The sequence below is a fragment of the Vigna unguiculata genome, chromosome 4, assembly GCF_037176805.1.
Source record: "Vigna unguiculata cultivar grain cowpea cultivar isolate G323 ecotype 2 chromosome 4, ASM3717680v1, whole genome shotgun sequence".
In the NCBI taxonomy this organism is placed as follows: Eukaryota; Viridiplantae; Streptophyta; class Magnoliopsida; order Fabales; family Fabaceae; genus Vigna; species Vigna unguiculata.
In genome coordinates, this window is record NC_140795.1 from 12,007,870 (window position 1) to 12,079,958 (window position 72,089).

At 34.5% G+C, this 72,089-nt stretch overlaps 3 protein-coding genes and 1 long non-coding RNA gene across 5 annotated transcripts; 2 read left to right on the forward strand and 2 right to left on the reverse strand.

Annotated features, from left to right (window-relative positions):
• Nucleotides 1-21,276: 21,276 nt before the first annotated feature.
• On the reverse strand, nt 21,277-23,567 carry LOC114182491 (WUSCHEL-related homeobox 11-like). 2 transcript variants are annotated; one of them, XM_028069366.2, is made up of 3 exons: nt 22,813-23,567; nt 21,656-21,855; nt 21,277-21,542 (listed from the first exon to the last, which is right to left on the reverse strand). In XM_028069366.2, exons 1-3 carry the CDS (start codon nt 23,414-23,416, stop codon nt 21,519-21,521), a joined length of 828 nt encoding a protein of 275 aa, XP_027925167.2. In that variant the 5' UTR covers nt 23,417-23,567; the 3' UTR covers nt 21,277-21,518. The 2 variants fall into 2 exon arrangements, with proteins under 2 accessions (XP_027925167.2, XP_027925168.2); XM_028069367.2 differs by having other exon boundaries at nt 21,656-21,849; nt 22,813-23,554.
• Nucleotides 23,568-49,502: 25,935 nt separating this feature from the next.
• On the reverse strand, nt 49,503-50,237 carry LOC146886794 (uncharacterized). The gene has a single exon (XM_085671870.1). The coding sequence runs from the start codon at nt 50,235-50,237 to the stop codon at nt 49,503-49,505; it is 735 nt and encodes a 244-aa protein (XP_085527996.1).
• A 16,443-nt stretch (nt 50,238-66,680) lies between these two features.
• LOC114180490 (uncharacterized) lies at nt 66,681-67,745 on the forward strand. Its single transcript, XM_028066805.2, has 5 exons — nt 66,681-66,821; nt 66,895-66,934; nt 67,052-67,166; nt 67,412-67,539; nt 67,615-67,745. The coding sequence occupies exons 1-5, from the start codon at nt 66,681-66,683 to the stop codon at nt 67,743-67,745; spliced, it is 555 nt and encodes a 184-aa protein (XP_027922606.2).
• A 31-nt stretch (nt 67,746-67,776) lies between these two features.
• LOC146886795 (uncharacterized) lies at nt 67,777-68,370 on the forward strand. Its single transcript, XR_014994297.1, has 3 exons — nt 67,777-67,933; nt 68,017-68,174; nt 68,249-68,370. It is a non-coding gene; the product is annotated as an uncharacterized LOC146886795 (long non-coding RNA).
• The last annotated feature ends 3,719 nt before the right edge of the window (nt 68,371-72,089 follow it).

Sequence of the window (72,089 nt, forward strand, 5' to 3'; positions counted from 1 at the left end):
GGAAAGTGATTCTCATTAAAGACCACATGTCTTGAGATGAAAATTCTGCCATGAGAGTTGAGGCATTTATAACCCTTATGAGATTTGTTATATCCCAAGAATACACACTGTGTAGTGTGGAATTGAAGTTTGTGTTTATTGTATGGTTTAAAGCAAGGATAACAGGCACAACCAAAAGGCTTTAGAGCATCATAGTCAAGTTTCTTTCCAAATAACAATGGAAATGGACTTTCATTTGGGTTAACTAATGAAGGAAATCTGTTGATGAGATAAACTGAAGTAGAGAAAGCTTCTCACTAGTAGTGTAAAGGCATTTTAGCTTGTGCCAAAAATTGTGAGCCCTAGTTCAGTCACATGTCTGTGTTTCCTTTTAGCTCTACCATTTTGCTGAGAGGTATATGGGTAAGACATTCTAAATTGAATTCCTGATTCAATGGCTATTTTCTAGACAAGTTTAAAGTCACTTCCACCGTCACATTGAAGAGCTTTTATCTTCTTGTTAAATTGGTTTTCAACCAGGCTTTTGAATTGAGTGAAAGCATGTATTTTTTCTATTTTTTTAAAGGAAAAATCTAAGTGAACCTGTTGTAATCATCAATGAAAAGAACATAGTACTTAAAATTAGAGGGAGATAAAATTAAGATAGGTCCACATACATCACTATGAATCAATTCTAAAGGCTCCTTAGCATGAGAGGAAGATGATTTAATTTATCAGCAAAGTTCTTCATTTTGAGAAGATATTGATCCATTTTCATTTCTCCTTTGCGAGTGTTGTGAAATTATGACTTGAGGTAGATTGTCCTTGATTTTGTGTGTGCATCTGCTAGGCTTTGGGCTTCATCCCAAAGTTCCTTAGAGGTTTCACAATGCAGCAACTGTGTTGTAATATCAATGGCCATTGAATTTCTTAGCCACCCTAGGAGAGCTTGATCTTATGCAATCCACTCTTCATAGTTAGGATTGGTTTTCTGAGTTTTGTCACTGAGTGATAAACGATTCTGGGCATTCTCTTATTCCTAGTATGTAGCCATCAAGTTTGTAACCTCTTACTAGTGGAAGAACTAGTGACTTTCATAGGAGATAGTTATCTTTGTCCAACCTGACAGAAACAGTTGTGGGTAGGTCATTTTTGTGATTTGTGTTGGTTGCAGAAGACATGATTGGATTGAGAGCCTTCAAGCTTAAGAGCTCTGATACCAAGAAATATAAAATGGAGAAATATGGTTGTGCTTTTGTATTGCAGATGTCGTGTTTATATAAACACAATACAAGACAATCATAATCTCTATAATAAAGCCATCATTGAATACACTAAACAATATAGGAAATAATTGATAATGATGGCTGCACACATGAGAAATAATACACGGGCATAATATTAAGGATATTGGGATAATATTATTGACATAATATCTCTGGTATTGATTCTAATAATTAGAATCATAACTTTCTCTAACTTACCACCATGAATGTTGATGATTAAAAAACTCCACTACTTTAAAACAAAGAGGAAGAAGTGCAAAACAATGTGTCTATAAGAGTGAAAGAGAAGAAACATAGATAATCCAGAGGAGAAGAGAGAAGAAATGAAAATGATATTATTGATTCATAAAAGTCTGCTATAAAACAAAAGAGAGAAAGCCATATATATATATATATATATATATATATATATATATATATATATATATATATATATATAGGCATAAAAACAAATTGTTGGAGTGCTTAATGGTTTGAGCGTGCTAAGCACAAACACATTGAAGCATAAAGGAACGAAACTAGAGTTTATCCACCCCCTCAAGTTGGGAATATATGTTCTTCATTCCCAACTTGAAACGTGAGTATATGAAGGTCTGAGGAGGAAGTGACTTAGTGAAAATATCGGCAACTTGATTAATGGATGAGATAGGAAGCAATTTGAGAAGACCAAAAGTGATTTTCTCCTAGAGAATTTGGCAATCAATCTTGATATGTTTTGTTCTCTCATGGAAGACAAGGTTTGAAGCAATTTAGATGGTAGATGTTATCATAGTACAAAGGAGCTAGTTGTAAAAATTGGATGCCAAAATCTTGAAGAAGAAAAGCAATCCATTGGATCTCACTAGAAGTTGAAGTTAGAGCCTAATATTTTGTTTTCGATGAGCTATGTGATACAATTTACTACTTTTTAGATTTCTAAGAGATGAAAGAATTGCCAAAGTATATGGAAGAGCCATTTTTGAATGTTGGGTATTAGGACAGGTGGCCCAATCTAAATCACTATAAGATTTAAGCTAAGTGGTGTTGTTTGAGTGAAAAAAGAGACCAGTTCCTGGAATTCCTTTTAAGTAGCATAAAACATGATATGTGACTTATTGATGTAGGTCAGTGGGTGAAGACATGAATTGGCTTAGATGATTTACTGCATAGGCAATGTCTTGACTATGTCTGTTAAGTAAATTAGGCGACCAATCAGACAGCTATAAGAGGAAGATTCATCTTCAGAAAGATCAAGAGTATATTTCCTTTGGCAATGATGAACACTAGTAGAGTTTCCTCTAGACCAAGGAAGTATGTAAGGTCTCCTAAGTTTTTGATGCATAAGTGTTTGTGTAGAAAAAAAGTGATATTATTAAAGTGGTCATTGAGTCCACGAATAAACTGCATCGCTTGATCCTTTAGTTTTTTCTAAGCAATGATAGATTGAGCTTGTAATTATATTTGCATTTAGCAACATAGGTGCAAGTGGGATCTGGTATGAAGTTATCCAATTTGTCCCAGATAACCCTCATTTTGGAGAAGTATTCCAAAATTGAGATCTCTTTAACGTAGAATGACTACCTCCATTTGAAGATCGAAGATGTATGATAGATCGCCTTGCAAGAACTGGTTCTTCATATCATTTTAAGCATTAAAAGCGTTATCCATCCAAATGATGCTTTGGCGGATGGGCATGGAGACCAAATGAACAAGCCCAGATGTAACCATATTGTTGCACTGATACCATGATGAAAATTTTAGGTCTTTCTTGTCATAAGCATGGATATGCTCCATGAATGATAATTTTTAGCATTAAGGAGAGGAACAATTGTTGACAAAAAGAAGAAGATGGACATCTTGCTTCAATAAAGAGTTTTGAGGATGATGACTCATGGAGAAATGTGAAAGCTTAATGATGATTCATGGAGAAATGTTGAAGACTTAAAGAATCCTTGGATTCAAGAGATACATTGAAGACTTAAGATTTTATTAGTTTAGTTGTTGAAGTCTTGTAATATGTGTATCTTATTTAAAATAGTTAAATTTGTAGTTCATAAGTCAAAAGGTATAACCCAAGCAATAGAGCATTGAGAGAGTTATAATTTTTGCAAAACTCACTGAAATAATCAATTATCTTAAGTGATAATCGATTATCTCAGTAAAAAATGATTTTTGAGAAAAGTCATTATAATAGTCGATTATCCGTTATGATAATTGATTATCAACGGTAGTTATGACTTGACCTTTCATATTCTTAACCTAATTTTGAATGTAATTTCTATAAATGAATGTGAGAGTTCTCTTTACAAAATACAGAAGTTAAAGAAGTCTTTGTACTTGAAAACTCTTTCTTGAAAGACTTTGAAAAATCTAGTGTGGGTAGAGCAATAACTTTAAAAAAGTGGGTTCTTGTGTGATTGAGTGTTGCAGTTGTTGCTAGGAGAAACTATTCATCTTTTGTGTGATTCAAATGAGATGTTCATTCCTTGTGGATTCAATGAAGGTGTTTCTTCATCTCTTGTGTGATTTAAGAGATGTGTCTTCATCCTTTGTGGGACTCAAAGGAGGTGTTCATCCCTTGTGGATTTCAAGGGAGGTGTCTTTTATTTCTTGTGACTTTAAGAGAGGTGCTTTTTATCCTAAATTGCTCTCAATTTAGTTTTAGTGTTTAGTTAATCCCTCTTTAAAAAGATTCACAATTGGATGTAGGGTATTTTTATCTGAAGTAATATAATTACATGAAATTACGTCAAACACATACAATACTAGATCATACATATATATATATATATATATATATATATATATATATATATATTGTCGATATTGAGATCGCGACGGAACGACGAACCAAAAATTAAATTCGTAAAAAAGAGTTTGGAGTCGCCACTATAGTTTATTCTAGAAAACTACGGAAAAATCCAAAAAAAACAAGGTCTGCGAAAAACCAGATTTTGGGTCCGGGAGTCAATTACGTGTGGGGAAGGTATTAGCACCCCACAACGTCTGTCCTAAGATGGTACCTTTAATTAAATGTGCAAAAGTTATGTGGTTTTTCAAAATATTTATTTTTCCCGAAAAAGTAACAATAAATTGATGTACAAAAGAAATATTTTTTTTTGTTTTTTGGGCCCGACGAGGATTAATTCTCGCTCCTACGTATCTCCATTCACAATGGAGAATCAAGGTTACATAGTTCTTTATGAATAACTATTTGGAAAAATATTTGAAAAATGATTTAATCTTTTTTAATAGTTTTGAAAAAAATTTCATTTAAATTTTTAGTATTATTTTATTATTGGTGTCACGCGACGAGAGCGGCCGGACAGACACTGAAAATAAATTCTTTTTTTTATCTTTGATTTTTTTATCTTTTTAATCTTTTATAATTTTTCATATTTTTTAAAGTTATTTAAAAGTGGATGTGAATTTCACTGTGACGTGAGCAACCATATAGATATTAAAGAGTAAACAAAGAAAGCTATTTTTTTATTCTTAGATTGGTATACATTTTTTAGGAAAAAAAGAAGGAAACTCTAAACTGAATGTCATGCAACGCGAGCAATCGAACAGACACCAAAGAAATGGGAAAAAAAATATTTTTTATGATTTTTAAAAAAAATAATGAAAATTAAAAAAATCAAAAGAAAAAGAAACTAACAATGATGTACCTTCTATCTTTTCTTTTTCTTGCCTCCTTTTATAATATTTTTGTGTTTTTGTTCGAGAGAGATAAAAATGACATGCGTTTGTGTGCATGGTAATTAGAGAGAAAGATACAGTATAGAGAATGCCTTCTTTTTTCTTTTTTTCGTACCTCCTTCAATATTTTTTTTGAAAGAGAGATAATAAAGGAGATGTGTATCTAGGAGTGGTGATGGGAATGAATTAGAGAAGTGTAGAGAATCTTCTTTTCTTTCAGTCCTTAGAGTGCGTATTTATACTCACACCTTGCAATATCAATGCAATCCGCCTTAATTGTAATGAACAATATAAGGAAGGAATTGGTCATGATAGCAACACATTATGGGGATCAAATCATAGCAAATCAGAGCCAAAAATCAATAAAGATAAGTAATATTGATTCTAACCGTTAACAAATTAGAGCAAAAAATCAATCCCAAATAGTAATATTGATTCTAATTATATGAAGAGATATTGCTTTTAATTATTAGAATCATATCATTAATTTCTATATCAGAACAAAGGTAGAAGATATGTTGAGTTGTTAGGCTCATGAAGAGGAGTGTGATAATAAATTAGGCTATTCCTTTTTTTTCTTTTTTTCCATCTCTCTTATTTTCTTTTTTTTTCTAAAATTAAAGTTTGAAAATCTTTGAAGAAAATTTTGTTTCACATTTTTCTTTATTTTCCATTACCTAAAAAACTTTTTTTTTTGAAAATAAATTTATTCACCCGGACGAAATTAGGTGTTTACAGTTGCCCCTCTTTACTTGGATTTTACTAGATAATATGAAAATTTGACTTTTTCATATTATCGTAATCAAAGATAAGTAAAGATAAAAACATTAATTTTGTTCGAGTTTTAAAAGAAGACAAATTTGAAGACAAACTTGACCATACCAAGTAGAGGGTCTTGATTTGACACTAATTCTTTTTGTTTTTTTAAAAAAAAAACAAATTAGACCAATTCCGTGGAGAGGGTCTATATCCAAAAGATAGTGACTATTACCATGTAGAGGGTCACGATCTGACAAATCACTTTGTTTTATTATTTTCTTTTTTGACTTTTTAAAAAAATAGATTAGACCAATCTCGAGGAAAGGGTCTATCTGGAAAGGAAAAAAAATCAATGATCATTGCTTTGTAGAGGGCCTCAATGTGACAAAGAAATCAATGACCATTGTCTCGTAGAGGGTCTTGATGTAAAGAGATCAATGACCATTGCCTCGTTGAGGACCTCGATGTGACATAAGAAATCAATGACCATTGCCTCGCAGAGGACCTTGATTTAAAGAGATGGATGACCATTGTCTCGCAAAGGACCACGATGTGACATAAGAAATCAATGATTATTGCCTCGCAAAGGGCCTTGATTTAAGATCGATGACCATTGCCTCATAGAGAGCCTCGATGTGACATAAGAAATCAATTACCATTGCCTCGTAGAGGGTCTTGATGTAAAGAGATCGATGACCATTGCCTCGCAGAGGGTCTTAATGTAAAGAGATCGATGACCATTGTTTCGCAGAGGGCGTCGATGATGAGAAAAACCATGACCATTGCTTTGTAGAGGGTCTCGATGTAACATACGAATTCAATGACTTGAAAGGGGAAAACCCAAATTTAACCAGATTCCTTGATTACCTGTGCTGATTTTGGAGCTTTGAAAACATGTCAACCAAACATAAAATGCCCCAATGTTTAAAAGCAAATCTCTGAACACACTTTTTTAATCCTTTTTTTTTATCTTTTTTTAGAACAAACTTGTTAGCAAATCAAAATTTTCCTCTAAATTAAAACCTTCAAAAGATAACAACCAATCTTTGATTTGTGTGGACTTTATTAGGCTTGTATTGTGGCCAAGGCAAGGGGTATCAAAGTAAATGATAGTAAAGCCCCAAACAAATTATGTGAGTGTTGTTTCAAACAAGGATCTTTGAATAATGTTTCATTCAGAATTTGTTTGACTTCTTTTTGTTCACCTTTTCCTTCTCTTTTTCTTTTCTTTTCTTGATATAACCATTTCTTTTTTTTTCTTTTCTTTTTATATATCTTTGTATTGGTGAACTACCATTTGGATGGAACAAATCCAAACATTATGTCAACCCTTAGTGTGAGGGTGACCCTTGTTTAAGGTAATTTGAAATAATTTTTTTTTGGAAGGCTCAAATTGGGTAGCAAAGGATAATTACTTTTGTTTTTTTCTTTGGATAAAGAAACATGGTCACACATAATTTCAAATCATGGTTGTTTTTCTCAACAAAAACTTTAATTTAGAGGAAAAGAATTTAGTTCATATGATAAGATGTCCCTTGTTTTGTTTTTTTTTTTCACTTCTTTTTTGTCTTATTTTTGCCTAGACTTTTCATAAGAGTTTTCAACCTAGCAGATTATTCTTCATTTTTTTGTTGTGTTCAGAGAATTTATGGTAATCTTTTTGAAGGTATGTGTCCCCTTTATGATAATCCTCCATGGAAATGAAAACAAGGTTTATGGTGGAAGAGAGATGGAAAGGAAGATGGATTTGAGCAATTTCATATATGCAAGACTATATGATGATTCAAAAGACATGATAACAAACAAATTTTATTTTTTTATTCAATCCACTGATTTAACCAAAGAATATTTTATCATTTTCTCATTTTTCATAAGAAAGATTCCAAGAATTTGGTGATAAAGAAAGTGGGAAACAATTTGAACTTATTTTAGTGCAATTTTTTTTCGTTTATTTTCCAAAATTTATGTTGATGCATGCTATGTTTTTGAATCTTTGGATAAGGTATCATGAATGACCACAAAATGGAATGCAATGTATGTTTGTGCCTCGCAGGACACTTATTCACATGATATTCTAATGAAATGTATGTTTATGGCTAATAATGGTGTGATTGTGATGAATTTATTATTATATACAAGGAAATGTGAGGGTAAAGGACACAAATAGTCTCCCTTTAGTGCTTTATTTAACCTGGGTTTGACGTTTAAAGTTATAAGGGAAAGTATATGTGCTCACAAGGATAATTCCTTAATACCTAAAGATCAAGGTCACTAGAGTTATGGTCCACTTCATGGCATTTCCCACGACAGTTGGTAAACAACAAGAAGTGGGAGTACCAATGAAGCAAACAAACTCTAGCTGGGGTTCTCACAATGACCACTTGGGAAGTACATCCACTGTGAAACTGCTACACAATCCCCTCTAATTCTAAGCAACTCAGACCTGGGTATAGGGCCCCACTCATGTAATGAATAAAATGTGTGTGTGTGTGTGAAGGGAGAATATAATGTATACCCAAACCCACACTTGGAAATTATTCCAAATACCAAAATAAAGAAGAACATACACATACAATTATTCTAAATATAAAAAGAGATAAAAAATACAAATACCCAAAAAGAAAAAAAATGAGAAAGAAAAAATATGAAGAAAAACCACATCAATTTTGCACATCCAGTGGAGTCGCCATTTTTCGATACCGAGATCGCGACGGGACGACGAACCAAAAATTAAATTTGTAAAAACAGAGTTTGGAGTCACCACCATAGTTTATTCTAGAAAACTACGAAAAAACAAGGTCTGCGAAAAACCAGATTTTGGGTCCGGGAGTCGGTTACGCATGCGGAAGGTATTAACACTCCACAACATTCGTCCTAAGACGAAGCCTTTAATTAAATGTGCAAAAGTTATGTGGTTTTTCAAAATATTTATTTTTCCCAAAAAAGTAAAAATAAAATGATGTACAAAAGAAACAAAAATAATTTTTTTTGATTTTTTGGGTCCGACGAGGACAAAAATATGGAACATCATATACATTGTTTGGCATTTTCCTCTCATCATTATACACCTTTCCCTATTTTAAACCTAAGATAATAACCCTTAAGAATCAAGAAGTATCCCATTGTCATTTTCTTCTTCGCAACAACTTAAATATATATTACTTTTTTGAGCTTCACGTATTTCCTTTTAGACATGCATCAAAATCTATTGGGTTTATATATATATATATATATATATATATATATATATATATATATATATATATATATATATATATATATATATATATATATATATATATATATATATATATTCATATTGGGGGTTGTAGTCATTAAGAGAATGTGGTTCTATATATATGACATTAGTTTTAAAACCAATCACTAAATCATTCACTAATTTCGATCATAAATTCGGTCATTGATTTCAGTCACTAATTTCAGTCACTAATTTTGGTCAATCATTACGGTCACAAATTCGGTCATTGATTTCAGTAACAAATTTGGTCACATATTTGGACACTAATTTTGGTCACAGATTCAGTTACTAATTTCGTTCACTGATTTGGGTCACTGATTTGGTTATTGATTTCGATCACAAATTTAGTTACAAACTATGGATCAGTGGCAAACATATTAGTGACCAATTTTTTTAGTCACTAAATTGGTTATTGTTGCCATCAATGACCGATTTTAGTCGTTTAGTGACTGAATTTTTAGTCACTATTTGATGTTTTTCGTGTAATGGTAGTGATTTCAATTATAGTTTTGTATAGCCTTCAGGTGTACAAGTGGTTGGAGTATTTCACAGAATTTTAGGGTACATAATTTTGTCTTGATGAGCAATATCTTCATCGAAACAGTTGATTCTATAACATAGATTGAATAAAGTCCTTATCTTTCTCTAGCAAAATGATAGATTAAACCATCTAATGAACGAGAAAAGAAAAGCAACACAACATATTTATATTAATTCATCCAAACATATGGCCTACTTCTACTTCTACTTTAAGAAAACTTTTTAAGAGGTTACACTAATCAGCAAATGACTACGAACAAATACATAAACCACCATTGGTTACAAAGAGTACAAAAATTACTCCTAGTTATTTTGTCTCAATCTTTCCTTGAGATTGTGACCTTAAAACAAAGTACTAGAGAAACTATGCAATGGAGAATAATTTAAAGCTCACAGGAAAATGGAAAAAAGTGAAGAATGCAATGTTTATAGCTCTCTTACATTACAACAAAATATCTCATTAACAACAAATTTTAGTAACCAAAAGTTGTTAGCTATGATGACCAATTTAAATACCAATTTACAAAATATAAAATTATTGGTTACTAAAATCATCACTATTATGAATAAAAAATTATAATTGGTTGCTATATTGGTCACTAATTAATTAGAGACTAATTTAGAAACCAATTCCTTTGCTAGCAAAAACCTTCTTAGTTAATGTTTAGTGATAAGTTTTCTTTGATAGCTAAAAATTTAGTAGCTAAATCTTAGAAACCAATTATATTTTTTTATTCATAATAGTAAGTATATTAGTAACCAATAATTTTTTACTTACTAAATTGATATCTAAATTAGTCACTATAGTGACTAATAACTTTTGGTCACTAAAATTTGGTTGTTAATGAGACACTTTCTTGTAGTGTTAAAAAACTATAAAGGTATATGTAAACTTAGAAGTTTGTGAATGATTCTCGTGTCCTTTTCTGGAAACTCAGGTTTACTTATACAAGCATGTTGGCCAGAGCATTTTAGACTTCAAGAAAATCCATTGATATTGATCTTCGTCAATTGCATAAACTCATTGTTGCAATCCTTGATTGGTGAGATCAAATTGATTTCCAAATTAATTTGCTTACTTGTATTAAAGACGAAACACGAAGGTTAAACTTTTGTTGCTGCAAAGCTAAAGATTAAAACAATTTTGAATGTATGCAATAAAAACGTGACACAATAAAACTAATCAAATTATTACACGCCGTATAAAATGAATTTGGATTCTGTGCTAAGATTTTTTGTGTTGTTTCTCTATTATACCTTTGTAATACACTGATTACCACTAATTTTAACGTTTTAAAATATATCTTCCATGTTCAATGTGAGTAATCAATTAAAGCATTTTTGAACGTATAAACTTACTACTTTTTTTGTTTGTTTTATTTTTAGAAAGATTTTTTTTATTGCAACTTAATTATGTATAAATTATTTTACCATTTGTGTCTGTATTCATCTATACTTGAAACTCTGGCTTTACTATATCTATCTGATAAAATTACAAATTTGATGAATAATTTTGTGCAAGACAATTCCCTTAATATTCCTTCTTCCATCTTACAAAGGTTACCTTTATTAGAAGAATATGTTTCCTTTAATCACATTAGTATATTAGAATACGCTTCTAGGTTTTTGGAATATTATTAATAATGGTGTATTTTCATGCAAATAACCTTTGTTGCATGTTCCCCCTCCTTTGACTCACTCTCAATTCTATTTTTGCTTGGAGAATATTACTACACAATAGGCTTCTAGAGATGATATTTTAAAAAATATTGGTTTAACAATAATAAGTCTGAGGAAAATTTCATCATCACTTTTTTGTTCTATTGCTCTTTGGTGGTTTAATTTAGGAAATGGTTTCAAAATATTTTCGTAATTGTCATATTTTCCTGGCTACCATAGATGGTTAATTATCTTTTCTTTACTTCTGTATTTGGGAAATAAAAAACTCTTTTTATGATTTCTATCCTTTCTCTTGGTCACTCATCTTTCACATTAAGGCTGAAATTCCTTTAACAGAAAGATTTATAATATATTTTGGTAAGGTTTCATTCATGAATTTTGCATTTATATACTCTTTTCAATCTTATTATCTCTTCTACTCCTAAGATTATTAATATTTCCTTCTAACTATTATATTAAATTTAATCCTAATAGTGTTGATCATGAATGGCTCGTTATTGCTTGAAGGATTGTATTGTTAGAGATAGTAAATTCCTTCTGGTGGTAATTTAAGTGTGAATTTAAGTCATATTATATTGAGTAAAAATGATGAGAAAGTTGATCACCATATAAAAATAAAGATCCATAAACTTATTATCTTAAGGTTTTAAGGTTTTGGGTCAGAGGTAGTGTCAATCCCACATTGAAAGCGGAGAAAAATAATAGGTTGAAGATTTTGTGGTTTGAATATGATTCTCAACTCACTTTATGTAGAAACAAAGAGATTTTGCCATGGTGGGATTGTGAACGATATGAACAAAATGTATTTATCTGTGTAAAAGTATAACTTTCCATACTTGCAGTGGAGATTAAGGACAGACTTGTAATCCGTAGTGATTTTTGAAGGATTAAAATAATATATATATATATATATATAATTAAAATTAATTTTATAATGTATAATATTTAGGTTTAAATATATATGTTTTTAGTTTTAAACTTTGATCTATTTTAATATATGAAATTAAAATTCATTTCTCTCTGAATTTTAAAATTTAATGAATACATACTCTTTTAATCTAATTGTTAATTTATTTTAAGTCTCAAATTTTCAAATAATATTGAAACTTGTAAAATTATATAAATAATTTAAATATTATCCTAAAATAGAAAATGAATCCTAATTTTTATGAATATAACGAAAGACGAGAGGGTGCAAACTATCTTCCAGTCTCTTAAATTCTCATGTTTTAATACAAAGACAAATACGAAAGACAATCATGAAAGAGGATTAGCTTCCTTCTTCCTCAGGTAATAGAAATTACAGTCTTCCTCTAAATTTTGGATTGCTCGATTCCTTTTGGTGTTGTCCCATCATAATATGTTGTTTTTTAATTTTTAGATGTACTTTAGCACATGAGTTTTGATTTCTAAAAAAGTCCTGCAAAAGATAATGAGATAGAGAAGAGCAAATAATTCTTGGAAAACAAAAGAAAGGTGGGTGAAGCGACCGAATCTGCAAGGTTCACAGTTCACACAGAATAAAGAAAGTATTCCCAGCTGGATTTCAGAGTAAAGTTGCAGCAATCTGAGACTTAAACCCTTGAAATTAATCATGAGCTCCATTTAACATAAAATCATACATGCATGTCGGAAGTCTCAACCTGTTTCCTAGTCAACAAAATCTATAATCCTGATACACCTTAAAATAATGTCCTCAAAATATTTCGTCTAGAACACAGAATCTAACATGTATAAATTATTTGACATGCCAGCGAAAAGACCTAATGCATTTCACATGGTATTTATAAATTAGTGTGCCGCCTAATGTTCTGATACTGTTATAATCTCCAAAAGAATCCAATAAATTTGTTACAAACATCCGTCTGATTCGCATTGGTTATTTTGGTCGGTGTGGGGACCAGACATCACAGTTATTCTTTGGGTTTTGTTATCTCTCTTCCTTTCAGTTTCACTCAGGAATCCACGTACTGCCCATGCACTTTCATCCAAACCTTGGATTTGATGTTAGTGTTTCATAGATAATAACAAACTTTCTTCTCTTCAATAACCAATTTACACCCAATCATCCACCTACTTCATAACCCATATCAAACTTCAACAAAATTGAACTAAAGGGAAAATAAAAAGTAAAATAATAAATCTGAGGTATGTAAAAATTTTAATGTTAAAGTATTATGATACATTTATTATCATTCTTTTATATTACTTGTTTTTAGGTGATTTCTCTGTATTCATCTATCTGGGGTTATATATATATATATATATATATATATATATATATATATATATATATATATTTAAATAAAATGTGAAAAATAGGAATGAGAGGAAAACAAGAAAATAAATCATACATGTGCGTACAACAATAGTGCAATCATCTCTGTGTTTTGATTTAGTTCTAATATAAAAAGAAAAATGTTATATATCAATATTTAGGAATGGATTATAATTATTATAATTTTTAACCTGTTAATATTTAAGAATTTATTATTTTTGTTATAATAGAATGAATCTTCAGGGGGATAAAAAATATATATATTATAGTACTATTATACGAGCAACCAAACTTTGTTGTGAGTGTCATTTATAGTCATAGTTTACAAAATAGTAATGTAAGCTACATATTTATTGTGTTATGTTCTATCAGCTATATACACTCATGCACTAGACTATGTTTAGTTAAACAAGTCAAATAGGGACTTCTTATTATACAATTACTTGCTTTAATAAGATAATTTTATTTTTTCCTACATATATGTCTATAATAAGTATAATTCTAGTGATATGATCATATCAACATGATGTAAATAAATCGTACATGAATCAAAGTCATTTTTTTAATTATAGTTTTTTTTTTTAATTTATTTACTTTAATCTTATAGTTTGGTTCAAATTTCAGATTAAAATGTTTGAACTAAATTGAACTAACCCACTTGTTTTATTTTTAAAGTTAGTTACTAATTAATAAATATATGAGTTTCTCAAATTATTTTAAAGTTTGATTGTATTTTACTTACAATGTAAATGTAAATATAAATATATATATATATATATATATATATATATATATATATATATATATATATGTATATATATAACAAGTAAAAAAAAAACACAACATTTACCACTATATGAAGTTTTTTCATTAAAAGAAAACTCATGAAAACAACTTAGAAGCTAATCTTATTATTGTCAACCAACTCTAAATGCTAGTTTGGGTTGCATATAGCGTCAACTATGTTGACAAGAATGTATAAGAAAAAAGAAATTGTAGAGATAATGTTGGCCAGCTAACGCTATGAGCAAAATATTTAGAGCTATAATGGACTAGTCGACGCTAAGAGAAAAAAAAAAGGCGATAAGAAAAAAATAATATTTTAAAACATTTGGAGAGAGAGTGGACTAGCCTATCCAAAGTGTAAAAAATATTTTAAAATATTCAGAGAAAGTGTTGGTTAGCTGACACTAATAACAAATAACATAACATACCAACTTGATTGTTTCTAATACCTGAATTTTACCTGCTTAAATCAAATGATGAGTACAATCCATATCATTCAATTGCAATCAACTAAGAATTAAATTATGTTCATGCTTGTCTAAGTCATAGTTAAGGTATCAAATTACAACATAAACATGTATATAAAAGCTAGTTCGTTGTGGATAGTGCATCAAAGTATAAAAAGTTACAAGTCATGATTTGAATACAATGTTCCAAAAGGATTTTTCTTTGAACTTTTCATTGTCTCAATAGTTGAGCAACTCATTCTAACCCTATTCACCTATCCTAATAGAATTGGTCGCCTTACTCATAGTTTTCGTGAGCATATTATAAAGGCACTTTCTTACTTTTGGTAGATAAACCTTTTGAATCTGCCACTCATGTCGAAGTGTCCAAGTAACAAGAGACTGCAAAAATAGAGAAATAACATGTCGTAATTATGCAATAATTATATAATTGATGTAAAATATAGGATTATGTTACCTTAATGTATGACCACTATTTAAGTTGAACATCTTTAAGGGTCGCCTCATAATTATGGTATGGCCCCATAATCGAATTGTCATAGATGATCCTCATTTAACAAATAAGGTGGATCATCCAACTCAACTTTGTTCTTTATAAATCTTTGCGGAATTTTCATAAAAGGATGATCTTTTGGCAAAAGTGTTCTAGAACAATCTAACCAAGTAGTTTTACCCCCATGTCTTAATGTGAAAGCTTTCATGTCGTCCATACAGTGGGGACAGGCTAACTTCCCTTTTGTCGTTCATCTAAAACGTGACATAAGTAGGAAAATCATTTATTGTCCACATCAAGCAAGCTCACATTACAAAGTTTTCTTTTGAGGAAATATCATATGTCATGACACATTCGTTCCAGAGTCCTTTGAGATCATCAATGAACAATTATAAGTACACATTAATTTTTTTTGTTAGGTTTGTTGGACCAGGTATGACACAAGTTGGAAATAAGAAAAATTTAGTCATACACATATCAAGTGGTAGATTATAAGGAGCAACAAAAACATGCCAACAAGAATAAAGGGATGAACATAAGGAGGGAAACCATCTAAACATAAACTAAGACTTACATGTTGTGGGCTAGTAGCAAAGCGATACACATTGTCAAAGTGTTTCCATGCTTCTACATCATGTGGATATTGCAACAATCCATTATGTCTTATAGTCTCATATTGTCATCTCAATTGTGAAGTATTTTCCATAAATGCATATTATCATTATAATCTTGAGATGATTGGCAAGTAGAACATTCTTCTAACCAGTATAGTTCAATGTCTTCTCAATGTCATCCTTATGAGGTAAATACCTAGGACCACCAGTGTAGGAAGGACTTTTGGCAGCGGTTGTTTTTTATGTTCTACACCGGTTCCTGAACTGAAGCATATTGGGGCGAGGCCAAAAGGTGAAGGCTTTTGGCCTTGGGTGTGACCCGAAGCCATAAATCCACGTTTATGCTTTAGTTATCCTAGAAACCGAGGCCATATAGTCTCTAAATTTTTAGAGATTCACCACAACAAACCTCACCACCATTGCCTCACCGTGAATTCCACCGCAGCGAACCTCACCACTGTTCAAAACCCGAATCATGAGAGATCACTACGCTGCCTCCATCTTCAACGCAGGAGCGATCTAGATCGCGCCTGAACCACCTCTGCACCATGAATAGAAGAACGCAAGTCATCTGCCACCAACATGAAACCCCCCGCAGCACCTTCGAATTGCGGCAACAACCCCTGAATTGCGTAGGACCTCATTCTTCTCCACCACGAACATGAACTCGCTGGAACGAACCCACCTTCTTCCACCGTTGATGTATAGCCACAACGCCATAGGAAAGTGGCATGGAGCAATGACAACCTTCGTCGGAGCACAGTGGTGGCTGTGGTGGACGGTGGCGCAATGGTGCGACGAAGTGTGGTGGAGTTCGCATAAAAGGAACATCAGCTTTGAGTTTGAGACGAAGATGAACAGTGTTGGGTTCGCGAATTTGGAACCCTAAATAAGGGATATGACCTCGGTTCAATTGTTTTCCACAACACATGTTTTCGTAGCTATTGGATGCATAACTGAAGTTTTGAACATTTGATCTATCTTCTCCATGATTAACTCAAGCATTGTAGTTTGGGATAAATCCAAATTGTAACAAACAAGCCCTCACATGTGGTGGTTTATGGATTTTCTGACATTAGCAATTGATACAAGGTAATCTTATCCCTTCATCTAAAATATAACTACTTTGCTCCATAAGACACAAACTCTTACATTCTAGTAATGAACTTTTGTCTAAGTCACCTTAACATTACCACTCAACTCATGCAATTTTTCAAGTCAATGAATTAATTCAATGTCGGTTATCAAATTAGTAGAGGATTGTGTTAGGAGGTATAGTCTAGTACCAAGGTTTGTGTTCGAAAACTATCATATTATACTTTGTGGCGATAAAATCCACTAGTGTAGATTCACGATTGCGCTTCGCGTTATATGCTTTGATTTCTGTGAAACCAAAGCATATAACGAGACAGTGACCATTTTGAAAATTTCACCAACTTTTTTGCCTTAGTTCACTGCATACCCGAAGTAAAATAGACTTTTTTTGCCTCGATTAATAAATAATCGACACCAAATGTCCTTATATGCTTCGTTTATTTTAAATCGAAGCAAAAAACTTGTTGATTATTTTAAAATTGCCACTGGCAAAATTGTTTTTGGCCTCGGTTAAGAGGGAACTGGTGCCAAAAAGGGGTTTTTGTCTTGGTTAAAAATTGAATCGGGGCCATAAGTTTAATTTAGGCTTCAAAAATCGCAAACGCCACCGTGCTTCATCTTCCTCGTTCATTTTTCTCTAAAAACGGTGTTGAACCACTATGTTGTTCATGTTCCGGCGTGCGCCACCTTTACGTCTGTTCCAACACGCCACCTACCACTATTCCGACCACCTCTATTTCATTTGGTAGTTAGTTGAAAGATACGATTCCTCCTCTTTTTCGTGTTTCATTTTTTTTTTTTTGGGATGCAAGTGCCTTTTTTTCATGGTTAACGGCGGTGTTGCTGGTAACGCTTTTTATTGCAGGTAACAAAGCTCATGCTCTGGTTGGTTGATGGTGGACGCAGATGAAGCGTTGTGTGTCAAGGTTTGACGGCCCGCATTGGATAAGTCTGCCTAGGGTTTGAGGGGAAGAAGAGGACATATGGCTTCGGTTGTTAGCTGAACCGAAGTAGAATGTAGAGTTCCTTACTTCGGTTAGGAACCAGAACCAAAAGCTGACCCTTTTTTGCCTCGCTAGAATATACCACGGTTCTAGAACTGCGGTAGAAGGACAAAAATAATCGCTCCCAAAAGCCTTTCTTACACTAGTGATTTATGGTGAATTTTGAAACCACCATATGCATAAATTGTGACGGTTTAAACTGTCATAATATACAAAAATAACTGTCACAATTTACACAACTTTTTGTAGTGATTAGTTTTTTTTTTCTTTTGCTAAAGTCATGTCCAGTCCTCTGGATTTTCATCATTCATTCATTGTTTTAAATTTGTATTCATTTTAGTTGTTGTTTTAATAAAAGTCAAAACTTTTTAATCTCTTCCTAAAATTAAGAACTAGCAACAAATAGAAATATTTTCAGACAAAACATAGTTAAATCTCACGGGTTAAAACATCATAGAGTGAAGAATTACAAAAACTATCACTCACCCATAAAGAACACTATGATTTCAAAAGATTAAAAAAAATTTGTAATTCACTTGAATGTTCTTCATCTTTGACTTGATCTCATTATATAGATCGTAAAAAATGACCATTGAAGCTTTGTATTTATTAATCCTTGATCCTGCTTAATCTTTGAAAACATAAATATTTTCATCTTTATTGGCTTGTACTAGGGATGTCAACGGGGCGGGTAGGAGCGGGTAGTAGTTCCTCCGTACCCTACCCGCTGGAAAAATATTTGCCCCGTATCCGTACCCATATCCGTCGGGTATCCGTTATGTGGGTACCCGTCTATTTTTTTCATATCCGCGGGTATCCACAAGTATCCGCGGGTATTTACAAAAATATTTTAAAAAATAAATATTTAACCATAATTAGTGCTTAGATCAACAAGTCTCCTTTCTCCGATTGATTCTTGAAAAACAAACAAATAAAAAATCACTACCAATTTATATTGTAGTTTATTTTTGAATAAAATATTAAAGAAATTACTAACTTCATCAATGTCCACCTCTTGCAACATTGTATAAAGTTTCATGTTGTCCAATTTTAATCTAGAAAAGCCTTAAAACATAAGAAGTTCAGTAAAAATTTCTAACAATCACTTAATTAAAATATCTAAGTAAAAGTGTTAATTTCATTACCTTTCATGTTGGTCCATAACCAGTCTTAGAGACACATCAATACCTCCACAGTATATGGAAGTAATTTACTCATTTGTGGGGTAAGAATCTGACCATCATTATTGGATGAAGACTCATAATGTTGTTTATATATATATATATATATATATATGTATATATATATATATATATGTATATATATATATATATATATATATATATATATATATATGTATATATATATATATAAGGTAAAGTTCAGCGGGTACGGGTATCCACGGGTACGGATACTATGATACCCGTACCCGCCCCGTTAACATGCGGGTATCAAAAATACCCATACCCGCGAGTAGCGGGTATCCATTTTTAATATTCATTTCCTACCCGTTGCGGGTTTTATCCGCGGATACCTGCGGGTACGGATTTTTTTGACATCCCTAGCTTGTACACTTGATAACAAAAGATTTGATTTGATTTTTCCAAGTGCTACTACCTCTATTATAATTAAGGAAACAACTCAAACATATTCGGATATATTATATTTAATTATCATTAAACATAATTGCATAAACTTATTTGTTTCTTCATATAACAACGTTTTTAGATTGTTTATGATAGAAAAATTTAATTATATATTTTAAACTCATTATAGAAAGCTTTTCAAGTTCAATTCCCTCTAGAAGTAATGTTAGACGATTCACAATAAAAGTGAGATGCAACACTTTAATCTTGATCTTTAGAAAATATTTGAATGAGAGCTTAGAGAAATACATATTTCTTTTCAAATAAGACTATCAAATGTGTTTAAAAAAAATATATCTAAAAAAGCTATTTCAAGTTGTCTTATATATCTCAAAAATAGAAAACAATTTTACTGAACTGATAAAATCAATAGGTTGAAATATGTTCTAATAAATTGAAATAGTGTAAAATGACTTGCTAAGAAAATTTCAATCAATGGGTATTCAATTCAATATATTGAAAAAACTTAGAATGATTTTTATTTTTTTTTTATTAATTGATTCGCAAGTCAATCGATTGAAACAAAACATATTTAATTTTCAACAAAAACATCAAGATTTTAACTTATTAAAAGGTTTTAATATATTGAAATGTTTAAGCTTGTATTATCGATCAAGCTATAAACATTTCAATTGGTTAAAGTCTATTTCAATCAATTTAAATCTTTTAAAACCATTTTTGGCACATCAAATATCACGATCAAGCATTATATACTCCAGCAACATAACATCAATTTAAGAGTTACAACTCAACATAAGATTAACTACAAGATTAGCTTCTCAACACATCAATCATCAAATCCATGTGGTTGGGAGTATCAAATCAACTCAATTAAGCTTGCTTGAATTTTCAATGTAAATACTACTCATTGCTCTTTACGTTAATGAAGTAATTAATATTTCCTGTATAAACCTGTATTAATATATTTTTCTAAATCAAAAATAAAATCCACAAATATATAGCATCTTTAATTATATATTTTTGATTTGAATCAGATTGTTCAAGAGCCATCATGAATGCTTAACCATCCTCTCGCTTGATGCTTGAAGAAAAAAACATTACTAACTGTTTTTCATTTATTTTGTGAAAAATTTCAGATTTTTTTTTTTTTCTGATGGATTGTTTCTCTCACAAGTTTTTGTCACACTTCCATTCTATAACGAATTTTGTGAGAGTTGGTAGAAACTACATAATTTCTTCACAAAATTCATGGCAAATATTTATTTGGCAATGCTCATTATAAGCTTCACAATTTTGTCACAAAATTCCTAAGGCCTTATAGTGAATTTAATGTCTCTACAACATTCCCTTACAAATTAATAATTTTTTAGTAAAGTACAACTAAAATTTATAAAGTATATAAGTGAAGAATAATTTTTTATTCTAATCGAATAAAGAAAAACCAATATACCATCATTGTTAAGCATTAATTCTATAAGAAATATCAATATCGGTTTTAATCTTATCGTTCACTCAAGTTCTAAAAGAGTTTATTTTAAGAAGAAGAAAAAAAAAATAGTGCGAATTTTATTGTAAAACAATTAAAAGAAATAGATAAAAAATTCTTCAGTGAGTCCATTTGACTAACGAAAATAATTTTTGTAGTTTTTAAAAATTCACTACATTAATCATCAATGTAATCTAAAACGAACAATATACAGAACATACATCATAAAGCTTATTTTCAACAATATATAAAATTACGGAAAACTATATCTGTTTGCTCTAAAACCAGGAAAAGAAAGTATATATAAATTGTTAAGTAGATATACATATGGACTTCTCTAATCACATAGTAGATCTCTAATATTTGAACCACATATAAAGGATTACGGAAATGGTAAAAAGAAAACGAAAAAAAAAAAAAAAAAAAACCAAACAAGGAAGACAATTTATAGCAGAAACATCTAACAGAAGCTTCCATTGCTGCCATGCAATTAACTTCATCTGTTCATACTTGTGTTTGCTTTGAAACCTGTAACCAAAATTCAACAACCTTAATCACATCACAAGAAATTAATATGATTAGTTGTAGATAGAAAGAATAGCCAAGTTGGAGATATATGTTAATTAAATAACAGTTCTAACCACAAAGTAGCTTTCACCATGCTGCAAGCCCTGCATCACGAAACCAAACTCATTGGTGGGAACCGAAATTCCAGAGGAATGAACTAACATTACATCTTCACCAAAAGCTGTTTTCATGTCCATTGGCCCCCTTGGAACTTCTGTTGGAACCCCATTGATGAACACTGTGATCACTCCTGAAATTCCCCCAAATCCTATATCTCAAAAGTCATAAAACAAAATATTACTTTCTGCCAATTCCTCAAAGAAACTATAAATGATAATGCCAATTCCTAAAGTGCATAAAATTGATAATTACTTTGTGCAGTTAAGAGAAAGAAAGAAGAAAAATAAGAGCTGTAGTGAACAAGAATACAGTAGCTACATGGATAGATGAAAAAAAAAACACTGTTGTATGAGTTACTGTATGCATAGTGAGCGCGACAAAAGAAAAAACTACTCATACATTAGCCATGATGTTTCTTTGGCAAACGAAAATTTAATGAAAGGTATGTCGTGTAATAAAGAAGATGAAGAACATCATTGATTTAACCAAGTTTGAGGAAGGCAAATCGAAATGTCTAGGGTTTGGAAATCCTTGGAAAGAAACCCAGGGGAAAGAAAAGGGAAGAAGAAAGAAAAAAAAGGGAGGAACAGAAACTGCAACACGAAAGCGACCTCATGATTTTCCGGAACGTACAATTTTCATGCATTTCAATCGAAGGAACTGTCAAATCATGAAAAAGATGACCGCTTTCTTTAATGGTCCCCCCACAAAACCTAATCAGGGGAAAAAAAGGAAGAGTTTTTTACACACGCAAAAATCCAATAAACTAATAAAACACTTGAATAAAAGCTTTAGAATCTAGCACCCAATTTTATTTTTATTTTTTTGGCCTAAACCTGGCCTTAAAAAGTGGCTTTGTCGTGACACCACCTCTCTGTTGAGGACTTATGCGGAGAAAACTTTGCACAAAATAACGAAACAAGAGAAAAAAAAAAAACGAACCTTTTGTTTTCCTTTTTTCTCCTCAACTCAAAAACACAATAAAATAAGTATCAGACCCTTTTAATTTCTCTTAATGCATTTTCATCTTATCTAACAAAAAACGAAAGAAATCAATCGGAGGAGAATGAACACACACACACGCACACTGAAAGCTGCTAATGATGATTACCAGAGTGATAGTTCAAATTGGAAGCTTCAAGAGGGTACAAAACTGACGAAGACGATGCAGCTGAAGCATGATGATCAATTCCAGGAAAACCCATTTGAGTAGAGGGTGGGAAGAAATCATCGAAGCTTTCTTCAGCACCACAGGGAGGAGAAGAAGAGGAAGAAGAAGAACCAGGTGGTATGTAAGAGGGGTTAAGGAAAGAGGAAGTAGCACTAGCAAAACCCATGTTCGCAACAAGAGCAGGGTTGTTTTGATGGTGGTGTTGAAAGGGATTGTTGGTACTTGCACCGCCACCGTTGTTAAGGGTGGCCTGAATCTGGCGCTGGCGGCGGCGGGAGCGAGAGCGGCGGTTCTGGAACCAGTAGAAGACGTTGGCATCACCAACGGCGCCAAATTTCTCAAGCAGCTTCCTTATTCTGACGGTTTCGTCTTTGGGTGGGTTAACCATGCCACTGTTGAAGATGGACTCGAGAATAAGGATTTGTTCTGGTTTGGGAGTCCATCTTGACCTCACGGGTTCGGTTCTCTCGGAGGGTTGCTTTTGCTGTTGTTGCTGTTGCTGCTGCTGCTGCTCTTGCCCCTCTTGCCCCTGGTTATCTTCCATTCCAATGCAGAAGAAATAAAGAAAAGAATATGTGTGTGAAGGTGATGATGAAACCTAGGTAAAATAATATAAAGAGATATGTATAAAGTACATGGAATACAGTAACAGTGATTTTGGAGTTTGGAAGGTTTATATAAAGAGGTGGAGAATGTTCAACAGTTAAATTACTTCACTGCCCTTCATCTTCATGCTTTTTCCCCCTTACCATTAAAACTCCACCGTATTCTAGATGCCTACATGCTTCTCATCCCATTCGGTAACAAAATCATTCATTTTTCTTTTTCTATATTTGGAACTCTCTAATCCTTTAACTTCATCTCTATATAACACCTGCAGTGTGAAATAGCGATGACTTTGTTCCATATTTTAGCCAACTAAAATGATATATTAAGTATATGCCTAATTTTAATATTTTATTTTCATGTAAAATTACTAGAGACAATTTTCTATTAGAGTTATAAGATAGTGTGAATATGTTTTTTAATGTAACATTTTACATCGTACATAATAATAAATAATAGGAAACAATAGTAATTTATTTTTAAGTGTAAATTTAAGACTCACGTAAAGGAAAGATTAAAAAATTCAATATTTTATAAAGAAACAAAATATATAAATTTATTATCTTAAAGTTTTAGATTGATTAAAGATGATATTAACTTTTTATATAAATTGAAAACAATATCATTGTTATGTCTTTTTAGTTTTCTTTCCTCCAAAAATTTATTAATGGTCGAAAATGTTTATGCTCAAAGAAGAGATATCAATATGAAAAAACTGTAGAAAAAGAAACTATTAAGAATCTAAATGAGTTTAAATCCTACATAAATTGAGCATAATGAATAAATTGAACATTTCGTATAAATCGAACATTTCGTATAAATTGAACACTACATAAACCAGCATAATGAATGAATATCTCATTAGTGACGAGAGGTAAAACAAAATGCTTATTTATCGTATAGGTGATTACTTGATCCTAATGTTGTTGGGCGTGTAATTTGTTTAACAATTAATGGATAATAAGCATTAGCATTCCTTACATTCTACGTGCCCCAAGGGAGAAGAAAGAAATACAAAAGGGTTTGATTTTATATGTATAATGAATATGTTAGATAACAGAATTGTATCATAGGATTTATTAAAAATATCAAATACATTTATTTGTTAGTTTTTTTTATAATAACTAAAATATGAAAATGAAAGTGAGAGGGACGTACGTAAACATTAAAATTCTTGAGCTAGTTAACTAATAATTACACGACTACGTAAACGAAATAATATTTGTTTTATTTATTTAATAATAACTAAGACGTTAATACTATAATTCGAGATATTTTTTTATGGTTAGAAATACTATTGTTATAGAAAAGGTAACAAACGAAATCCTCAAAACCCGTATTCAAAGTGAAAATGCGTGACTTGAGTACTATTAACATATAATAATCGTCATTTTCTTTATAAGGAAAAAAAAAGATAGCCACCATATTTGAAAACATTGAATCATCCATCTTTGAGTTTGCTTGTAACTTAATTTAGTTATTATGAACATGAGATTTTTTTTCACTTATAAATTGAATAAAAATTAGAAATTTTAACTTTGTTATGACATTTTATTTAAGTTTAAATTAATGTGAAAGAAAATAGTAAATAAGAAAAAAAAAAACCCCTTCAACGACCAAATCCAAAACTATAATAATGTGAAGGCTTAAGAACTTTCGTTTTACATAATACTATGTAAAATTGATATCAAAACTTTCTATGCCTAAACTTTATACAATCAATAAAAAAAAGAAAAGAAAAGAAAGTTATCTAATTTATTAAATATAACAACCCATCCATTCTTCTTAACCATACACCTGGTAAAGTTCAATTCTACGTTACTGTAAAATTGAGTCTAAGTTGTGGGGAAATTTTATTTAGAGAATTAAAAAAATCGATTACAACTATATTAATTATTTTTGCATATCTAAAATAAACATGTCAAAATATAAGGTCTTTAATTATAAGGTGGCTACACGTAAATCTTATTCGTACAAAAAGAGCATTTATTTTTAATATTTTGAGTGGTTACGTGGACTGTATAACTTTAGTAAAAGTGACACGGATTGAGACATACGTCATAACAATAATTCTTGTAATATAAATTAAAAATAAATAAACTATTCAAATAAAATTGCATGTACTTAAATATTCACAAAAAATTAGGTATCCAAACTCGTGGCATTCTCATGGCGATAACACATGTTGGAACCAATTATGTCTATGCCAAGAATTTTTCAAGATAGATAATGGGTTGGAATCTCACTATTTATTCAAATTCATTTCATCAGAAATTATAATGAGACAAACAAATTTTGTTCTTAAATCAATCAGAGCATCAATTTTCATGCAAGCTCTCAGGACTTTGATTGTATTCCACAGTGTGTTCTAAATGAGTTACAAGATCTTATTTTCTTAAGAAAAAGAAAAAAAAAAAAACCACTTTATCAGGAATTTCAGGATTGTTGAGACAAAATGATTACAATGTTATAATTGTAATTCTTGAAATCGACCAACTTTTGCTTGAAGACTCTAATGGATGGTCATTTTCTTTTCCCTATCTTTGTTATTGCTGTATTATATTTCTTATAAATTTATCATTTAGTTTTTACTTTAAATCATCATCATGGATTATTAATATTATTTTGTTACGGTACATCACTAGTTTCATATCCCTTATAATTCGAGGTTAAAGATATATAATTTGAATATATCTTCTTCTCCAAATTTCGAAGTGTTTCATAAAATTAAAATTGTAACAAAACATAAATTTTCGCAATAGACTATATAATGATAGATTATAATAATGTTAACTTAATGTTGCAACATTGTCAAATAAAACTTTAAAAAAAAAACAATACGATAATGTTGATTAACTCTAATAATATTATCTCAAACAAACATAAAGTTAAATATACATTTTCAAATAAATTTATATCACACAACATTATCATAACATGAATATTTTATTAAAAAAGAAAAAGGAAAAAAAAACATGGAAATATCAAACCACATTCATGATATTTCCTAATAAATTCATGTTATAGCCACCACACCGAGAAACACATTTCGCTTACACATTGATTTATAGTTGGTTAGGAATAGAAAAAAAAAATAATATAGCTTATCGAACTTGACAATTACAAGTGCTTTGTTTTCATATATTCAGGTTAATAAAAATATAATTTGAAACCATAGTGCTTTGTTTTTAATTTTATTGTTATAGTATACTTAAGTATCATATTCATTCTATCTAAAATTTAACTAATAAAAAAAAAAGAAAAATAAGTGATCAATAGAACTAATTAATTTCTTGTTGATATTTAAATATATATCGGTGCACCAATCCCACCACCACCTTCAATATACAAATTTCTAACAAGTCTTCCACATTATTAAAAAATATGGTGAACATGTTTTATGTAGGAAAACCAAACCGGTGATTTTAAAATACGAATCCTCTACATTAACTAATACAAGAATGAATAGCATTTAAGAATGTATAAACGAGGAAAGTTAGAACTTCGGGGAAAAGATTACCTATGAACATGTAACGTAGATTTTACCAATTAAGAAAAAATAATTTGCATGTTTCTCAGAAACTTTTTGTCCTTGTTGATAAGATAACTCAGCAGCAGCACCCCATAGGTTTATTATTTTTTGGACCCCATCACTTTGTCCTATATGAATCATAACCTGGGAATGCATCATTGATCTCACTTCTTGGGTGTGTTTGATTCCATTGGATTAACCCAAGCCACTAGCTTCTTTTCTATGTACCACTTGCTTCGATATCAATAATCAAATTTTACCATTCTCAAAGGTTGCAATAGTAATAATGGTAAAAGAAGAGCGTATTCACATGCACATCGATGAATTCATGAATCTAAGAACTTAAGTTAATGAATGTAATATACTGAAAAGAAACAAAGATAAAAATTAAAGAAGAAAAATAATTTTTTTATATACTTAATAATAATTTTAACGAAATTAAAGAATACATTCATCCACCATCGTATACACATAAATCTATCACTATACAAAGTGAATTAATAATCATGTACACAGTGGGGAAGTAACTAGAATTTTTGCAAACAAGTGCATGTGATGATATGCATGGAAACACGAGTCGCAGTAAAGAAGGAAAAAATAAGAATATTTATGAGAAGAAAAGTAATAAAAAAAGGGGAACATTCCAAAGGGGTGGTGATGAAACCGTGCAATAATTTATTAGTGGTGACGCTATGCAAACACAGTGGCTCTGTTTCTGCAGCCCAAACATTTATCTGCGAGCTGTGTTTATAATTAATAAAGAAGAGGAGGGGAAAGGGGGTGAGGTTGGCTTAAAACTGTAACACTTTCCTATCATTGGGTTTTTCCTCATCTTGTCCTGCTTTTGCTAATGCAAACTTGTTTGTTAAAATGTGATTATGGTTTTGTTTTTATGAAGTAAATAGTAGTTTAAACATAATAAGTATCCATTATGTTTCATTTTTAATATAATAAAAGAATTAGGATTTTTTTTTTGTTAAAAATTTAATTTTATTATTATAAATCAAATACGTGTTTGATTAATTTTATCGATGGAATTTGAATAAAATTAAAAATTTTGTAGTAGAATAGTAATTTTTTTATTACACAGAAAATAAAATATGTTAATATTTATCTTTAATGATTGTTTTAACTTGGTCACACTATTTTAAATATTCTTAACGTGGTCTTTTCTTTTAATGAGTCTATATTTGTTATTTTTGTTCAATTTAGTCCGAATTTTGTTTCAAATTGACCAATTTTGTCTCTATCAAATATGTGACCAAATTTAATTTTTATATCAAAGTTATAATGATGTTAATTTTAATATATTATATAAAAATATTTAATAAATAATGTGAATTTTAATATAAAAATTAAATTTGGTTTTAATTTGGAGAGGGACCAAATTGGTTAATGTTAGCAAAAATTGGGACCTAATTGAATAAAAATAACAACTATAGGGACCAAATTGAATATAAAACATTGACTTTAACATGTGGCACGCTACTAGACTGACACATGGACATTTATAAAAATTTAAAAAAATTTAAAAAAAAATCAAAAAATAAAAAAAAAAACCACGAAGTGACACGTGGCACGCTATTGGGTTGACACGTATACATATAAAAAAATTAAAAAAAATTTTAAAAAAATTAATAAAAATTAAAGAAAAAATTCAAAAAAATTAAAAAAAAAATCAAAAAAACCACGAAGTGACATGTGACAATCATTGTTCATGATCGTTAATGATTTAAACGGTGTTAGCAAAAAGGACCCAATTGAACAAAATTGATGAAAATTGAGACTCATTTGAACACAACCAAAATTAGAACCTATTTGAACAAACTTGACGAAAATTGGGACCAAAAAGGTATTTTAACCTATTTTCTATTTAAATTGAAGTATATGTCAAGGTTTATTTTTGGTTTTTATATATAGTTTTCTTTTTCCTAATTTAATATTTTAATTTTTTGATGATTTTTCTCGTATTTGTGATATAGAAGTAACAAACTTACGATTGTTTTGTGAAAGCATATTATTAGCGTTAAGAATTTATTGATTCTAATGTAACATTATATTCCAATCATGCTTTTTATTTTTTTAAAGAAGATATAAAATGTTCTTCAAGGTTCAATATATCCTATAAAGATTTTCACGAACAATTTTTCAAGTATGCTCCAACTTTCAACTTCATACTTAAGCCATGATGTCCTATGTGTACATCTCTTCAAGACCGAGAAAGGATGCGCATACAAAAGACACTCTGACGCTCAAGTCAAACAAATATATCAGATGATAATAAATATTGTAATTGTGGAATGTAATTAATGTACCTCTTATAATGTGTTATTGATATTGTATTATGGGCTTTTACTTCTACGGGTATGATCCATGTGTTTAATCACCTTAATGAATTTGCCTAATACTCTACTAATGCATTTTAACCATTACCTTAACTTAATCACAATTACTCTTTCTATTATATCTTGGCATACATGATACCAAACTTTTCGAGAAGATATAGGTCGACATCATCTTGGGTCAGGTGATTAATATGATACCGAGTTTGTATAGTACATCAGCCCCCAGGCTCGATATGACATATTTGAGTCATCTTAATGTTGTTATGATGTCCATATCAGTTTGGCCGATATAAGCAAGAAAATTTGTATTTCTTCGGTCTTCTCACCCTATACATATAGTAGCCTCAAGCCTCGAGAAGTATAATGACAAAGAAGTTTGATAGATAGTTCCTAGCATGTTAGAGATTGATGTGACTAGTAGGAACCTAACTGTCACAACCCTTGACTGTCAGATCTAAGAAGATTTGATAATTCAGATTGAAAAGGTGGGAGATGAAGAGGCATGAGCATTTCGATATAAATAGGGGATACGGTTGCCTCATTTGATCACTCTACTTTTAATCGGTATCATGGCGTCAATGTTGTAGGTTAATATGAAAGGGGTTTCTTTGGTGGAGGACTACGGAGTACACTAGTATGCCCAATGAACTTCTAGTAATACTTTTGACCACTTTCCCTTAGCCGAATCTAATCTCTTCTTGAGTTCCACCAATATAACTTTATTAGTAGCTTTTGTTTAACCATTGGATTGAAGGTGTTCCACAAAGCATGTGACATGCTTGATACCAAGGTTGGTATAGAAATCGACCATGCTTTTATCTATGAACTGCCTCCCGTTATCAGTGATGGTGGTATGTGGCACCCTATACTGTTATACTATATTCTTTCGTACAAATTTTTGTACTTGTTGAATTGTGATGGTCGCTAATGGTGAAGTAGTCAAAGCAGACAAGTAGAAACTTCAATTGACCTTTGCTTGGGGCAAAAAGTCTAATGATGTTCATTTCCCACTTCACAAAGGACCATGTGGAGAATATATGGTGTAATTCATCTTATTTACTATGAATCAAGTTACCATGCTTTTGACATGGTATAGACTTTACATATTTGGTACAATTTGCCCCTATAGTCAGCCAAACGTAATCGGCTCGTAACACTCGTACTACCATGGTTCTCATTCTTGAGTGATATTCGCATATACCTTAATGTAATTCTATGATGATGTAGTCGGCTTATTCTGGGGTAACACATTTTAACAAAGTCGATTGTATCCCTTTGTGAATAGTTCATTGCCAAGTAAGGTATATCAGGTTGCCCTTCTTGTCTATCATTTCTTTTCTCCCACAAGCAATTTTCCACTTCTGAGGTACTTGATGATAGAGAGTCATCTAGATCACACCTACCTCCACAGACATTCATTACCCACTATCTCTATTGATGGTGATGAAAGCACTTGTTGTAACAACAACTTATATTGTCTTTCTTCTTAGTGCTAGCCATTTTCGAGAGCTCATTAGTTCTTACATTATCCCCTCCTGAAATAAGCTCTAGTTTAACCTCGATGAAACATTCTCATCCAGAAGGTAATAAAGTGTATGGGTGAGTACCTCACCCACAAATTAATAAAAAATGGCAAAACCGAAGAAAAAAATGAAGGAGTTTTGAGAAAATAAAATGTAGAAAAATGAAAGATAATTGCTTTCTCAAAAAGAGCAACAAAAAGAAAGGAGTTGTTTTTAATTATGCTCCATGATTCTTTCTATATTTTTATTTCAAAAACCCAAAAATCTTAAAAAATATTTTCCTACCTTTGCTGGACCGCGTTAGAACCTGTGAAAGGTCCTCATGATTTTTGAATGCATGTTTTCTGAAAGTTTGTAAATTTTAGAGTCTTCTTAAATATAACTAGTGTTTACTTACATGAGTATTTTGAGTGAAAACACAAGACAAAATATTTAAGTGAATTTTGGAGAAAAAAAAATACACATTTTAAACTTGAGTGATATCTTTCATATTTGAAAAAAAATAAAGATTAACTCATGGGTGAAAAATAAATTTTTCCTATTTGTATGTGCATGATAACTTGATTTCTAGAAGATATAATTATATCAAGTTATGCCCATTCCTTTGATCCAATGTACATATGAAATAAAAATAACCTAGAATGGAGTTTTGAAATTACTTAATTTTGCCCAAGAGTGCAAAAGGATAAGTGTAGGGGTGTGATGAGTGCATATTTTTGCCCTCATTTATTTTTGTGCTTAAAAGATTAATTTAATTGAGATTTATGATAATTAGGCTATTTGAGCTTGTGCGATAAAAATGTCTTAAAAAGTACTTTTTAGTTGCATAAATTATTTTTGAATATTCTAATATTTGTTCATGTAGCTAAAGTTAATTTTGGCTCAATAAAAGTGTGAAATTAAATAATTTCAAGTTACAAAATAAGATCAAAATCAGTAAATTCTAGAAAATAAATCATGAGCTAAATGAACCCCTAGTTTCTACTTATACACTCTCGTTTCTAAAAAATGGGTCATATAAAACCTATTTTGCACCCCTTAATATATTTATTTTCACCCTTCTTACCACTCACAAAATTAGCTTCAATCAAAAGTTTCCATGTGGCAATCTACCCTTTTTTAATCTGTGTAATTAGAGCTTGACAAGTGGCGTGATCCTTCACTAAAAATTCTAGCCAATGAGAACGTGTCACATCATCATCTACTTCCCTCTCACCAAGACACACAACTAGAATTAGCTATTGCACCACCTCCTTAAACCATCAATGTTGCAACCATGGAACCACCAAATCGTGATTCCTACACCCAAGCCTTTGCATCGACGAATCACACTAGAGCACCAACCTTTGGCCGACATTGTAGAATAGCCTATGTTTGTGGTGACTTACGAACCCCTTTTTTTTTATTATTACATGATTTACTTATAAAATTTTAATATCAAATTTTACAATAATATTTAACAAACTTAAAATGTTCACATATATGCTTATATATTTTACAGTACAATATGAATCCTATATTTACATCATTTAGCACACATAATATTTTCTACACTAGAAGAGGAAGAAGTGTTATTTATTTACAATCCCCCCCTTTCATATACTGGTCTTCAAACATGGGGAGGAAAAATGTTATGGATAGGGTTCACTTGGACTATTGGGGGTAAGAAAAAGGTAACTCCAATTTGTCCTTTAATGATAATATGTGCATTTGGAGTCGAAAGGAAAGTGATAGTAGAATTTTCATTCCCTTGAAATGTCACAGAATTATTTACTACATTTGTTTGTCATGCATTTCCTGGGAAGACAACCACGATGTTAGTGAAGGGATTGGGCATGTTGGGAGCAGCCATCTATGATGAGGTTATAAAATTTTGTTTTTCATATACAATCATAAAACAGAGAAGTGAGACAAATATCACATAAAAATATACAGAATATCATAATAAGATGAAATAGGATGGAAACTCTTCCAAATCCACAAAATTGAATTTCATCATACTTTATAAAGATATTGATTAATTTTGTAGCGACTAGTCAGGATAAATGAGCTTATGGCTAACAAAGTAACTCAAGAACATTTCATCTTGAGTAATACTAACTCGTTTAAATCCTCAAGTTTATACCTCAAACTACAATAATCAAATCTTTATTTATCATAAATTTTATTTTAATATTAAACCATATAATTATATAAATAAATAATTAAATAGGGTCAAATGCATAATTAAAATAAATATAAATAAATAAAAGGATCAGTACGTGACTGGCGATAAATATAAATAAGAGTAAATATAAATTGAATAAATATAAATTGAATAAATAGGACCAGTGCACAACTGGAAATGAATATAAATAAATAAATAGGAACGAGAACTAAATATAAATTAGAATGAGGTTAGGGACACCTCACTTAAAATAAATATAGAAATAAAAATAATTATGAAGAGATAAAAAGATAAAAGTAAAAGAGATAAAATAATAGACGTCTCCTCCCCTTACCTTAGTTATTATGGAAAACACACCAAAGTTGTATCGAGACTTTGGTTATAATTTTTTTTTCTTCGTTGCTGTAACTTCTCTCTCTTTCAATGGATCCACACAAAAGCTTCTCTTTGTTTTTTTTCTCCAGCTGATCTCTTTCGCTCTTTATTCTCTTACCCCACCCCTATTTATACCATATTAGGTAATGATTACTTCTAGTTTGATTCTTAATTAACTTAGTTCCTATACTATTCTGATTCCATTAGTTCTCAACATCTAGTCCTATATATATATATATATATATATATATATATATATATATATATATATATATATATATATATATATACTTTTTTTCATAATGAAAGAATAAAAGATAGAAACGAATATGCTAACATTAAATGCTTCTAACCTCTTCAATTTATATATATATATATATATATATATATATTTTTTTTTTTTCTTTTAATTTTTATTAGACATGATAATAACTTTCTCATTCACTTGTTATTCAATCCATTGTCACTTTGTTTTCAAAGATTTCGCAGATTTGATTGTTACCTGTTTTCCATTTATTCATTTTGCATTTATTCAAACTTTTGTATACAAATTCATATATCGATTATTATTAAACGTAAATTCATAATTTATTGTATTATTAGTTTCAATAATATATATATATATATATATATATATATATATATATATTATAGAATATTCCACGATCATATAATTTGTTAGTAAAGAATGATTGTCTATGTGAATTAACTCATTATATCAGTACAATTTATTTTGTAAATTTACAGCTAGTAGATATTATAAGTACTATCAACATTTTTTTATGCATAAAATGTATTCTTAATGAAGATCTTAAATATGGTTTCTTTAAAATATATTGACTTGATCAAAAAAAAAATTGTTAATAATGTATATAATATGATTATTGGGATTTTATTTTGTAATGTTAAAAATAATGAAGATAAATAGTATAACTCCAATACATTGTATATGAAAAGTAATATATTATTAACTTTTAGGTGTTAACTTAAAATATTGTGGTATAAATTTTTGGGATGTTACAACGTCCACATGCATGAGCCACCTGTAGCACAACCCTAGCAAAACCAGATCAAATCGACTTGCATTTCCACACACAATTGCTCACCTTCAGAGAAAGAGACCCATATAGAAACCCTCAATGTAACCATCATGCTCTAGCGAAACTCTATTTTGAGAGAGAGAAGGAGTGCCACATGACAGTCTTTCAAGGTTGGTCAAAGTATGGTCAAATAGTCAAAGAAGAGGAGCTAAAGTTCAAATATTGATATATTTAGATTTATCTACAATTTTGGACTACAAGATTGCAAAAGGTGAATTTGAAAAATTAATGCAAATATTAGTTGGTGATAATTTATCATATATCTTTTCTAATATTTAATTATATTAGAAATTATCAACCAATTATATCTCTCCAAAAAATATTAGATATTCATAACAACTATAAAGATAAATTATATTTATGATTATTTTGAAAGATATTTGAGAGATTTCAACAATAGAATCCAAGTCCAATCATGTGTTATATAAAAAGACCAAGAGAAAACAGAAAAGAAAAAAAATTATGTAACATATTCAAAGCCATATCTTCAATGGTTAAGAAACTCAATATGGAAAGTTTTTATGTAACAAACAATCAAGAAGGGTACAAATTAACAAGTGATTGTTTTTTATACAATTTATGCTTAAATTGTTTCAATATCAATTAAATTCAGAAGTGCAAAAGAAAAAGCATACAAAGGCTTTCATTTTCAAACTTTTAGTCAAAGCGCTAATCGAGGAAATTCATAGAAGATTATGGACTGATGAAAAATATCAAACAAATATCATACACTAAAGTGTTGTTGCAATAATCATCTAATGAAAATTATATACAGGCACCAAACCTTAGAAAAAAGACACAACTATAATCTACAATTTTCTCTCTCTTTAAGAATGTTCTTATTTCTTTAGGTGGGGCCTTAATCTTAAGGGGAGGTTAAGACATTATAATCAATAGCGGATTGTGTATCATGTAATCGTTGATTTGATTAAAGCCTCTTGAACTATTTGCTAAAAGGAAAATTGGAAGTAACTTGTAACTTTGGATGAACCAATATAAAATTTATTTGTGCTATTTATGTTGCTTATGCACTAGACGATCTAATATAGTTCTCTTCAACAAGAATATAGGGTCTATTAAAACCCCTCTATTGTAAAGTCAGTTATTCCAACAACTTAGACTTTCACATTAGAATATCTTCTAGTTTACATTTCTTTTCTAGTTTTATTTTTATTTTTCTTTTCAATGTGTGTGCATCTTGTTAGAAGCCAAATTTGTAGCAGCTACGTTTCACACCAAAAACAATTTAGAGCTCTTTGTTATGGTCCAATTACGAGTATGCATACACACACATACACTTGAAATATTGTGATTTTTTTCACTCCATTATAGTTAAAACCTCATAGATTTTTGTGAAAATCATTTTGATAAAAAAATGAATGACTATTGTTATCATTTTAGTGTGCGAGAAAGTTATACAAAATGATAGGGACCATAAAGGTACAAGTTTAAGGGATATAGTAAGAAACTTAGGGGAAAAAAAGTAGAAAAAAATAGAAATGAGAAAATAAAAGAGATAAAAGTATGTTTGCTGAACTTATGAACCAAAGAGAGGAAAAAGCTAAGAGCAACCTAGTGAGGGATCACAAAGAAGGAGAGGCCACTTTTCCCTTACACCTTACCAAGTGAAAGAATGTATAGTAGTCATCACAAAAATATTATAATAAAGAACCTAGAGTAGACCTTCCTTTTTTCCATCTAAAGTACAAATGTAGAAGAGTATCTAGATTGGGAGGTGAATGTTGAGGCAATAGGCTTTAATGAGGAGTTGAATAGAGCCTCAAACTCTTTTTTTTTGGGTAGTAAATAGAGACAAATCAAGCAAAAAATAAATTTTATATTGGTTCATCCCAAACTACGCTTAATTATCTCTTAAGTTCATAACTTCAGAGATTTCACTAATCAAATAAACTTTTATTACACGAATCTCTCCAGGTTGCATTGTGTATACAAACCTTTCTAGTTTACACGAGTACGCAAACCTTTCTAATTTGTACGAGTATAAACCTCTCCTGGTGTAACACTTCTCAATTTACGCCTAAGATTAAAAACTATCAAGATAACAAAGAAAACGCTTTCAATAAAGATAACAAATAAAACTCACAAGGGATAACTTCGTAGAGTGAAGAATATTACAAAAAATGGTTTCACTATCCCACTATTTTAACTAACTAGACCATATCTTAGCACATTAGACGATGTAAGCACACAAGAATGTGTCTCTTTCTTTTTCATATCTTTCGCACTTCTTTATATCTTCTTGTTGTTCATTTCTCTTCTTGATTCTCCACTTCTAGTCTCTTATTATAGCTTCAAAGCATATGGCTATTTAGAGTCCTTTAAAACTGAAACAAGAGATATTCTAGGACAACGTATCAGAATCTTCAAATTGGACACTTCAAGTTCTAATAAGATCTTCAATATAATCTTCAGAAATTTTTGTTATTCATTTCCTGCTATAGAAACAATTTGGAAGACATGCAAGATATGCCATATATAAAAGTTAAGATATTATAGCATAAATAACTTGTTTCCACTTTCAAAGATAAAATATTTGTTGATAATTAACTAATGTAATATCTATTATCTTCCAAATTTTGATATCAGGTTTACTTTGAGAGAAATTATTTTCTCTAAAATTTTAAAGAATATTTTTAACTAAGGAAACAAAAATATGTAGGTTTATCTAATAAAAATTTCCATTGATAGTTTCATAATTTTGCTTAACCTCTCCAAAAAAAAAACATTCGCAATGCAAACTTTGGCGGTGCAATTAGCAATATGCATTATTTTTATCTACATTCTTGTTTTTGTTGCTTGTTCTTTATACTCAGTGTGATTCTTGATTATGTGATTGAATTAGTGATTCCAATCGAAACGAGTACGCGTGTAATTTCGGGTAGAGGTGTCAATTTGGCTCAACCCACAGGGTTTGACCCTCGCCCATTGGGTTAGGGCAAAAAAAGTCCACATTGAAAAAAAGCCCCCAACAAAGAAGCCCACAAGGCCAAAAACCTTACAAAATCCCTGTGGACCAGGGCCAACCCATGGGCTTTCATCTTCCACAGGAAAAATATATTATTTTTTAAAATATATTACTATTTGTGGGACAGGTCCAACGATCTGAACAAGCACAACGACCTGAATAGGTCCAACGACCTAGACATGCCCGACGACCTCGACAAGAACGACGACTCGAACGGGCCCGATGACCCAAACGGGCCCGACAACAAGGACAAACCCGACAACACGGACGGTACCAACGACTTGGACGGGCTCGACGACCCAGACGGACTCGACAACCCGGACAAGCCCGACGACCCGAACGGGCCTGACGACCCGTATGGACCCAATGACCCAGACGGGTCCTACGACCCAGACAGGCCTGACGACCCAGATGGGCCCGACGACACGGACAGGCCCAACAACCAAGACAAGCCTAACGAGCCGGATCGGCTCGACTAGCCGGATGGGCCTGACGACCTAGACGGACCATACGACCTAGACGGGCCCGATGACCCGAATGAGGGCAACAACCCGGACGAGCCCAACGATCTGAACGGGCCCGACGACTCGGATAGGCCGACAATCCGAACAAGCCCAATGATCCAAACAGGCTCAACGACCCGAACGAGCCCGACAACCCGTATGTACCCGATGACCCAAACGGGCCCTACGACCCAGACAAGCCCAACGACCCAGACGGGCCCGACAACAAGAACGGGCTCGACGACCTGGATGGGCCCGACGACCCAGACGGGCCCAACAACCCAGACGGTCTCGTGGACCCGGATGTGCCCAACGACCCGGACGAGCCCAACGACTCAGACAGGCCCGACGATCCGGATGGGCCCATCGACCCTGATGGGCCCAACGATCCGAATGGGCCCGACGACCCAAACAGGCCCGATGATCCAGACAGGTCCAACAACCCGAACGGGCCCGACAACTCGGACAGGTCCGTCCACTAGGACGAGCCCGACGATCCATACAGGCCCAACGACCCGATTAGGCCCGTCCATGTCGTCGGGTCCGTCCAGGTCGTCAGGCCCATCCGGGTCGTCGGGCTCGTTCGAGTCATTAAGCTTGCCTAGCTTGTCGGGCCCTTCCGGGTCGTGGGGCCCCTTCGAGTCGTGGGGCTCGTTCGAGTAGTTGGGCCTGTCTGGATTATTAGGCCCATTCGGATCGTTGGGCCCGTCCGGGTCGTCGACCTGTTCGGATCGTTGGGCTCGTCTAGGTCATAGGGCCCATCTGGCTCATCGGGCCCGTCCGGGTTGTTGGGCCTGTTTGGGTCGTTGGACCCGTCCGTGTTATCGGGCATGTCCGGGTTGTCATGCTCGTTCTGGTCGTCGGGCCAACTTGGTCGTCGGGTCCGTCCTTGTCATCGGGCCCGTCCTGGTCATTGGGCTCGTCCGGGTCATCGAACATGTCTGGGTCAACAGACCTGTTCGGATCACTCGACTTGATCATTGACTCTGGCTTAATGTAGTATTATTTGGGGGCTAACCTACTTTAGTCCTAACCCACTAGAGAGGGAGCTTTGGGGGCTGAAACTTTTTTTTGACCCCTCATTTGGGAGCCCCCTAAAAGGAGACTTTATGAAGAGTGGGCCAGGGCTGGTCCATGGGCTAGACACCTCTAATTTCGCGTGATTTGAGAAGTGAAAAACGAGTTTATTCAAGCAAGCACACAGTTCAATTGATTACGAGGCGTGTCAATCCTCTACCCGACAGTGCTGCATTCGATTTTCGACAAAGATTGCAATCAAAGGATCGCGATTGAGAGACCGGTAAACGAAAGTGGTGAAATTCGAGTTAAGCATTTGTGTAAAAGATCGGAGATTTGAAGAACTGATTGTTGTCCAATGCAATCTCGGTGAACTTTTTTTTCAGCGTCCCTGGAAGCAGGTGTTTCATCTGTTCATCTATCCCCAGACGATACAACTGCTGCGGTGTAACTGAATCTGAAAAGCGAAGAAACCGTTGCATTTTAATTTTCCGACGAAATCAATAAACGGTGAGCAAGCGTGGCGTGCCGCTGGCGTTAATCGGTGCAAATTATAGGAGTTGGTGCAAGCATGATTGATCGGAACTATTCCGGTGACCAATGCAATTGAGAGAATAATTGAGTCAGCGGTTGAAGCAAGCGTAAGCAATTCCAATTCACTGAAACTTGAATACATTTTGTGAGTAAAAATTGATTGAAACAGTGTTGAGGTACGAATTTCCGTTTTGATGGTTCTGTTCGTTTGAGTTGAATTTGATTCACATAGAGTATAGTGCACCAGCTGTTCGATTAAATTCCCAGCGTTTTTTATTCAAAATTTTGTTTAGTGCCTTATTGATGCAACAGCAAATGTTAAGCAGTGATTGAAGCACTCTACAATTTGGTTGATCTGTTGAAACAGTGGAAGGAATTATGCAGGAACAAACACTGTTGTTGATTTTGTGAAAGCAATTGGTACAGTGCATTAAATTTGCAAATAGAACCCATTTGAATAAAAGAATTACAGTGACAAGCACGAGTGATTGAACTTGTCAGATCTGAATTATTTTTGGAATAGGAATTCGTAGCAATTGAAATTAGCGGAACAGAGTTTTAAATTTCAGGTGTTTTTTTTTTCAGACTTTTTAAATTTCAATGTATGTTATATCGAGTCTTTTATTTGAGCTCTTTACGGTGTTTTTAATTCAGTAGACAGTTTATATTAACATAAATTAAAAGAAAAATATTTTTGTAAAGTTAAATATGTGAGAAAAAGGTTATATTAGTTTAATAATCGATTAATTTTTAAGTAATTAAGTAATTGATTAAGTTGTTCATGATCAAATTTTGTTACATCAATGTATTTTGAATTCTGATAAATAAAACATTTGACTTCAATCTTTTAAAAAACGAATAATACTATAAAACATAAATTATCTTGACATCATTTGAGCTATTTTCTATTGTGAAGAGTAGTTTCTTATTTTTGAGAATTAAGAAAAGATGTGTTGTGTTGATTGCATCAACTTTTTGGTTAACTTCTTCTGTGAACATTGGTTCATCCTATCCTTGTTGTAAACTTGTTTTAGTGTTCAAGTGTATATCCTATTATGTAATTAAGATTTCACTAGACTTATACTCTTCTTTGAGTTTGTAAGGTACTCGTGTGAGCGATTACACAAACTTTTGAAAAGTATTTTTCTTCTTTATCATATTATTAGTTTTGTCATATTTTTACTCTCTTTTGTTTTGGTGTATTTCTTTAATTTTTTTTGTTCTTTAATTTGTCTTTAAAATTTCTTGATTTTGTTTGAGTTTTCATTTTATTAACCTCTTGAGTTAAGCTTGAATACCCAAGGATCAAAACAAGTTCTGTTATATATGTTTCAAATGTGAAGGTCATGGATATGAAACTCGTTCTTGTCCTAATTGAAATCCTATGCCAATGAATTTTCTAGAGAAATAAAAAAGGGCATTGCAAAAATTACAAAAGATAGAGAAAGCAGAGCAAGAGAAAAAGTTAAAGAGGAAAAAACAAGAAAAAGATAGGAGATAGAAAGAAGAGAAATATAAAAGATAGAAAGAAGAGAAAAAAAAAAGAGAGAGAGAGAAAAAACAAGGACAAAGAAAGAAAAGAGAAGTAAGAAAAAAGAATGTTAGAAACGTTAAGAGCAGAGAAAGAAAGAGTATCTGATAACACCCTTTGCAAGTATTCTTCTCATTTAAAAAATAATTATAACTTTTCATTGAAAAAACTAATAACCTTTTGTATTATTGTCTAAGGATGACTTGTATATTAAGAGTAATAACAAACATTTTAGAGAAGAAATGTAGATAAAAGAAGAAAAAATAATGGAAATAAATAAATATGTTTTTAATTTGTCATATTGTTTTTTTTTTATTGTACAAACATTAAAGGACATTTCCTTTATATTTTTGTTATTTTGGAAGATGATTTTTGTATTTGGATGCATGTAAATAAAACATTTATTTTGAAATTGTTTGATTTTTTTTTAGGTTGGTAATTGATCCTTGAGAAAGAACTCCAAACATAATGATACTAAGAGATTTGTCTCTCAAAATATCCAAATCTCAATTTAGATGGATTTCTTATAAAAAATTTGAGTTCTTTCACAACTTATGTGCGAATATCTGTTTGTAGATAATAAAGAGTAAAATTTGAGGTCAATTTTTTTTTAAGAATTAGGATATGATTCTACCATAAATGGAATCTTTTTAAGAACCATGAAGGAGGCCTAAAATTAGAATACAATTTTTGTATTTTTGTGTAGTTATTTTTTTTTACCATTTACTGGGGCTTTGTAATTGTTTTTTCTATGGGAACTTCTCCTGCACCTCGAAACCTTTCTCCAACACTCCTAAGTGTTAGAATTTTTTACGATAATAACCTCACCTACTTTGTAATGTAGATGTTGACATTCATAATACAATTTTTCATTAACATCATTTTTAATTTTTTTTAAATTAAATCAAATTCAAATAATTGATTTTTTTTTAACAAACTACTATATTAATGTTTATACACATTATAATATGGTTATTGTATCAAATAGATTAAGAATCAAAGTCAAAAAACTATATATAAAAATTTAAAAAGTAAAAAATAGGTTGCGGATGTCGACATCCGCAACACAAATGACATCCGTTTCAACACTATTGCGGATGTCGACATTCGTTGAAAATAAATTGGGGGTGTATCAGTGAGAAAGAGAAAAAGTAGTTACTTTTAACTAGAAGGCAAAGTATGAATTTTAAAGTTTTTTTAGGGTACAGAAGAAGTGGTCGAATGTGCAGGGAGAATCTCCTTTTTCTATTTGTTTGTATTGGGTCTTTATTAAGCCTTGTATATGTTTATATTTTTCTTGTAATTAGAGACTTTATATACTCTAGTTTTACTTTTATTAGGTTTGTTGATGAGTTTTAGTAGTTTTTGAACTCAGTGCAAGGCCCATAATATATGAACCTTTTGTAGACTCTTAAACTAAAAATTTTAGCATTTTGAGATTTGAATCATTTTTCAAAGTGAAAATTTTCTTCTGGCCATTGAGAGCTTTTGAGCTCAAAAAGTTTTATCTTTGAGCATCTAATTAGTGTGGACATAGAGATGCATTAAATATACTTATCCAACACTAAATGTCAATTTCTTCTTTATTAAAGATTTTACTTATCAGATGAATCTAATATTAGAAGATATTGTATTGCTTGTTTGATGAAGCACTTGCTTCTTGCAAGATATATTATTTTTAATAATTCATCATCGTACAAATGAAGTCTTTTCGTACTTTATACTTTATTGTGAAAAACATTTAATCAATGCTACAATGTTATTAGACTTCACTAGAACATATTTCTATCGAAATTACTAACTATGTGTGACAATCTTCAATCTTCGTGTAGTCTTACTTTTCCATGAATATCAAGTCACACAACAAAAACGAAGTTCATCGTATTCATTTACATAATGCAAAAGTTCATCCTACAAAGGAATATTAAAAGCTCTACAATTCCTTCTAACATCACGGGGGTCACTATTTGGTGTCCTTTTGGTCTCACAAATCTGCACCAAAGCTTCTTCCAATGCAGGATCCATTGAAGGATGTATTGACAAACAAGTCTCTCTCTAGATAAATACTCTATATATTCAGATTTTTTGTATTTTGAAATGAAGTACTACATAGTCCTTTTATAGGTCTCTGGACATGACCCTTCAACTGCATTCATTAAATATAACCACTACCTAACTCACATATAATGAACTCTATTGCATGCTTAATCAATGCTAGACCCACTCTCAACCTTTTGCAATCTCCTAGACAATTAATATAACAACTTCCAACTATATGCATTTAAGTTTACCCAACAAAATCCCTCCGTAAACTTAAATGCTCTTCGGGTATCATCTTATTATTTTCGAACAGAGAGGATGGCAACGACTTTGTAAACATATCTACAGCTTGTGCTCGATTTTCGACGTGCTCCAACTCTACATTTCTTTCTTTCACTTGTTCTCGAATGAAGTAAAATCGAACATCAATGTGTTTGCTTATCTCATGATTGATTGAGTTCTTTGCCAATTCATTGGCCGACTTGTTATCAACACGGATCATAGTCCTCTTTTCTTGCTTCAATTCCAGTTTTCGTAGGAGGTTTCTAAGCCAAACTGCATGGCAAACACTCCAGGATGCTGTAACATACTTGGCTTCACATGTTGACAGTGTTACAATGGGTTGCGGAGTTGACAATGTTACAATGGCTAAATTTGTGTTATTGATTGTTATTATTTTAAATATAGTTTAATCATGTGGTGGATAAATATGATACTTGAATTATGTTAATTTGCATGAAATATGAATTGGCATGATGGTTTGGTATAGACTTGGCAGTGCATGGTTAGGGGTTCAAATCTTGGTAAACCCAAAGTAAACTTTCTTTTTTATTTGCCAAGAATTCTTTTAGCATGAAGGTGGAAGGACATAGAAACCCTAGATGGTTAAGGGGCAGCCGTGGGTAGCTGAAAAGCAGATCATAAAGGCCAAATAAATGGTAATTAACATTAGCATTATGTAATTTTAGTTTTTGAGCAATTAAAGTCTACTAAAGTCAAGTTTAAAAGGGTAAAAAGTGGTCATAGTGAGGGTTTTGGCAATCTAAAATAGCAACCTGAATTAGAGCACGAAAATCACAGAGATTGGTGAGGTTTGAGTGAGGTTTTGGAGTCAAAGTGAGAGCACATCAAAAGGGGGAACATTGGTGATCATTGGAGTCTTTCAAAGCAAACAAATTATAAGCAAAAGGATCCAGGTTAGGGGAGTTTTACTCGCTAATATATATATGCATAAATATATGTATGATTGGAGGTTTATTTGGATGTCTCTAATGGGTTAAAACCTGTATAATTTCACGTTTCTGGAAATTTTCCAGAAATCGCCTGGCGAGTCTTCAAAGCCGCCAGTCGGCTCATACCCTTTTGTTCAATTCTGGGTTCCTGGAGAAGGAACCGCCTGGCGGCACATACCTGGCTGCCAGGCGACACATAGGAGTTCTTCAGTTTTTCTGGGTTTGGATGAAGTGTCTGGCGGTAGCAAGTGAACCGCCAAGCGGCGCGAGCAGGTTTTGGCTCGAATCAATATTTTTAGTGTCCTGGGCTATTTCTGATCGGTGGGAAAGCTACTTGTAGTTACTAACGAATGATTTTGATATCGTGTGATGTACATTTTTAAGCATTAGTAGGTATAAGTGAATGAAACAGTGACTAAACGTCAAGGGTTGGAAAGTGGGGTACAATTGGGATGTAATTGTTGTGATCCTTACTGGGTACAATAGTATTGAATTGGAGGGTTGTATTATTGGATTTATTGTGCCAAAATGGGAGAGATTGTGTCGAGTGAGGCAAGAGAGAGTGAACGGGAATGTTGGCAAGGGTGATAGAAACCATGTTTTTCCCAGGTCTGATACACCGCCTGGTGGAAGACAAGTTATCGCTAGGCGGCAGCGTTACACTAGTGACATTCTGGGGTTTTGATTGTATTGGTTCGGGCTGGGTGTGTTATAGTTCGAACTGATTGTGTAATAGTCGTGGGCGTGAATAAATTGGGGAACGAGATGAATTGGACACTTAGGAGAGTGGAGACTTAAGTATGGTTAATGAGAGGATGTTTGAATTATAATGTGAATAGGGAAAAGAAATCTGACAGATAAGGTTTATGGCTGAAATACGCATACAGTGGGTCGGGTACACCTTGATCAGGTTAGGTATCAAAATAGGGGGACATGTTTGTGAGAGTTTAAAGGAAGAATTTCTCATAATATGGTCAGGTTATGATATAAAATGTATATGAGATGTATTTAGCTGGTTAATGAAGTGCTAATTAATCTTAATTAGAGTAACTCACTGGTAAGATAGGATAAGAGGGCTCATACTGGTATAACCAATCTTGGTGTTATAATGTTCATTGAAAATGCGTACTCCAGGAAGTACAAATGCACGTATTGAGACTTAATAGTGGAGTGGAGTGTAGAGAAATCAGTACCTGACGAGGTTCTGGTATGGCGCCTGGCAGCGGGGTTTAACCCGCCAGGCGATAGCAACAGAACAGGGAATCTGCATGGCGGGAGGCGCTTGGCGATGAGATGTATTCCACTAGGCAGTAGCGAGAGTAGTAGTGGGGTCCAGAGCGTTGGCGTATGGCGGTGGGGACTGACCCGTCAGGCGGTGGCTGCTATGTCTGCGTGTTTTGATTCGCTTGGCGCCTAACGGTACGTATTCCCCGCCAGGCGGTCTGGAAGTTGGTAGTGCCTAGCGGTACGTGTCCCCCGCTAGGCGATTTGATTGTTGTAAGTCCTAGTTGTTGGACTTTTTAGACGTGATCTACAAGGCTTCTAGTGATGCTTTAAAGGTGGGATTGCTGGTGTTCCTTGAGTTGTGGCTCAGAACGTATCACTTGAGTTGTGGCTTGGGATAGGGGTTAAGCACGTGGTATTCTTTGAGTTGTTGCTCGGAATAGCATCTCTTAAGTTGTGGCTCGGGATGGCAGATGAACACGAGAAACCCTTGAGTTGTGACTCGGGTTGGCAAGTGTTGCCGGTGTGAGTGTGCTGGTTGTGGCCATTACGGATGGGTTCAGATAGATTGCCCTCCTCAGTTGTTGGCTAACGAGTTTGGTAGTCTTGGGACGATGCGGACTATGTTCGTATATGGGAACTCTACCTGGCGTTACGGTGTATGATCCGTAGCATTGTTTTTCGCACGTGCTCTATCGGTTGTGGTCGATAGGTATGGCAACAAGTCACCTTGAAGTAATCACTATGAGAGGTAAAACACGAAAGTATGGTGTGATTATAATATATGGTATTTGACGGATGTCTAGACATGAGTGAATATAAATGTGTTTTATATGATGTATTGATTTTATATGTATTATTTGTTAAGCTCACCCTATCTGCTTTTGATTGGCGATGATCGTGTATGCGGTACATGGGAGCAAATGTTATTGATGTAGGTGGCTCAGGTGAAGCTTAGTTGCGGAGAGGGGGTAGATTCGGGAAAATCTTATGTTATATTTTTCTTTAGTTTTGAGATCAACTTTAAACCCTGATGGGTGCTATTATATCATTTGATTTTGGTTTTGGTGACTAATGGTCATGAACATTGTTTACTTATTTAATAAATTTTAAATTTTCCCGCATTTTGGGAAAATGAGGTATTATTAAATGCTGCGTTATAAATTTACTTCTTTATTTTATAAAAAATCAGTAATATCCTGACGGGATGTTACATCGTGCTCCCCATGAAGAATACATATCCAAACGGGCTTTTCCGGTCATCGACATCTCCACACCAGTCACTATCCGAGTAGCCGACTAGTCGGTAGTCATCCGTCCTAGTATACATCAGGCTAAGTGACATTGTTCCTCTCACGTACCTTAGAATTCTCTTTAGGGCCTTCCAATGAGTATACCTCGGTTCCTCCATATACCGACTTGTTATTCCAACACTCAACATTAAATCTGGTTTGGTATTTGTAAGATACCTAAGACTTCCAATCAGACTTCGATATTTGCTCTCATAAAGTCGGTCATCTCAAACTCCTTCTTCATCATTTCTTTAAATGCTTCATTAGCTCGGCATTATTCCTCGTGAAGATAAGGTCATCAACATAGAGGGCAATGAACATCACATCTTCTCATTTCTTCTTTATGTAAAGAGCATGTTCATAAGGGCACTGCTCATACCCATTCTTCTTGAAGTAAGTGTCAATTCTTTAATTCCATGCTCGTGGAGCTTGCTTCAGGCCATAAAGTGCCTTCTTCAATCTCAACACTTTCTTCTTTTCGCCTCTTCACATGTATCCAAGTGGTTGTTCAACATATACTTCCTCCTCCAAGACTCCATTCAGAAATGCTGACTTCACATCCATCTGCAAGATTGCCCATCTGTGTTGAGCTGCTAAGGAAATCAGCAACCTGATTGTTTCCATCCTCGTCACTGGAGCAAATACTTCGTCAAAGTCTATTCCTTACTTTTTCTTGTACCCTTTCACTACGAGCCGAGCTTTATATCGCTTAACTTCACCATCAGCATTTGTTTTCTTCTTGTACACCCACTTTACGCCAATAAGTCGAGATCCTTTGGGCAAATCGGTTAGCTTCCACGTGTTGTTGTGTTTGATTGCTCTAATCTCCTCATTCATCGCCTTTTGCTACTTCTCCTGCACAGCCTCTTCAAAGCTCAAGTCTTCTTAATCTGCCAAGAAACATACAACATGTACTTTGTCAATCGAGTTGTATATGTCTTGCAAGATTCGCGCTCTAGGCTGTAAAGGTTCATCTTCATCAAAAGTCTCATGATCTCTCACAGTTGGTGGTGTATCTATTTCCAAGCTTCTAGACTCCTTCTCCGAGTTATTCCACTTCCACTCGCTCTCTTCATCAATTTGAACATCTCGACTCATAATCACCTTCTTTGTTATTGGGTTGAACAACCTATATGCCTTGGTTTTTTCATCGTATCCAATTAACAAGTACTTCTTGCTCTGGTCTTCAAGTTTGGTTCTTTGTTAAGCTGGAACATGACCATAAGTAATGTTGCCGAACACTATAAGGTGAGACACACTCAACTTTCTTCCACTCCAGACTTCTTGCGGTGTCTTCTCGTTCAGCTTAGCATATGGACATCTATTTTTCACATAGATGGCACATTGCACTGCTTCTGCCCATAACTCCTTAAGCACGTTCTTGCTTTTAAACATAGTTCGGACCATGTCAAGAATGGTTTGATTTTTCCTCTCAACTACTCCATTTTGTTGGGGTGAGTATGGTGCTTTCAAAAATCTCCTTATTCCTTACTCCTCACAATACTTCATGAGCTCGGATGAGATGAATTCGCCTCCTCTGTCACACCTAACAGATTTGATAAGCATGCTGGTCTCCTTTTCAACCATCGCTTTGAACCTTTTAAACACTTGGAACACCTCAGATTTCTCTTTCAAAACATACATCGTTGTTTTTTCTTGAAAAATCATCTATGAAAGAAATGAAATACCTTTTCCCACTGAAAGATTCAGGGGTAATTGGTCCACAAATGTTTGTGTGAATTAATTTGAGTTGTTCCTTTGCCCGGTACTCAGCAGTCCTCGGAAATGAGGTCCTCGGATGCTTCCCGAGCACGCACTCTTCAGAAAATTTCTTTTCAAACTCCACGGTCGGGAGTCCTTGCACCATCTCCTTTTTCACCAACTCGGCCAACCCACCAAAATGCAAGTGGCCAAACCGAAAGTGCCACATCATAGCTTCATTATTCATGTCAAGTTTCAAGCACCTCTCTTGGATTATTTTCAAGTCCAGCTTGTACATCCTGTTCTTCTTCATCTCTACTAGGGCAATCAATCGATCAAACTTGTCTTTCAAGTATAGTACTCGGTCTTTCATCAGAATCGAGTAGCCTTTCTCCATCAGCTGGCCCATGCTTAATATGTTGCTCTTGAGATCGGGTACATAGTACACATCTCTAATTTCTCCAACTCGATTGTTCTTCTATAGGTACCAAATTTTACCCCGGCCTTTTACTACCACCTTTAATGCATCTCCAAATGATACATGTTCAGCCTCTACTTTTGTGAGCTCCTTACAAAGATACTTGTCCCCGCACATGTGGTTGCTTGCTCCTGTATCAAGGTATCAAACCGAGTTGTCAGAACAACTCGGACTTAGCTCGGCACCTGATCTCCTGGACATCATTAATACTCCTTCTTCCTCAGCGTCCTCAGAAAGGAAGTCCGTTTCCTTCTTGCTTTCAAATCGACAATCCTTCACGAAATGTCCAACCTTTCCACAATTGTAACATTTAACTCTTGAGTAACAATTTTTAGCAAAATGACTATACTTACCACATTTGAAGCACTCAACTCCTTAGTTGTTCGACTGACCTCCTCGACCTCTACCACCACGACCTCCACCTTGTCCTCGGCCACGCCAATTTTATTGGTCGACTTGTTCTTGACCTCTTTCATATCCTCCTCTGCCTCTACCACCTCGGCCTTGAGTGTTCTGAGTATAAGGAAACTTTTTCTCCCTAATGGTTGCCTTTGCTTGGAGTGCTTGATCAAGGGACTCCACCTTCTTCTTCCTTCTTCGCTGCTCATGCGCTTCAAGCGACCCAACAAGCTCTTCCACCGAGAGTGCTGTCAAGTCCTTAGATTCCTCTATTGTGCAAACTATATTCTCGAATTCGTTGGTTAACGACCTCAAGATTTTCTCTACCACTCGGCAAGCGAGCAACATCTCTCCATTTCTACCGAGTTGATTCACTACGGTCTCAACTCGTAAGACGTACTCGGCAACCCCTTCAGCTTCCTTCATCCTCATCTTTTCAAGCTTGCCTCTAAGAGTGTGAAGTCGGACTTGCTTCGCACGGTTATCCCCTTTGTATGCCTTCTCCAAAATATCCCACACTTTTTTTGAAGACATAGCATTTGCTATCTTCTCAAAGCTGGACTCATCAACACCTCGGTACAGCACGTATAGATCCGTTTTGTCCTTTGTTCGTGTTGCTTTTAACGTAGCAAGTTGGGCTATCGTCATTTCTCCAACGTCCTCTGGTTCTTGGTGCCCATTTTCGACCACCTCCCATACTTTTTGGGAACCAAGGAGAGCCTTCATCCGCAGGCTCCAGTTATCATAGTTGACGCCTTTTGATAACTTTGGCAAGGGCATGTTGTTAGCTAAGCTGACGATCTCGATCAAACTCTCTAACTCACTCAAACACTCAGGCTCTCAAGCTCTAATACCAATTTGTTGACAAACAAGTCTCTCTCTAGATAAATACTCTTTATATTCAGATTTGTTGTATTTTGAAATGAAGCACTACATAGTCCTTTTATAGGTCTTTGGACATGACCCTTCAACTACATTAATTAAATATAACCACTACCTAACCCACAATTAATGAACTTTATTGCATGCTTAATGTAATATTCCATCAGGATATTACTGATTTAAATAAATAAAATAATATAAAAACGAAAAGCTGCCGTATTTATGAATAAACCTCATTTCCCAAAACGCGGGAAATTTAAATTTTATTAACCTCCAAGGATAAAAGCAAAATCCATAGTTAATAAAACTGAAACCACACAATAAAATCTCTCAAAAGAGTTTACAAAATAGTTCAACTCGAAATAATACAAAATATATAAAACTCCCAAGCTTTCCCCTCGCTCCGATATTAAGCCTCATCGGCTCCACCTGCATCAACATCCTCTGCTCACGTGTACCACGTACACGATCATCGCCAAACACAAACAGATAGGGTGAGCTTATGAAAACAACATATATCATAACAAATATCAAATAACCAATTAAACAGCTGTAAACTCTACAAGTATCAAGATAACATCTCTTAATCAATTCTCTAACGTTTGGCCATAACCAGACCATTCGTGTTCTACCTCTTCTAGTGATTACCCTCAAGATAATTTGCTGCCAAACCTATCGGCCACAACCGACAGAGCACGTGTGGGAACCAATGCCATGGATCACACACCGTAACGCCAGGTGGAGTTCCCAATTACGAACATAGTCCGTAATGTCCCAAGACTACTAAACTCGCCAATCAACAACTGAGGAGGGTAATCTAACTGGACCCATCCGTATTGGCCACAATCAGCACACTCACTCTGGTAACACTCACCAACCCGAGCTCAACTCAAGGGTTCCTAGTGTTCATCCGCCATCCCGAGCTCAACTCGAGGAATGCCATTCCGAGCTCAACTCAAGGAATGTACGTGCTTAACCCCTATCCCGAGCTCAACTCAAGGGATACGTTCCGAGCTCAACTTAAGGAACCTAGTAATCTTACCTTTGAGGCATCACCAAAAGCCTTGTAGATCACCCTACAAAGTCCAATGCTTAGGACTTACAGCAGTCAAATCGCCTAGCAGGGGACACATACCGCTAGGTGTTATCCGCTTCCACACCGCCTGGCGGGGGACACGTACCGCCACGCGCTAAGCGCCTCAAGAACCATAAAATCTGCAACTACCACTCGACCAGACTCTCCTTACCGCCAGGCGAACGCTGATCTATAAATTACAAATTTTCTTGCTATCACCTAGCGGAACCTCCTTGTCGCCAGGCGCCTCCTGCACCTTAACCCCACTGTTCCCTCACTATCGCCTGGCGGGTGCGATATCTAGAGGCTCCAACATCCCACCTGGCCTTTGATGCTCAATCTTGGCTTTCTGACATACCAAACAGGAAGCGACGTAATCAGCTACATCGGTCTTCATGTCTGTCCACTAGAAAGTAGCTTTCAAATCTTTATACATCTTAGTCAAACCTGGGTGTATGCTAAGACGTCTTTTATGTCCCTCATCTAAGAGCATCTTCCTCAAAACTCTACTACTGGGAACACACACCCTATCTCTGAACCGTAGAATACCGTCGCTTCCCATTCTGAAGTCCTTCCTCTTCTTAGTACCCAACTCACTAATGATCTGCTGCAGTTCCTGATCATTACCCTATTCAATCCGAACTTCATCTAGAAACTCGTTGGTGATCCTCAACATACTGCACCGTATCTGACCTTCACCCATATCCAGTCCCAGGTTCATATCCCATAACTGTTCTAGCAACTCCAGCTCTCTAATCATCATAGCTGCCACATGAACTCTTCTTGCTCAAAGCATCGACAACGACATTGGCTTTACCAAGATGGTACAAAAGCTCAAAGTCGTAGTCTTTCAAATACTCCATCCAGCGCCTCTGCCTCATATTCAGCTCCTTCTGATCAAACAAGTTCTTCAGACTTTTATGATCGCTGAATACTTGGAACTGGGCCTCATACAAGTAATGTCGTCAGGTCTTGAGTGCAAAAACCACTGCAGCCAACTCCAAATCATGAGTCGGATAATTTTTCTCATGCACCTTCAACTGTCTCGATGCATATGCCACTGGTCGTTTATCCTGCATCAGCACACAACCCAATCCCTGATAGGAGGCATCACAATATACCTCAAACATTTTAGTAGTATTAGGAATTGCCAACACCGGTGCAGTAGTCAACCTCCTCTTCATATCCTCAAAGCAAGCCTCACACTCATCGGTCCACACTGGTATCTCTAAAGGTTGGATTATCCCACCGAGTCTCTGATGCTCCACCTTTTCCTTCTGACAGGTCAGACAGGCCGACACGAACTGTGCTACTTCTTCTTTCATACCCTGCTACCAGAAATTTTCCTTGAGGTCCTGATACATTTTAGTCATGCCCGGATGTAAGCTAAGATGACTTTTGTGTCCTTCCTCAAGGATTAGCCTTTTTACCTCAACATCATCAGGTACACACACTCTGCCCTAGAACCGCAGTATGCCATTATTACCCAAAGCAAAATCCTTTGCTTCATCTGACCCAAGCTGTTCTTGCACCCGGTTCAAGCTGACATCCAACAACTGCCTCTCCTTAACTGAATCCAAGAAATCACCAGATATAATTAGGGTACTACACCTAATGGACTCGGATCCCAACTCCACCTGCAGCTTCATATCCCTGAACTGCTATAGTAGCTCCACCTCCTTTATCATGAGATGCGCGGCGTGCACTAACTTCCTACTCAAGGCATCTGCTACTACATTTGCCTTCCCCGGATGGTACAAAAGTTCAAAATTATAATCCTTCAAGAATTTCATCCATCTTCTCTGTCTCATGTTTAACTCCTTCTGATCAAACAAATATTTGAGACTTTTGTGGTCACTAAACACGCGAAATTGAGCCCCATAAAGATAGTGCCTCCAGATCTTCAGGGCGAACACTATGGCTGCCAACTCTAGGTCATGAGTAGGGTAGTTACGCTCGTGTACCTTAAGTTGTCTCGAAGCATACACTACTGCCTTCTTCTCTTGCATCAATACACATCCCAGCCCAAGATGAGATGTGTCACACTATACCTCAAAAGGTTTTCCAATATCGGGGATCACTAGGATTGGAGCACTCGTCAACCTCCGTTTAAGCTCTTAGAAACTTTCCTTACACTTGTCCGTCCAAGTGAAAAGTTGGTTCTTCCGTATAAGTTGCGTCAAGGGCGTCACTATTTTGGAAAATCCCTCAATAAACCTTCTTTAGTATCCTGCTAAACCCACAAAGCTCCTTATCTCCATCGCTGATTTGGGACTTTTCCACTTCACCACTGCCTCTACCTTTGTTGGGTCCACTGCTATCCCCTGGGCGGATATCACATGTCCCAAGAATTGCACTTCATCCATCTAGAACTCACACTTGGACAATTTAACATACAACTGTTTCTCCCTCAGAATACCAAGCACTACCCTCAGGTGCTCGGCATGCTCCTCTTGAGTCCTGAAATAGATAAGGATGTCATCTATGAAGACTACGACAAACTTATTTAGGAACGGTCTGAATATTCGGTTCATGTAGTCCATGAACACCGTTGGAGCATTGGTCACACCAAAAGGCATAACCACATACTCATAGTGTTCGTACCGGGACCTGAAGGCCTTCTTCTGCACATCATCCGCCTTCACCAATATTTGGTGATAACCCAACCGCAAGTCAATCTTCGAGAATACGATGACCCATGCAACTGATCCATCATGTCGTCTATTCTCGGGAGGGGATACTTATTCTTGATCGTCATTTTGTTTAACTGCCTGTAGTCCACACACAGGTGTGAACTTCCATCCTTTTTCTTTACCAACAACACTGGGGCTCCCCAAGGTGACGTACTATGTCGTATAAATGATTTCCCCAAAAGCTCCTCAATTTGACTCTTGAGTTCCACCAATTCCGCCGACGCCATCCGATATGGGGCCATCGACACCGGGTCAATTCATGGTACCAGGTCAATAGAGAATTCCACTTCTCTACTGGGAGGTAAACCTGGCACTTCCGCCGAGAATACATCCTCAAATTCATGCACGACTGGTATAACTAACGTCCTTTCTTCTTTCTCCACCTCCAGTATTGAGGCCACTAAGTCAGGTAATCTTATACTTGACCGATGTTTATTGTTTGATAACAATGTTTTGGTACTGTTTGACTCTAGAGCTACTCACTCGTTCATCTCACAAGAATGTGTGAGTAGACTGGGACTAGTAGTCCAGGATTTGGGGTACGAACTGGCGGTCTCGACACCTGCCTCGGGAGAAGTCTTTACCAACTTAGTTTGCGCCGAATGTCCTATTGAAGTGGCATGACACAAGTTCAAAGTGAATCTCATTTGGTTACCGTTGGAGGGCCTGGACATAATACTTGGCATGGACTGGTTGTCAGACAATCACGTCATTATGGACTGTAGACGGCGCAGTGTAGTGTTTCCTGAAGCGGATGGGTAAAGAAGACATTCTGCAATTTAGAGGAGGGGTATGTGTAACCAGGAGTCAAGAATTGAGGGAGTATATTATAGATCATTCGCATGTGTTGGAAGCTAACCATATCTAGGTTCCGGAGGATCTAACCATGGAGGCGGGACCAATGTGAATTTTGGAATCACAATTTAAGCAACTGAGAGGGAAGGAAGTAAGGACAGTGAAGGTCCTTTGGGACGAAACCACACTAGAAATGACTTGAGAGATGAAGGACTTAATAAGATAGCCTACCCGCAACTAATTTTTGAGAAGCACTAATTTTTGAGGACAAAAATTTTTAAGGTGGGGGGAATGTAAGACCCGTGAAATTTAATTAATTAAATAAATAATTAGTTAATAAATGCGGGTCGTGGAAGCCTTTATGGCATTTGATGTGATGTGGAAAAGTACTAGTTCAAATGGTTGAGAGTACTTTGGTTGTGTGAGAGGACTTGGGTTAGAGTCCTATGTATGTCAATTATGTGTTATTTAATTATTATTGTTTTAATAATATGAATGTGTATGTTAGGTAAGAATATAGTATTTGAGTTTTGTTAGTTGGCAAGAAACATGAATCGGCTTGATGGTTTAGCATTGACTTAATATTTGCAAGGTTGGGGGTTCAAACCTTGGTGAGACCTAAATTAAGTTTTCTTTTTGCTAAACTTGATTTTGGAAAAGAAGAGAGGAGGTAGAACACCAGCAGCCACGTTAAGGCATTCAAAAGGGCTGAAAAACAATCCCATAATGGTCTTGAATGGCACTTATCACAAGCAATTTCGTTTTATGCCATTAAACCATAATTAAGACCCAATTAAAAGGCTAATTGTGAGAGAGAGGAGGGTTTTGGAGTCTGCACAATTGGGGGTATTGAGGGTTGTACGAATTCAGAGAGAAACAGTGAGTAGAGAGGGGGATTGAAGGGCTGGACAGCGGGAGAGCTTGAGGAGTTGTTGGAATTCAAGGAAAGAACGCAAGCGTGTCATTTTAAGCGAAGGAATTTCAGGTTAGGGGAGTTCGTATTGCTTGTTTTATTTCGCAATGATATGAATGTATGATCTGAACCATATTGAGACCGTGGAACCTGCTTTCTCTCGTTATATTCGCGTTTCTGGATTTTTCCAGAAACCGCCTAGCGGTAGGTTATGTGCCGCTAGGCAGCCTATGTGTTTTACTCTATTTTTTTGGGTTCGCTTATGAACCGCCTGGCGGCTGAGGATGGCCCGCCAGGTGACGCAACGTTCGTCTTCTCATTTTCTTGTTTTGGTTGGTTTGTCAGTGATGCCGTGGTGTTTGGGTTGTATTTCTATTGTACATATTTAATTGGCATGATGAATTATGGGATTGTAGTTACTAAATTGATTGGACATTGCATGAACTTGAAAATTGCATGAATATCAATTGGTGGGTTGATGAATTAGGGGATTTTATAGTGACACTAAATTAAAGGGGAAAGGTTAATGGAATTTTACTTATTGGAAGTTTTAGGAATTGATCATGAACCTAAACATGTGAGTACAACCTTTTGAGTCGCAAATTGAATGAAATCAGAATTGTTGTGAAGGAGGCAAGGTTCGCAGGTGCAGGAACCACCTGGCGGCACCATATTGGCCGCCAGGCGCCACACCAGAGGTGCGTGGTGTGTTGATTCATGACAAACACTGTTTTTCGTATTTTTTGCGTAACAGTAATCGCTGGGCGGTATTTTAGTCACGTTGGGCGCCAGTCGTCTGATTCTGGGTGCTAGGCGCCACCAATTTTTCTGGTTCGCGCAGTTTTCGTAAAACTATATTTCCCGGTTCGTTACCATCCGATTTAGGTGAAATTTTGACAGGTGGTCGATAATATGTGGTTCTTCACTTTGAACGGTGGAGATTTGATTTGGAGGTCAGTAGCTAGAGATATACATTATTTAATATTGCTGATTTTGGAGTTTGTAAAATACATGAATAAGCCTTTGATGAGTTCAAGTAACTTCTAATGAAGCATAATTGGGTGCATGTGGTAAATTAAATTCAGAATATGTTAATATGGCAGAGAGAGTGAGATAGATTTATATGAAACGATATGCTAATAAATGAGAAGAATGCCAAGTGCAATCTGTGAGGTGCAATTCATTTTATTAACATGTAAGGATATATGAAGATTATGTTTAGTGGATGGGGTAGTTAATATGCTACATTGTTTATGTTAATTTGGAGAAGTGTGTGCAATCTTGGTGACTATAATATATGTGATTAAAAAGGTGTGTATGAGTGGCTAGTGATAGAACTATGATTGGTGTGTGTCCTAATTATTCTATAGTTTGGTGTGTTGTGTGATTGGGATCCCTTGGGGATATGTTTAAGTGCCGAGAAACCAGTAGCAGTGCGCTACAAGCATGGTGCCTGGCGGCGCGAGCGAGCCGCCATGCGGACGGAACACAAATCAGTGGCAGTGGCCACTATTGACGCGTGGCGCCTGGCGGTAGGGAGGGTCCCGCCAAGCGGAATGGAACAACAGAGACTCTGATGGCACGGTGGCGCCTGGCGACGCGGGGCAGGTGCGCCAGGCGCTGGCGACGAGTGGCGCCTGGCGGTGGGACGGAGTCCGCCAGGCGGTGACGGTGCAGAGGTGATTCTGTAGGTGTGTGGCGCCTGGCGGTATGTGTCCCCTCCAGGCGATGACGGTGCAGTGATGATTCTGCAGGCGCGTGGCACCTGGCGGTACGTGTCCCCAGCCAGGCGGTGACGGTGCAGTGATGATTCTGCGGGCGCGTGGCGTTTGGCGGCGTGTGATGCCCGCCAGGCGGTCTGAACCTAGTGTGTGCCTGGCGACGTGAGATGCGCGCCAAGCGGTTTTGGTTCAGTGATGGTGCACGAGGAAAGGTTTCTACACAACTTTAGGGGATGTTCATGATGCGATGCTTTGGTTGGGGGCCCAGTTACGAGTGTAATCTTGTATTGGGGTAACACGTGATCACTCAAGGTTGTAGCCTGGTGGTTTAGGAAGTTCAGTGGAGTGTGCGAATTGTGGCTCGTACGGCGAGGTTCGGGTGATTGCCCTCTTCAGAGTGATTCTGATAGAGTTTTGGTAGTCTGGAACAGCTACAAACTTTATGTTTGTTTCGGGGAGCTCCACTTGGTGTCACGGTGAGATGCTGTGCCAAGGTTATTCCCACGTGTGGACTATCAGGTGGTGGCCTGTAGTCGGAGGGGCGAGTAGACACTCGTGCAGCAAAGATCGATCATTGTTCTCACCTAAAGGGTATAGAAATGATAGACGTCTATATGCAAGTGCTAGAAGTGGAGAGTAAAGGAAAAAGGGAGAAGAATACTAACCCGGGTTTAAATGTTTTGATGTTGAATTTAATATTATATTTGTTTAGTTTTATTTAAATGAGCTCACCCTATCTGTGTGTGTGTGTGGCGATGATCATGTAACTTGTTATATGGGAGCAGATGTTAATGCAGGTGAACAGACGGATACGTAGAGACAAAGTGGGGATCACGACGAGATTATTTACTCAGTTTTATTATGATTTTCTTTTGTATTTTTTTATGGTTTGGTTTTGTAATAACTAAATAGTACGATTTTAATTACTACGGAAGCGATGTTGAACTTTTAATTTTCCCGCGTTTTTGGGAAATTGCGAGAATAAATGTGATGTTTTATAAATCTTATTTCTTATTTATTTTTAAATAGTAATTTCTGGCTAGGACGTTACAACTTTTTCACACATGCATTTGACACAAATGAGTGTGTCGCTCCAGAGTCATATAACACACAACAAGCTTTTCCAGCTATCATATAATGGCCTATAACGAGGTTACCTGAACCTGCTGCCTCAGCCTCGGTCATGGCGTACACCTTGCCAGTCGCTTGAGGCCTGGTGCCTCTGTGCCTCTGCTAGTTCTGCGTAGGAGTCTGTACTAGAGGTTGTGTCACTGCCCTAGCAAGGGTGGGGCAGTCCCTCCTAAAGTGGCCTTCCTTGCCATGGTTGTTGCACCTCTTGAAGCCTGCAAGTTGGGGGCAGACATTTCTCTTGTGCGGTCCCCCACACTAGTAGGACTAAATCCTGCTCTGCTGGGAAGAAGACTCCCTAGACACCTAAGACTGGAAATGGGCCCTAGTATAGGGCTTCCTCCTCTCCTCGTGCCTATGCTTAGACCCAGATGGTCCTCCCACTCTCGGCTGGTGTGGGTGTTGAGTTTCCACCTCCACCTTCATCTTCTCCATGACCCTCGCCTTCTCTACCAAGGCTGCAAAGTCCTTGATGGACAGCGGGGCCACCATCAAACGGAGGTCTCCATGGAGGTCGTTCTCGAACTTCCTGCACCGCCACTCTTTATCTAGTGGCATGGTGTAGAAACGACTGAGGTGCTTGAACTTTTTTGCATACTCAGTCACAGACTTGCTTCCTTGAGTCAACTGCAAAAATTCTACCTCTTTAGCATATTTAACGCTGTCAGGGAAGTACTCGGAGAGGAACTTCCTCCTGAAGACATCCCAAGTAATTGGTTCGTGTCTCTCCTCCATAATGGACTTCATGTTGATCCACCAGTGCTCACCCTCACCCGTGAGCATGTACAGTGCGAATGCCAATCTACTCTCCTTTGGGCACATCTTAGCATCAAATATTCTCTCCAGGTATTTCAGCCACTGGTCTGCTGCGTCCGGACTGGTCTTGCCTCCAAACTTCACCGGGTGGTGTTTCAGAAAGTCCTCCAGACTCCACTCCTGGACTGTAGGTCGTGGCTCTGGGCCGAAAGCAGGGACATCTACCATATTCTCCTCCAACTGGCGAAGGGCCTCCATATGCTATCTATGAGCATCCTCAGCAGCCGCCCTAGCAGCCTCCATCTGCTGCATCACCAGTTGTTGCTGCTCAAGCGCTGCCGCTTGTCGCTGCATTGATGCTTCGTGTTGTTGCATCATTGTCGTACTTTGCTGCGTCATAGCAGCTACCATTGCTTCAATCGCTCTGGCGATATCTGGCACATCGCCCTGGAAAGATTGCGGAGTCCTACGAGATGGTGCCATAGTTCACTAGCACACAGGAAATCACTTTGTTAGGCTCGATAAGACAAGAATTAGCTAAGAACACTCAGAAAGACATAGAGAAAACTAAGCGGACACCCAAGTCCACTTACCTAAGGAACGACCGTTCTGATACCATAAATGTAACATCCCAAAAACTGCATAACCTCAAATTAATAAAACATCACATACATGAATATTCAGAGAGTACGAAGTTTAGGGTGTAAAGGTATACAATACGTCAGATATACCCAGATTACATGAAAAGGGCTCCACACGGCCCAAACAAAAATACACTGGAAAAACAAATAATTATACTAGATCTTGTTCAGACAAGAGAATCATAACTAATAAAATCCTTTAGTGATGGGCCCCACAGTGGGCCCAATACCCATCTAATCCATCAAGCTGCAGCATCCCTATTATCATTACCACTGTCAGGGGTTCTCACATCTGCTCACATTAATGAAATTGATGATCATCGCAATAGAGAAAACCACGGACAACATACAAGCAAGTGAAAAGGTAAGCTAGTGTAAAGGAAACATATATCATATCAGTCGACATGAAATTTGCAAAATCAGTCACAAACAGTAGACATTAATCCATAGATTACCAAATCATTTGAAACCCCAAGACTCGACTTATCCGAATATGTAAACGGAGGCACCACCACCAAGCAGTGGAATTACATCCTAGTAGTGAGGCGTCACCACGAGGCCTTCGCGGAATTACACCCTTACAAGAGGCACCACCACGTGGCCTTCGCGGAATTATGTCCTGACCTTGAGGCACCACCACGATGATCGCGTGGAATGACGTCCTTATGTTGAGGCACCACCATGAACTCTCACCACGAGGTTTATGGAATTAAGTCCAATAGGAGAGGCACCACCAGGGACTCCCATTAGGAGGGTCCATAGGATTACGTCCGACAAATGAGGTGCCACCATGAGCTCTCACTATAAGAGTCATGGAATTACGTCCTGCTCACACTTTGTACATGATTCACCAACCAATCAGAAGGTCCCCACAATACTAATATCATGCATAGCAACCCATCATACAACTCATGCTTTCCAATTCAAACACCATGAAGCAACATATCATTTACATCTCAACCCCACATATAATCAAGGCATCATCCCTTAAACTTTTCTAGGAAAGCATCCAAGTCAAACCAATAAATAACCACGCCATTGGACATTCATGCTATAACACAAAACTCGCCCCAGACTCGCTCAGGCTAGAAGACCTCGCTCAGGCGAGAGATCTACTCGCTCAAGCAAGCTCCTTCTCGCCTAGGCAAGAATGCGAGCATTTGAACAGCGGCCCCTGCGGATTCTCGCTCAGGCAAGTTCCCTCTCGCCTAGGCGAGATCGCGCCTCGCTCAAAAAAGAAATCCAGTCGCCTGGGCGACAATTTACACAAGAAGCTTGGGCGAGTCTCTCTTAATCTCGCCTAGGCTAGGCAGGCTCGCTTGGGCGAGAAAACCAATGCCCGCTATTGTTTCTTCATACAACAGACACGCAAACGCAAGACCCAAAAGATAAAGCGACATATTCATCAACTCACAATAACATACCAACCACAGAATCATGCAATAGCACTAGAGCAAACAGAAACGGACTAGACACATGGACTCTAGCTTCCCTTACCTGGAATAAGCTAGTACGAGACTCCCAAACCCAGATTCAGCGAGCACCGCAGCTCCGAGTATAGCGTAATGAACTGGAGATTAGAGGAACAGAGTGGAAACGGGATCAATGAGAGAACTTCGGTTGAAACCCCGACAACATAGCTAGAATAAGGAAAGAACAGTTGGGAGGTTAACTTACTTGGAACAACAGTCCTCCTAGCTCAACATAACGGTGAGAGCAAAACCCTAGCAGAGGCGGCAGCAACAGCTCAAGGAATGTGTAGAATCTATTTTACGCAAAAAGCACTAGAATTAGGGTTTGGGCAAATTTAGGTATGTTTTTCCCCCTCTAGGCCAGCCCTAAGGCCCAATGGTTAGGGGCAGCCTTAAGAAAAAGGGCAGCACGAAAAGTGGGCCTTACACTCAACTACTTAATCGATTATAAATTAAAGATAAGGAAAATGTCTGTTTTTAGTCGTTGTGAACTTTCTATAAATTTGGTTGTTATTAAACTTTAAAAAATCTATTGATTTGATTCAAGGTCTTTAAGAATTCATTATATTTTAAAATTTAGAAAAGATAATACAAAAAAAATCACTTTAGATAACGACATAAATATGTGATGTAAATTATAAAAATCATTTGTGTACAGATTAGACCACAATTTTTTATATGTGGTATAGGTGAGTGTAACGATAGATAATAGACAACGGTTTTTAGTATAAGAATATTTTTAAAACTTTTCCTTAAAATTCTCACAATGGACAATAGTTTTTTAGGTTAATTTTAAACCTAACCTATATTTTTATACCATATTTTTACTGGTTTTGCTCACATAATTTAAAGCAATAGTTATATAATCATGGACTTTTATGATATTTATACAACATTTATAAAAATGTTGTTTATTATATGTTTAGGTCATATTCATTTAGCCGTTGTCTAATTTAGTGTGATGTAAATGTGGAGCCATGTCTCTGTGTGTTTTATTTTAATCTGGGTAACCGAACTTGTAAAAATGTCAGAAGGAGTTTAAATATGTTTGACCGAAAGTGTAGAAACAAAATCACAATTCCTGTTTAACAATTTTATGTAAAGGTTTTTTTGGAAATCAGATTAAAATTATTAGTTTATTTATACTAAAACTATAATTGGTCAATGCGTTAAAGATTAAAAAAAGGATTTTATAATTTAATGCTTATAAGAAAAACAAAAGTTATTATTTTTTCTTTCTATCATAAAGATTAAGTTTTAAGAGAGAACTAACTATGTCTGCACGAGGAATGATAAAAAGTTAATAAATATTTTCATATGACTTCAAATTTATTTGAATGAAATGTAACATATCTCGTTTAGTAGTTTAAAACTAATCAAATAGAACAATTAAGTATAGTATTCAAATAAGGTAATACAATATATAAAGTATATTAATACAGTATTGCAAAATATAAGATTATAAAAATATATCATTTATACACTTAAACTAAACTAACAAGCTTTATACAAAAATTAACTACTACTGAATTTACTTACTCTAACTGATGACTTCTTACCCTCCAAAGGTGCCTATAAACCTATAACTTTATTTGCTCTCACCAAATAGGTGATCATCGCAAAAGAAGAAGATGAACAACACAAGAAGACACAAAACACAAAACAGGGTACACTAGTGTACAAAAGAAATATTCATAAATAAATAAACCATGCCCAAAATCCCATCAAATATAGTATAAAACATATTTATGCTTATAATCACACAACCAATTGACACTAAACTCAATTATTTGGATACATGCACTTGACATTGGACTCACTAGTGGTGTGCACCTATGGTGGTTTCCAAACTCTACGGAGTTTGACTTTAAGGGATTATCAACCAACCACACATAAGTTAAATTCCCTTTGTTCCTCAGACCAAACGAGTCCAGTGACTAGGACTTGCTTTTACTCCTACCACATAACCTACTTTGCTCTACTTAAGCATGAGTATTTATTAGAGAAAAATTACCTCCATATTGAATCTGTATGTTAGTTAGGGATGGCAATGGGGCGGGGCGGGCACGAGTTTCGCTATCCCATACCCATCCCCGTAAAAAAAAATCATCCCCATCCCCGTACCCAAACTCAACGGGTATCAAACTTTTGTCCCATCCCTATCCCCACCAGGTAACGGGTATATTCTCGTACCCATACCCATAACCATCTTCTTACTACTTTAATATTAATTTTAATTAACTTTTATAAAATAATAAAAAGTTATGGTAAAAGGAAACATAATATTATCAAATATTCAATATTAGAAGGATGGTTGTTTCTTCGATATCAAATACTTTAAAATAAATTATAATTATTTACATTTTAGATTATTAATGAAACATAGTTGATAAAATTTAAAAATATATTTTTTAAAATATAAAAGGAAAACAAATATTCAAATTAAAATATATTTTAAATGTTTGTTTACTACAATCTTTTAAATTCTAATGAATCTCTTTTTTATACATTAATAAAAGTTATAATGCATTACTTGATCAAATAAAAGTTACTTATACAATTATAGTGAAAAAATTACAGTATGATTGATAATGAGTTAGAAAATAAAAAATAATTAGATAAAATATATCGAAATAGTATTGTACATAATGAAAATAAATAACAAATAAAAATATTAAAAAATTAACAAATTTTTACAAACAATTTGAGAGACTATTGAAAGAAATCGCACAAAGGAAAATAAATGTATAATTACGGGTATGATAAGTTGAAAAATATCTTAGAGATTTAAGAAAACTTTTCAAATATCAACATATATACTCAATGGTTGAGAAATAACAAAAATTGTTTAAGCGAAACAAAAGAGTTCTTCAAATGAAACAAAAACTAATAATAATAAGTACATTATTTTTTTTATATTACCTAGTAAACGAAAGGTTTGTGCTATTGAATACTTAAATTGAGAGTATTAAACATTCTCATGTGAAAGAAAAATATATAATAAATAAAATATTAAAAAATAATAGAAATATTGAAATGTGAGACATAAAAAATTGTTAATTGAAATACATCTTTTTAATAATTACATAAATGTTATGATAAGATGAAAAATATAATTAAGATACGAATGAGTTTCATGACAAACCAAATAATTAGAAGAAATAAAAAATAATATATATACACATATATATGGTTACTTAATTAATTGTGAATATTTTAATAATTTAAACGGGGACGGGTATTATGGCGGGGATATGTACATCCTCATACCCATCCCCATACCCAATTAAAAAAGTCGGGGATTCTCCATACCCATACCTATACCCAGTCAATGCGGGGATTGCCCGTCAAAACGGGGGAAGGTTCGGACAATACCCACGGGGACGGGTTTATTTGCCATCTCTAATGTTAGTGCATACATTACAAATATCACAACTTAGAATTTCTCCTTGAAATTCCTTTAACATTATTATCACACATGCTCACAACAAAAGCTGTCAAAACGGGTCACCTCCCGGCCCACCACGGGTTGGCCACTTCGTGAACCAATCCAATATGACTCACTTATTTGTGAGCTAAGAAAATTCCAACGTGGTCCGGCCCACCACATGTTAGTGGGTTAAATGGGTTGGCTCACTTATTTAAAAATTTTTTTTTTCAATCCTAAAAATAAATAAATTATAATTTTGATTAAAATATAAATAATGTGGATTCAAATGGCATTAAAATTCATGATTCAGAGGCTTAATAAACTTCTATCACTACAACTAAGTGGATTCCAATCCAATACACCTACAATATTCACCATTAATACAATATTCTTTGCTTTGAATTTTCATTTTCCATTTCCATTTCACATTACTGTAGATCTCTCATCAAAACCTTAATACCCCATTAATTTAACAAAAATATCCAACAATGTATGAGCTATCCAAAACCAAGACAAAATGTAATAATCTAAAAAGTGTTATGTAATGATGCATATCCAAAAATATACATAAAACACACAAGTCACATCGAAATACAATCCAAATTACCATCCAACTATAACATTAGAGTCTTGAATGGATAAGATAAGTCCGCAATATTTTCATCTCTTAAAGCATCTTATTTGTCTCCATCTACATAAAAAAGTAATGTTAACTAACAGTATTGAAATACTAAGTAATCTAAACTATAAGAAAACAAACACCTCTGGATATTACCCAAATACCTCAACTCAAATTATTGACATGTGTCCCTTTTTAAGGTTTTTTTGTAATTTCACAACTGGATATTACCCAAATACTCCAACTAAATTCATTGAAACCTGTCTTCCAAACTGGTGTTTTGGTAAAATAACGTTTTGGGACTGATCAGAAACCCAAACCTCGGTATTTTACTGCTCTAACCCTTTACTTCAGATTGAAGTTCGTTTAGTGGGCGGGGTTAAAAGTAATTTTGTATTTCCCGCCTGTTACGTGTTAGAAGAAAGGAAACTGTGCATGAGGTGATTGATGTTGCATGCATTAATTATCTCAGCCGTGTTTGAAATCGTTTTTAAGGGTAGTGTTTAGTGGTTTGGTTTTTTCATATGGTTCTTGTGTTTTCCTTTCTCCGGTTTGGGTATGCGTTTTTTTTTCCAGTTTACTGTCTAAATTTTTCCTTCCATATAGTACCCTATTTTCTGTGTTGTTGTGTCCGAGTCTTTGGTTTGATGGTGTAGCTGAGTTAACTTCAGATGATTTTTTGTTTTGGTTTGAAGGTGTAGCTGGGTTGGTTTGAGATGATTTTTTGTTTTTTCGTTTTGGTTTTTAGTGCATTGTTGATTATTAACTTTAAAATACTGTGTTTTGGATGTTGTTTACTGTGATCGTGTATCTCAGTTCCTCTTACTTCGTTCCTCTTTAATATATTTTCTAAAATTATTTTAGGTTTCGTGTTTGTATTTTGCAGTTCATTGTTTGTTGTTTATTGTTATTGTTTTTTGGATGTGTTTAACGCTTTTGGTTTCTATTTTCGTTTCCTCAGTTACGTGAGGTATGATCTTCCTTTGCTTTGTTTTTTAGTTTTATTTTTTGTTATTTGTATACTTTTCGGGTTGTGTAAATGGATTTTATTTTGTGTGTGCTTTTTCAGTTCGTGGAGGTTGCATTTGTTGTCTTCAAATGGCTAGAAAATTTGATTTGAGCAAAGATATAGATGAGAAGAAAGAGACTTTGAAGCTTTCTGTGAGAGTAAAGGATTTGTGGTTTGTTCAAAACCGGGATACAAATCATTATATGGTGTTGATTCTTTTGGATCAAAAGGTAAATCAAGTTTGTTGTCTTCTTTATTTTTTGGTATATGGAATGATGTTTACTGTTTACGTTATTTTTCCAGGGAGATATGATTCCTGCAATGGTAAAAAAGGAAGATATAGGTTTGTAGCAAGAGAAGTTGGTTGAGGGTCATACCTACATAATGCATAATTTTAAGATCATGAAGAACCAAGGATAATTTCGTGTTTGTGACCACCCTTACAAGTTATTGTTCATAGGTGCAACAACTATAAAAGAACAACCAATATCAAGTATTCCTCTAAACATTTATAATTTCAAAAGTATCGAGGATATAGTTGATGGAAAATTCTCTGCTGATTTGGTGTATCGTAGGTATATATACTAATGCTTTTTTACTTTACCCTGTAGAAATTTAATGATTTTGTTTTCATGGTAATATTGGTTTTAAATATTATTGGAGTGGTGGATAATGTGAGGTGTAATCCCTAGTCCAAGAATGTTGTATTTCATATAAGGGATTTAAGGTTTGTCTATTTCGATATAAGTATGGTGTTTTAATTTATTAGGGTTTCGTATATGTATTGTAATTTATAATGTATTGTGTTTTCATTATACAGTTCTGTTGTTATTGGGTGTACGTTGTGGGATTCCTATTACTTTAAATTTATGAGTAATTGGAGGGGAGAACCAGATTCCTTTGTTGTTGTTGTAATGTTGACTCAAGCTAAGATCAAGCCGTCTTCAGGTTTGTGAATTTAAATTCATTATTTTGTGCTTTTGTAATGTGATTTTGTAATCATTATTTTTTTGATGGATTTAGGACGGTGGCCAGTGTCAATATCAAATTCCTGGAACGGTTCAAAGTTGTTTATGGGTGATGAATGTTCTAAATTGGTCCGGTTCAAGGAGCAATGGATACAGTACACATTTCTTGAATTACTTAGTTCTTAGAATATTGTTTTCCATTTATTATTATATTATACTGACATACATATTGGAATTACAGACGTTTTGGCAATGAAGTTAGTCAAAGTCAAGAAGCTAGCCAGTTCAGTTCACCGTCTCAATATAGTGAACATGAGAAATTTATGTATAAAGCTGTTGTGAGTACAATATCCAAAATCACAACAATGAAGGAGGTAATATAGCACTAAGTAATGGTTTTAACATCGTTACTGAATTTTTAAGTTTGTTATTGTAATGACCCTTTTTATGTATATAGGAAGTGTATTGTGTTACTGTTGCAACTACCGTCAATTTTAATTTAGGGAATGATGGATGGTGTTATCCAGTATGCAATGGTTGCAGGAAGAAGACTGAAGAGATAGGTGCTTTTAAGTGTGTCATGTGTGGGTTTAATAATGAAAAACCTGGAATTAGGTTTGTATTTCTTTTAGTATTGTATATGTTAATGTATGTTGTATGGTTTTAATGAAAAAAGTCATTTTTTGTAGATATAAGTTGGAATTACAGGTCTGTGATGGAGATAGTTATGCGAATTTCGTCATATTGGATCAAGACTGTATTAACTTGATTGGTGTATCAGTTGTTGAGTTAATGAATAAGATGATTGAGGTAGTATTGCTATGTTGATTTATTAATTTAACAAAGTTTTATTGTTAATGGCTTTTTCTTTTCATCTTAGGATGGGGAGGATGATCCGAAATGTTTTCCAGAGGATCTAGATGTTATGTTGGGATGTACTCTTGCATTCAAGGTTAAAGTTCAACCAAAAAACAGATCTTCATCGGTCATGAAAGCTTCAAACAATCTTGAAACCATTGTTTTTATTAGAAGTAAACTTGAGTCAAAAATGGTAACTCATTTATATGATGCTTTAAGTTTAGCTACCCTACTGGGATAGTTACATCGAATTAAATATTTTTAATTACTAAATTTTTGATTCTTGATATGTAAAAGGTGAAATTATTTGTCGCTAATTGCTTTTTATGTAGTTTTTTATCATGTAATAAATATTTGTCTAAATGCACAGGGTAAACAGTCTTTTCATCTACCTGTTTGTGACTCTAACAACGAAAATGAATCATTTCCCATTACTACTTACGAGTCTCAAACAGATGTGGTAAGACTCATTTAAATTTATGTTAGTCATTTATTTGTGATACTAAATAAATGATGTAATAACTGTTGCTTTGGAAATTATAGATTAATAAGGAGTCCAGTCCCACAGATATATGTGGTTCCAGGATGCAATCTATGGCGGTTGGTTTGATTAAAAGTGGATCTCGTGGAAAAAATGTATGTGTACTTTAACCTATATTTATACTTCTCTGTTCACACTAATTTTCTAATGAGGTACTTTTATGGTAATTTTATATTAAAGAGTCCAGTCCCACTGCAATATGTGGCTTTAGTACACAATCGAAAGCTACAAATCCGATTAAAACTAGATTTCATGGAAATAAGGTATCTGTACTTCAGCCAATTTTGATAGTTTTCAGTTGACACTAAATTTATGATATGCTATTTTTATGCAATTTACAGATTAAAGAGTCTGATCCTGTAGATCTAAGTCCTTGCAATTTACACTTGCTTCCACTAATGCTTCAAGTCATACAGGAAAGGTCTCTATAATTAAAACTGTTTGTATACTTATTTCATTGCAGTCAATTTCCCAATTTCTAAGCACTTTTTTTTTAAATGGACAGATTAAAGAACTTAGGGGTAATAAAAATACCGAAGCTAACAATTGCATGGTAAGATAAGATATGTAATTTTATTAAATATGAAATGTTTTATAACTAACAAAATGGATGTCATAGTAATACTTTTTTGATATGCTGCAATTGACTGTGAGTGGTTTAGCAGATCATGATCCTTATATTGATTTCTGTGTTACCCCTACAAAGGACTTATTGCTGGACTTTGAAGTTGATTGCGACCACCTTGAAGATATACCAAGTGTAGAATTTTTGAGGTCCAAGACTAAGTAACGAATGAAACAGAAAAACATTGATGTGGGCCACTACTGTTTGTAATTAGACATCTATATAATATATGTATATTAAATGTGGGTGGTAAATGGTAACTTGGGTTTTGGAAACCATACCCATGTTAATGTTTTTTGTGGTGGACTTGAGTGTATTTTGTTCGAGTTGGCTATGAAGGATGCAAAATGCTTATAATTAATGTTGGTATAAGCAAAGGATATCGCACATTATTATTACAATGTAAATATTTTTGGATATCCAATCTTATGGTAATTTTATTCTAAGAATCGTTATACATATATTTTGGGATTATTGATTATTGATTGTGATATGATACCAGTATTGTTACAAGTTTAAATGTTATATGGACAACAACCGAAATGGATACTATTTGGTGTAAAAAGTACGTTGATTGCAAAATAGTATGCGAGTACGTTAATAGTTCATTAAAGATGTTTACAAAATTTACGTAATGTTTTCAAACATATGATCAACACCGGACCATTAATATCAATACTTAAGATGGAGCACTACAAGATCACAACGAGAAGCATAAGGAATCATTAGGCAAATAGTATGCAAAATATATATAGCTAATAGTTCATTAAACATGTTCACAAAATATAGATAATGTTTACAAAAAGAAGATGAGGACCAGAACTAAATTTTTATCTCCATTACATGAATATACATGTTGAGGTCCCTATCAACACCAAGTTGGATCATAGTGCCTTCCTTGAATCCATTTTCATTGCAGAAGTCTTTCCACCCACAAGTTAAATAACATTGACTGTTATTTTTTCCAGACCATCTAATTTTGCAAGGCCAGCAATCACCTTTTGCATTCACCAATAAATAGCGCTTCCTCTGTTTAAGCAAAGCTTTTCTAGCAAATTCAGAATCCAAGTACTGAAAGAAGTTTGAATTTTAATAAATTAGAACATATCAAACAAATTGATAATTCAAATAACCAAGTTTAAGAATCCATTACCAGTGAAGAAGATTTTGCATCATTTGAAGATAAGCATTTTGACATTGAATGGTAGAAGTTTGCAGGATCATAACCTCCATCATTTGAAGATTTTCCATCATTTGAAGATAAGGCTTCTGAATTGTTAATACTGACCAAATGCGAAGTATAATCAATCTCAATGGCATCAGCAGAAAAAACCTTGAATAAAAACGTATCTTTGCCAACGTAATTCATGTGTATGGCTTTTTTTCCTTCAGATTGTAGTATTGACATATCTCCAACAGACCTTCATGTATTATAAAATCTCCATTCTCTAATTTCTGGATACCAACATCATGTTTCTTCTAACGTGGATCAATAAGTTAAAATTTGTTGATAGTTAATTCATGTCCCCAAAAAATAACAAAGGAGTCGTCTAGGCGAATGGTTTTCTGCAACCAAGTTAAACATAAACAAATCATTTAAAGCAAATGTTTTAGATAATGGAATACAATGATTCGAAGTTTTAAATAGTACCTCAGATACCAATATCTCTGATTTAAAGCAAGTCAAAAACCTTAAAGAAGACAAAGTGCGTTGCGGCATAGGAACCATATTGGGTGTAGGATAATTTGTTTCTTCCATGGGTAAAATGAAAATTCTAAACTGGAAATACCGGTTTCCATAGTAAAGGATTACTAACCAGTAAAGATCATCCAACTTATAAAACTTTGCAAGTTCATTAGCTATCCGAAATTTGCGGTTTTCCATCAAAGAATCTTCAAATTCAACCATAATAAAATTTCCTACCGGATCACGAAAATAGTTTGGGCCCATTAGCATGTGTTGTCCCTAGTAAGCAAAGAAGGTTTCATCAAACTCTACGAATTTCTACAAATAATTACAAAAGCCAACAAAGATGGGATTTTTAGAAAACTAATAACATTTCATTAAAGATTACTTTTTTCCAGCAATCTAACAATAAAAGAAGCGTTAGAAGTAAATGAAACCACAACTTTATGACTTACCCATTGTGGATGAACCAAAGTCATTGAAGTCTGGAACCAGTTCTTGAAGGAGTAACGTTTTGCAGAGTTATTTTCATTTTCCTAAGAGGTTGTCATTGAAGAGTTTGGATGGTGAAGTTCCAAAAAGCAAAAAGTTAACAATATATATAAATGTTGAAACGATGCGAGGGGTTATCCAAATGGAACGTTCTATCGTTACAGTTATTTTTATTTAATTGAAAAAAAAACCATATAAATGAAAGCTTAATTAATGGATGTAGACATTTACATCAAGTACATTCTAGAAAAGTGTTTAGAAGTCGAACTGCCCCATACCATGCAATCAATCATTTCTATAATAAAGGATTTCATAAAATAAAATTAA

What these genes read in the sequence shown, in the direction of transcription:
- LOC146886794 (XM_085671870.1), bottom strand. Translation starts at nt 50,237, where the DNA reads ATGCCCTTGCCAAAGTTATCAAAAGGCGTCAACTATGATAACTGGAGC.
- LOC114182491 (XM_028069366.2), bottom strand. Translation starts at nt 23,416, where the DNA reads ATGGAAGATAACCAGGGGCAAGAGGGGCAAGAGCAGCAGCAGCAGCAA. An exon ending in CAATTTGAACTATCACTCTG is followed by an intron (nt 21,856 to 22,812) that starts GTAATCATCATT and finishes ATGACTTTTGAG; the next exon opens with ATATAGGATTTGGGGGAATT. An exon ending in ATGGTGAAAGCTACTTTGTG is followed by an intron (nt 21,543 to 21,655) that starts GTTAGAACTGTT and finishes TTTTGGTTACAG; the next exon opens with GTTTCAAAGCAAACACAAGT.
- LOC114180490 (XM_028066805.2), top strand. Translation starts at nt 66,681, where the DNA reads ATGGCTAGAAAATTTGATTTGAGCAAAGATATAGATGAGAAGAAAGAG. An exon ending in GGTAAAAAAGGAAGATATAG is followed by an intron (nt 66,935 to 67,051) that starts GTTTGTAGCAAG and finishes TATTGTTCATAG; the next exon opens with GTGCAACAACTATAAAAGAA. An exon ending in TAAGATCAAGCCGTCTTCAG is followed by an intron (nt 67,540 to 67,614) that starts GTTTGTGAATTT and finishes TGATGGATTTAG; the next exon opens with GACGGTGGCCAGTGTCAATA.